Raw genomic sequence first — 72,089 nt, 5'->3', positions numbered from 1 at the left:
CAGTTCAGTTGCCTGATAACAGCTGGGAAGAAACCATCCTTGAATCTGGAGGTGTGCGTTTTCACAGTTCCGTACCTCTTGCCTGATGGGAGAGGGGAGAAGAGGGAGTGACCGGGGGTGAGACTGGTCCTTGATTATGTTGGTGGCCTTGCCGAGGCAGCTTGAAGTTAGATGTTTCTTTTAACACTGATGTATTTAGAAAACTCTCCATTTGGCTATATAAGGAAACGTTTGGAACATTTGCCAAAGCAGGCATTATATGTGGCCACATTTATAATGCTAGTTAACAATTTACATTTTTTTTCTAATTCTACAGGGAAGCTGACAAGATTTCAAATGTTAAATATTACTACACGGGAAATACTTGAATCTACACCCAGCAAAATATGTTCATTTAAATAACTATAATGTGACCTACTCAATTTGATCAGTCACGAACTGGCAGATAGAATTAATTAAGCAAAAATAATAGATGCAGGAAGGGTGGGGGGAGGGGTTTGCAGTCTCGATTTGTCCTTAGCACAAAACAAATGGTGTCACATTCAAAAGCATTGCTTCAATGCATGCTCAATATATCAGAAGAAGAGATTATTTTAGAAACTCTCCTGTCAATACGGAGGATAAGGAAAATAGCAAATGTTTTTAAATAAGCTTTGGTGGAGCATACTCCAGTAGTTATAGTGAGTAATGCAGCAGGTTCTGCAATGATCTTGGGTAACTTCAACCTAATTGAACTCACTGCCTGCCATCTGATATTCTAATCAACTCAAGCTCCTATTGTGCTATTGAGCTGATGCATCATTAACTATAGCCTTATTAAGCAAGTGTACTGTTGTTTAATTCTTTGCAGTCTGAGCAGTTTGAGATGAATACCAGTTTCCTCCTGCCAGTTAAAGCCTCATTTCATTCCTTGTCATTTTCATGTCACCAGTAATGATGCAATGATTCCCCGAATACAAGACTATTAACCACTTACTGTTTCTGTTATGTCACTTGGATTCCTGTAATATTACATTTACCCACTGGTGTACTGTAAGGCACATGCACCCAGCAATATCTAGTCGGCAACGGGAAGTGAATCACAGAAAAAGACAAACCTGTGAATGTTAAATGAAATCAGAAAATATAACCAGTCACGATATTCATAGTCATAGAGTCATACAGCGTGGATAGAAACATAGAAACATAGAAAATAGGTGCAGGAGTAGGCCATTCGGCCCTTCGAGCCTGCACCGCCATTCAATATGATCATGGCTGATCATCCAGCTCAGTAGCCTGTACCTGCCTTCTCTCCATACCCCCTGATCCCTTTAGCAAAAAGGGCCACATCCAACTACCTCTTAAATATAGCCAATGAACTGGCCTCAACTACCTTCTGTGGCAGAGAATTCCACAGACTCACCACTCTCTGTGTGAAGAAATGTTTTCTCATCTCGGTCCTAAAAGACTTCCCCCTTATCCTTAAGCTGTGACCCCTGGTTCTGGACTCCCCCAACATCGGGAACAATCTTCCCGCATCTAGCCTCTCCAACCCCTTAAGAATTTTATATGTTTCTATAAGATCCCCCCTCAGTCTTCTAAATTCCAGCGAGTACAAGCCCAGTCTATCCAGTCTTTCCTCATATGAAAGTCCCGCCATCCCAGAGATCAATCTGGTGAACCTTCTCTGTACTCCCTCTAAGGCAAGAACGTCTTTCCTCAGGTTAGGAGACCAAAACTGCACACAATACTCCAGGTGCGGTCTCACCAAGGCCCTGTACAACTGCAGCAGAACCTCCCTGCTCCTAAACTCAAATCCTCTTGCTATGAATGCCAACATACCATTCGCTTTCTTCACTGCCTGCTGCACCTGCACGCTTGCTTTCAATGACTGGTGCACCATGACACCCAGGTCACGTTGCATCTCCCCTTCTCCCAATCGGTCACCATTCAGGTAATACTCTGCTTTCCTGTTCTTGCCGCCAAAGTGGATAACCTCACATTTATCCACATTATATTGCATCTGCCATGCATTTGCCCACTCGCCTATCTATCCAAGTCACTCTGCAGCCTCCTAGCATCCTCCTCGCAGCTAACACTGCCACCCAGTTACCCTGCCCTTCGGCCCAACTTGCTCACGCAGACCAATGTGCCCCATCTACACTAGTCCTACCAGCCTGCATTTGGCCCACATTCTTCCAAACCTATCCTATCCATGTACCTTTCCAAATGTTTCTTAAAAGTTGCGATAGTACCTGCCTCAACTACCTTCTCCGGCATATAGTTCCACACACCCGTCACCCTTTGTATGAAAAAGTTACCCTTCAGGTTCCTATTAAATCTTTCCACCCATACCATAAACCTATGTCCTATGGTTCTCGATTCCCCTACTCTGGGCAAAAGACTGTGCATTTACCCGATCTCTTCCTCATGATTTTGTATACCTCTATAAGATCATTCTTAATCCTCCTGCGCTCCATGGAATAAAGTCCTAGCCTGCCCACTGTCTCCCTATAGCTCAGGCCCTCAAGTCCTGGCAACATCCTTGTAAATCTACTTTGCACCCTTTCCAGCTTGACAACATCTTTCCTATAACTCGGTGACCAAAACTGAACACAATACTCTAAAACCAACATCTTATATAACTGTAACATGACCTCCCAACTTTTCAACTCAATACTATATTTATATAGTCAACTTCTACACTTTACTATTGAATTTTTGGTCTAAGTGTGTGTGACATTCCATTCTGCACAATATTCAGAATGCTTTCAGAAGAAAATTTGGATATTTGATAAAATTACAGGCCCTCCCTGATTTAGCATGGGTTATTTATGCAACATAACTTCATTGTTGCTGTGATCCATAATGATGACTGATATTTTTATCCAGTTAATGACCACAATGAAGCTTTGTCCATTATTGTGGAAATGAGGACTGATATTAGGCAACTATATATAAAAAAAGTAATCTTGTACATAAGCACTTTTGTTGGAGATCAGGGAGGTCCAGTTATTTTATCAAACATCTATATTTTCCATGGATAACATTGTTCAGTGATCACAATGTTACCCAAGGCCGTCTAGATCTAATACTGCAGTTGGGTTTTTTTTGGTCTGATGAGTGGGAGGAGAAGTTTGCCTTTACTCATGCAGGTTTAATTTAGTCATAGATTGCTGGCACTACTCTGTAATTATAGTTCTGGGAGTCATAGTCCATTGGTTTTATTGATGTTTAGCTTTGGTTAACTTCTATTTTGCAAAAAGAAACACAGCTGTTCTCACAGCTACCTCGAACACCGAATGGCACTCAGTTTCATCCGAGTGTCTTTTGGGTTAGCCTCTTTCAAATATGGATTACGGAGTTTATACCTTCTCCCTGTGATCATGTGCATTTTCTCCGGGTACTCCGGTTTCTTCCCACATCCCAAAGACGTGCTTGTTTGTAGGTTAATTGGTTTCTCTAAATTGTCCTTATTGTGCAGGATAGAACTAGTGTATGGGTGATTTTTGGTCAACACGGCCTCGGTGGGCTGAAGCGCCTGTTTCCACGCTGCATCCCTAAAACTAAAACTAAATGCCAAAGAGTGCATTATCAAAATTAGGGTGGCACAGTGGCTCAGTTGGTAGAGTTGCTGCATCACAGTGTCAGAGTCCTGGGTTCGAACCTAACTTTGGGTGCTGTCTGTGTGTGGAATTTACACCTTCCCCCTGTGGTTGATAAAGAGAATAATGTTTAGTGCAAGATAAAGTCCAGTAAGTTCCAATTAAAGGTAGTCCAAGAGATTCCAATGAGGTAGATGGTAGCTCAGGTCCACTCTCTAATTGTTGAAAGGATGGTTCATTTGCATGATAACAGCTGGGAAGAAACTGTCCCTGAATCTAGAGGTATGCATTTTCAAACTTCTGTACCTTTTGGACTATCTTTAATATCTTGGACTATCTTTAATTGGACTTTATCTCGCACTAAACATTATTCCCTTTATCCTATACATGTACACTCTGGACGGCTCGATTGTAATCATGTATAGTCTTTCCACTTACTGGGTAACACGCAACAAAATGCATCTCGGTACTTGTGACAATAAACTAAACTAAACTAAACCTGACATGATCCATCGCCCAAAGCTCACAGCCCATCAGTTCTCCAACAATTAAATGGCTTCAAGTTCCTACAGCCCCCCATAAATCCAAACCTTGAGGAGATCAGCATGTTCCAAGTGTCAGGTGCCCTGGAATTAGTGGAGAAACAGAGAACTGCAGGTGCTGTTTCACAGAAAAAGACACAAAATGCTGGAGTAACTCAGCGGGTCAGGCAGCATCTCTGGGTAAACAGGGACAGATGCTGTTTTGGGATGGACACCCTAGAATTAAAGATAAACACAAAGTGCTGGAGTAACTCAGAGGGCCAGGCAGCATCTCTGGAGGAAAAGGATAGGTGACGTTTCAGGTCCGGTCCCTTCTTCAGACTGTAAGTAGGAGGAAGGGGGTGGGTGGGTTGGAGAAGTGAAGAGCTAGAGCCGAGGAAAGACAAGGGCCATTCAGGGCCAGTAACAAATGACCTCAGGGAGGGAGGCCCTGATAGGCCCATTGTTGGCTAGGGATGGTGTGAACTCAAGAAGGATACAATGTGGTGAACTGTGGAGCTGGTTATACGACTAGGATGGAGGAAGGGAGCAAGGGGGGAGGGGAGGGGAGTGTTAGTAGAAGTTACTTAAAATTAGAGAATTCAACGTACATACCGCTGGGTTGTAAGCTGTCCAAACGAAATATGAGGTGCTGTTCTTCCAGTTTGTGTGTGGCCTCACAATGGTAATGGAGGAGGCCCAGGACAGAAAGATCTATATGGGAATGGGAAGGGGAGTTGAAATGGTTGGCAACGGAGATGGCATAGGCCTTGGTGGACCGAGCATAAGTGTTCAGTGAAAATGGTTGTGAGTGTACGTTTAATCTGGCCAATGTACCGGACCCCACATCGAGAACACCGGATGCAGGAGATGAAGTTAGAGGAGGTGCATGTGAACCTCTGTCTCACCTGAAACGACGGTCGGGGTCCCTAGAATTAACGTCTACCTGACAGGAAAATGTCAGCGGAAAAATCACAACTCTTACAGTATGCAAAAGGGCCAATCAAAGCCACCAATGATAATCAAAGAAAGGTGGAGCACGCAATGGTCCATTGTTGGCTGTGGAGAAGGTGATAAAGAATATTACAAACAATGAAACTCAGCGGGATGGCAGTAAAACTAGTACGATGACCAGGGTGGGGAGGGACAGAGAGAGAGGGGATACCAGGGTTACTTGAAATTAGAGAAATCAATTTCATACTGCTGGGTTGTGAGCTGCTCAGCCGAAATATGAGGTGCTGTTCCTCCAATTTGCCTGTGGTCTCACTGTGACAGTGGAGGAGGCCCAGGACAGAAAGGTCAGCGTGGGAATGGGAAGGGGAGTTAAAGTGGTTGATAATCGGGAGATCATGTGGGCCAAAGCAAACTGAACAATGGTATTCAGCGAAACGATCGCCCAGTCTGAGCTTGGTCTCGCCGATATATAGGAGTGATATACATGTGATTTCCTTCAGTACCAAGATGACATTCTGTAAGGCAGAGATAAGGCACGGGCATAACCAGGCACAGACTCTTCATGATGGATTGATCTCATGGGATGGAGAGTGCAATACAGGGTCTGAATTTCACATTCCATTCATTATGCTGCACTAACAAATGGGGGGGGGGGAAACTAATAACACAATGGCAATAAATTACCTGTCAGAGATGATTAACACTTCCTAGGGTCGCAGAGTCCGAGAGTCATAGAATCATACAGCACCCAAATGTGCCCACCTTGCCCATACAGACCAAGATGACCCATCTACACTGATCCCACCTGCCCACATTTGGCTCATATCCCTCTAAACTTTTCCTATCTATGAACCAGTCCAAATGTCTTTTAAATGTTATAGATTTATCGAGTAATGGAGTCATCGAGTCATACAGTGTGGAAACAGGCCTTTCAGCCCAAGTTGCCCACGCTGCCCAGCATACACCAACTAGACTAGTCCCACCTGCCTGCTTTTCGGCCCTTATCCCTCGAAACGTATCATATCCATGTACCTGTCTAAATGTTTCTTAAACGTTGCGAGTTGAAGTTAAAAGTTGCTAAAGTACCTGCCTCAACTAGTTTCTCTGGCACCTCGTTCTATACACCCACCACCCTCGCCCAGAATCTCCCAAGTACAAATCAATGCTGACTATACCAAATCAGCCTCTGTCTATCCAAATGGATACATATCTTATCTCTGAGAATCTTCTCCAGTCACTTACCTACCACAGATGTTAGGCTCACAGGTCTATAGTTCCCAGGCATTTCCTTGCAGCCCTTCTTAAATAGAGGCACAACATTAGCCATATCCAATCTGCAGTTACCTCAACCGTGTCTAATAATGATTCATATATCTTCATGACCTCCCACCTACTCTCTGCTTTGGAGAAAATTATTCTGATTTGATAGCAGAATATTTTGACTTCTAGTGCCTCATAAATGTTTATTTTAAACCCTGTGTGAGTTTGGATACCAGGAATTCAAATAATTAAACATAGAAACATAGAAACATAGAAAATAGGTGCAGGAGGAGGCCATTTGGCCTTTCAAGCCAGCATCGCCATTCATTGTGATCTTGGCTGATCATCAACAATCAGTAACCCGTGCCTGCCTTCTCCCCATATCCCTTGATTCCTCTAGCCCCTAGAGCTCTATCTAACTCTCTTTTAAATTCACCCAGTGAATTGGCCTCCACTGCCTTCTGTGGCAGAGAATTCCACAAATTCGCAACTCTCTGGGTGAAAAGGTTTTTCCCATCTCAGTTTTAAATGGCCTCCCCTTAATTCTTAGACTGTGGCCCCTGTTTCTGGGTCTCTGGAGCTGCAAGGCAGCAACTCTCGTGCTGCATCTCTGTGCTACCCCATAGTGTACAGAAATAGTCCACTCAGACCGCATGCAAGAGGCGCCAAATTCTGACGCCATTTTCAAAGTTCAGTCCGTGCTCTGGGTCTTATGAACCCGATGCAGGAGAGCCCCAGGCTGCTGCAGGGCCTCCGGCCATCACGTTCCTTGAACATGTGGGTTGTCCAGTGAACCAACGTCCCTCTCCTCGCCCATCCACCTTTGTGCCCCAGGAAGGAGCCTCCCGCACCCGACCTTGAGGGCGCAGAAGGCCAGACCCCGGTTCCCTCTCTTACCGGCCGCTCCTCGCGTCGGTGGGGAGTGGAGTGGCACAAAAAAGGTAGGTTAATAAGGAACGGTGATTCTACTTTCCTTTCTGAAAACTGCTAATCCAAATTCAGATGTCACAATCCATTTTAAGCGCTGCTCCCGGTGTAAAATGTTGCCACCTCCTTCACAGCATGAATTAGAATGAGGTGTGCTGAAACCCTCAGCTAATTCAAACAAAATAAATTCTAAACAAACATCAGGCTCTACCATTCTGGGATACAGACTGCTTTGAAGCTAGTTCCTAATCGACACAGATTTGCAAGTTATTGAAGTTGTTTTCTCATTGCTATTGCTTTCTCCTCTGGTCATAATTCTTCACCATTCTTCATCAAGGGAGCGTAATGGAAAAACAAATGATGAGCTATCACGAAGGGCTACTTTGTCTGTGTTGCTGGAAGAAAGCCAGGAGCCGACACAATGCTGTTTACAAGCTTCAAATTGTACTGCTTATGAGAATGTGTAATTAATGGAAGGTTTTTTTTTTTATTCGGCAGTAATAAATAAACTACACAAGAGTGCAGTTTGTTACAAATAAGTACACATGTGTATTGTAATTCATGTGTTGGGTGCACGATGGCACTAATTAACGCCTATAATATTGCCTCGGAATTGTCTTGCTTTGACATAATAGCAATGTAAACTGTACATCAATTTTATGATCACAATGGCCACAGATCTTCCTGTTATATGCCTGGAATATCTGATTTCTTTAATGCTTTCTCTCGCAGAAACTATCAGCGCGGCACAGAAATGTATGGCTGTTAATCCACTACTTATTTCCCTGACATTGACATAATGGTAGCCTGCTCATTGTAGCTCTTTATTCGATCACCTGACCACTTCTCAATCATAACATTTATTGATGATTACATTTGTTGATGATGAATCATATTTTCCCTCAACTGCTACAGAAACACACTAACCACATCTCTCACCCTCCCTCATCCCATCCATCAAATCCCAACTTCCTCGGCTCTGCATCATTTATGTCACGCAGACAACCCAAAATCAACAAAATTATAGTTGGGGAAAGACAGCTTGAATGCCCTGTAATTGAATTTGTACACTCTATGTTCATAAATCTTCAATTACAATTTTTTATAAATACAGCATCGTGGGTTATACTGTCTAATTGCAGGGAAGTATTGCATTTCAAAGCTATAATTTAGCTGGGCTAAATAGAAGTGGTAAGGTAGATGCAGTAGCAATACGATGCATCAGTAAGCAATAAAAATGAAGATTAAGTCCCAATGGTAATCTCAATACATTCTGTACTGAAGTTATTAAAAACAGTTCAGAAAAAATCAGATTTATAATAGCAGATGTCTAGACTGCAAACACATCGATGAAGGAGTTTGCATTTGTTCACATGTGTAATGTGACCTTGGTCTATGCAATTGGTATCATGTCATAATTTTTTATTATCACATAAACTATTTTGATGCTGTCCTGCTATCCTGCTATCGATGGATGGTCTTTTCTGATTACTAAAACACTCGTTAAATTTCTAGTGCAATAAAGTTTTACAACAAACTGACTTGCGAAAGCTGGTTTATCAGCCGTGTGATCAAATCTTTCATACCACCATCAAATCCATGATATGAGTTCTAGGACATAAATACTAAGCAAATATAACCCGTGTTCAATTTGGTTACAACTGCGGAATTCTCAAGCTAAAGGCACATGATCAGAATAGGAGAACTGTTAAAATGATATGCTGGGCCAGATTAATCGAGCTTGGACAGAACAACTGACAGTAAAACTCTATTGCCGTATTTTTGTGAACATGGTGCGCAAATCACTTTTACTGGCTTAGAGTACCATCTCGTTGTACCATCTGGTAAAATCATTTTTTTTAATACCGATCAGAAAGCAATGCGCAAAGTCTCACAGAGGCCTGAACTAACTGAAGCTAGGGATTCCTGTGAGAGCAGGAAAACTCATCTGATTCAACAAGATTAACCCTTCTCGTCAGAGGGTTAACAGTAGAAGCTCACACTTTGTGGCTGTAAGCAATGAGTTAATACTCGAGTAAGATGACGTTGTTGCTAATCAACCGAGAACAACGAGACCTTCCTATCAGAATGACAACGCTCATGAAAATAATCAACTAGGCAACCTGGCAAATGATACTAAGCAACAGGTCAGGAAGCATCAATATAAATAAATTGACAGTTAAAGTTGAAAGTATTAATTACTCAACAAGTGCAGCAGTGGTTTTGAAGTGAAGCTTATTTTGTTTGGGATTCTGCTCCTATACTCATGCATGAGTACAGTAAACCCTCATTATTACCGATCTCTTTATTACGGCTTCGGTTATAGTGAACTCTTTAAGAACACAGGCTGCTAGTTACTCTGCGGGGACTGTTGAAATTGATAAGCAATTGCTTCAATCGACACTTGTGCAATGATACTCTATTGAACAATGGAACAAACAGACTAATATTTGCAGTAACAAAAAAAAATTCTTAGCTGTTAGAAAAGAACTTTATATTTGAAAACAAATCGTTGTTTCACAGAGTGGTTGGAATGAATCCCTTACTCGGTTATAGTGGACAATCGGCAGTAACGGACACCATTCCCCTTCCCATGGTCCATTATAACGAGGGTTCATTGTATTTCTAAAGTCAGAGTTTAAAACTCAATCCCAATCTTAAAAGCTAACATACAAATCTCACTCAACTCCATAAATGACTTAATTTAGTTCCTTTATTGAACTGGTGGTCTTAATGTATACCCATCTCCATCTCCCAGGATGGAGACGATGTCTTTCCATTTTTCTGAAATTGAATAAACTACAGTGAATATACAGTAGAAACAAGAAACTGCAGGTGTTGGTTCACAAATAAAGACACAAAGTGCTAGAGTAACTCAGCAGATCGGCCAGCATCTCTGGAGAACATGGATAGGTGATGTTTTGGGTTGGGACCAGATCAGCATCTGAAACCAATATCTGCAGTTGCTTATTCCTGGATGTTTTCTGATGCTATTTACCATACCCCTGGATCCACTGACCTTTGCCCTTCTGCCAAAACCATTTGCACCTAACAGCTGCTTTCTCATCGAACCTCTTCCAGTTCTGATGAACAGCCATCAGTTTGAAGTATTAACAAAGAAAGACACTGGAGAAATTCAGCATGTTAGGCAGCATCTATGGAGGCAAAAACAGAATTAGTTGAAGGAGAGGGAATTGTGCAATCAGGCAGAAGGAACTGACTCGAATCGTCACCACTGCATGTTCACCAGAGATGCTGCCCGACCCGCTGATTTATTCCAGCACTTTGTGTCCATTTGTGTATTAACCAACATCTGCAATTCTTTGTGTCTTTTCTCACAGATTCTGGCAAGGTAGTGCAGGCTCCTCTGGCCCAGGGGATTATTAACAGGATATGAGCAAGGTCAGCAGTTATCACGCCTCTCTATTTGCCCTTTTGCCCTTTCCTACATCAAGATGAGCTGCCTAGATGATCAGCTGCCATTACTCGGATAAAAATATTTCCCAATGTGATTTGGAAATAAAGAAGGAACGTTAATATACTTCCAGGATGAGACATAATTTGATGGGAATTTGAGGCGTTTAACTTGTGGTCTTTGGAGTGTGGGAGGAAACCAGAGCACACAGAGGAAACCCGCTTGGTCACAGGGAGAAAGGACAAACTCCACACAGACAGCACCCAAGGTCAGAATTGAACCTGGGTCTTTGGTGCTGTGAGGCAGCAACTCTACCGTTGCGCCACACTTCCGATTTTTTGCAGACAGGATACTTTGCTTACGTATTTGTTTCATTTAGCTTAGAGATACAGCAAGGAAACAGGCTCTTCAGCCAACTGAGTCGACGCCGACCAGTGATCACCTGTACACTAGTTCTATCCAACACACTAGCGATAATTTACAGAAGCCAATGGACCTATAAACCTGCACATCTTTAGAGTGTGGGAGGGAACCGGAGCACCCGGGGAAAACCCACGTGGTCACAGGGTGAATGTACAAACTCTGTACAGACAGCACACATAGTCAGGATCGAACCTGGGTCTCTGGCACTGTAAGGCAGTAGCTCTACCGCTGCGCGGCCATGACACCTCTGAGGATGGCAAGCACAGCAAACCAATGTAGTTGCAGGCTCAGCTACCTCTGCCTCTATTGCACCACTCTGCCACTGGGCCACCTAGTACTGGCAGTAGTGAGCTATGTTTCTGTTATGGGTCAAGGCAGAGTAAAGATTAGCAGCACGGTAATGCAGAGAAAAGTCAACCAAAAGGCGCTCTTTTAGGAAGCAGATGAGGAGATGAGGAGGTCTTTAGTCAGAGGGTGGTGAATCTGTGGAATTCTTTGCCACAGAAGGCTGTGGAGGCTGTCAGTGGATATTTTTAAGGCAGAGATAGATAGATTATTGATTCGTACAGGTGTTAGATTGAGTAGGAACCTTGGGGCAACCTTTTTACACAAAGGGTGGTGGGTGTATGGAACGAGCTGCCAGAGGAGGTAGTTGAGGCAGGTGCTATCGCAATGTTTAAAAAGATATTTGGGCAGGTAGAGGGATAGGAGAGGTTTAGAGGGATATGGGCCAAACTCAGGCAGGTGGGACTAGTGTAGATGGCACATGTTGGTCGGCGAGGTCAAGTTGAGGTGATGGGCCTGTTTCCATGCTGTATGACTATGACTATGACTCTATGACTCTGTCGACAATGCTTAGAGATACAAGAAACTGCAGATGCTGAAATCTTGAGGAAAAAACGCTGGAGGAACTCAAAAGGGTATGCAGCATCTGTGATGGGAATGGACAGAAGGTGTTTCAGGTCTGGACTCTTCTTCAGGCTGAAGGAGTAGAGCGAAGAAAGCTGGAAAAGGGAGGAGAAGGAAAGCCCAGCGAGTGATAGGTGGATACAGGTGAGGAACTAGTGATTGACATATGGGATAGAGTAAGTGACAAAGATTTGAGGAGAAAAAGAGACTAAAGTGTCATTAAAGAAGAAGAGGAATAAACTGTAAAGCAGGAGGAAGGGGTATGGGTGGAATGGGACAGGAGAAAGGGGGATAAGGGGGAAATATGGAACGGGAATGGGAGATGAGCGTAGGGAGAAGGGGGACTAGGGTGGTGGATGATGGGAGAAATGTGCACACACCAGGGTGAGGTGCAGGGCAAAGAGAAGATGGATAGGGGGGTGGTATTTGAAATTGGAGAATTCCAATCACCATTTCGGGTTGGGACCCTTCCTCAGACTGAAAGTAGAGGAGAGGGAATTGGAGATCATAAAAGACCAGAACAAAGCAGGACCGGCAACAGAAGACCCAGGAAGGATGGAGCCCATAATGGCCCATTGTTGGCTGGGAAGTGGTGGTAACGAAGGGATATAGGGATGCAAACAGTGGAACTAGTAGGACTACTAGGGTGGGGTTGGAAGCTACCCAAGTGGAATATAATGTGCCAATGTGTCCTCTCTCACTTCTATCCAGGGACCTCAGCAGCCATTCCAGCTGGGACAGAGGTTCACAAGCATCTGCTCCAACCTCGTCTACTGCATTTGGTGCCCCCGATGTGCCCTCCTTTACGTCGGCCTTCATTATAGATACAGTGTGGAAACAGGCCCTTCGACCCACAGAGTCCACGCCGACCAGCGATCACCCTGTACACTAGCACTACCCTACACACAAGGGACAATTTACAATTTTACCAAAGCCACTAACCTGAAAACCTGTACGTCTTTGGAGTGTGGGAGGAAAACGGAGCACCCGGAGAAAACTCACGTGATCACAGGGAGAATGTACAAACTCCGTACAGACACCACTCGTAGTCAGGATCAAACCCGGGTCTCTGGCGCTGTGAAGCAGCAACTCTACCGCTGCACCACTGTGCCGCCCCCGAGGATGGTAAGCACAGCAAACCAGTGCAGTTGCAGACTCATCTACCTCACTGCCTGTATTGAAAGAGATGAGTGAATTGCTAGGGTATACACCCTGCCCACCCCCACCCCCTCCACTCCTTTCTTTCTTCCTGTGGCCTATCTTTCTCCGGAATTGTGCGCAAACCTTTTTTCTTTACCCATCATTATCAGTCTTAGGATGCTTAAATTGACAACTATTTGTAAATTCTCACTACTTCTCTCATGGAATTCCCACAGAGGTAATGAGATTTCAAAAGCCATGCATATATTGCGGGCTGCTCTATCCATTTATTTGAAACCTTTCGTGATTCACGGGGAATTTTAATACATTTATGAATATATCTTCACAGCATATCCATGCATATTAACAGCAGCTCAAAAGTATATCCAGCTCTCTAAAGAACCTCATGGAGCCATTTAAACCTTTTTGTTTAATATTCATTCACACCATGTGGATATCACGGTAAATGCCACCATTCACAGTCCGTTCATAATTCCCCTTGAACTCACGAGCTGGTTAAAAGTCAACCACATCAGTGATTTGTAGTCAGTTATGAGTCTAACCAGTTAAGGACAAAGGATTTCCTTCTTTGAGGTACATTAGAGGACAAGATTATTATTTTACAATCCAGCGGTTTCAGGGCAACTGTTGTCAGCTTTAATGAATTACTTGAATTTAAATTCCCCACTGCTTTGGTGGGATTTTAGCTCATGTCTCCAGATTAATAACAGGGTTATTAACTTGGCTATTAGTCTAGTAACTTAACTACTACACCAGCATGGCATGTAATAAGTCAAGTAAGTCGACACGGAAGCCTGCATATCTTTTGAAAGCTCAGACCTGCATGGGAGAACCATCACAGCTTTAGGGATTTAAGTGTTGCCACTTTACCTGTGCACTTTCTAGTTTAGTTTGGTTTAGTTTACCTTATTGTCACGTGCACCGAGGTCTGATGAAAAGCTTTTTTGTTGCGTGTTATCCAGTCAGCGGAAAGACTACTCATGATTACAATCAAAATTAACAGGTAAACAAACGCTTTCCACTGTACGTCGGTACATGTGACAATAAAAAACAAAATTAAACAAAACTAAAGTAGAGCACAGGTGGCGCAGTGGCGCAGTGGTAGAGCTGCTGCCTCACAGCGCCAGAGAATGGGTTCCATCCTGACCCGGTGCTATCTGTGTGGATTGTATGTTCTCCTGCATGGGTTTTCTCCGGGATCTCCGGTTTCCTCACACACTCCAAAGACCTGCAGAGTATTAGGTCAATTGGCTTAGTATAATTGTAAATTGTCCCTAGCGTGTGTAGGATAGTGTAAGTGTGCAGGGTTTTCCAGTTGGCACGGACTCGGTGGGCTGAAGGGCCTGTTTCTGCACTGTATATCTAAACTATAAACTAAACTAAACTAATCTAAGTTCATGACTTTTGCTTCATCAAAATGTGACATGGCTGCTATTGTTGACTGGATGCTTTAATCACAGGAGGCATCACAATCATTCTGACTGTTCCTCTCTCTACATAGTCATGGAGTCATGGAGTTATAGGGTCATAGAATCATACAATGAGGAAACAGACCATTCGGCACAACTTGCCCATGCTGACCAACATGTCCACACTGGACCCACCTGCCCGTGCTAGGCCCATATCCTTCAAAACCTATCCTATCCCTGTACTAGTCCAAATGTTGCTTAAGCATTATGATAGTATCTACCTCAACTACCTCTGGCAGCTCATTCCATATACCCAATACTTTTTGTGTAAAAAAGTTACCTCTCATGTTCCTATTAAATCTTTGTCCTCTTGTTCTTGATTCCAATACTCTGGGCCAAAGACTGTGCATTTACCCGATCTGTTCTAATGATCTTGTACACCTCTATATGATCACCCCTGATCCTTGTACGCTCCAAGGAATAAACTCCTAGTTTGCTCAAGCTATCCCTAAAGCTCAGGCCCTCGAGTCCTGGCAACATCCTTGTATATCTTCTCTGCACCCTTTCCAGCTTGACAGCATCTTTCCTAAAACAATTGTCTATTGTCTATTGTCTAAAACACGGTGATCAAAACTGAACACAGTACTTTAAATGTGGCCTCACCGATGTCTTGTACAACTGTAACATGACCTTCCAACTTCTATGCTCAATACTCCGACTGATGAAGGCCAATGTGCCAAAAGCCTTCCTGACCTCCCTATCTACCTGCACTTCTCGATCCATCAACCGAAACCCTGATAATGTTTTCTCAGGGAGTAAGGACACATGCTGTACAAAATCCCCGAAACGTCAGCAAAACATCTCAGATACCTTGCTAGATCCAATGTAAAATTGTAAAATGTTAAACATGTTAGCAGCACACGACTGCAAAATGGCACATGTATGTGAATGCAACATGACCAGGAGATATCCTGTATCTGTACACTGTGGACAGCTCGAGTATAATCACGTATTGTCTTTCCGCTGACTGGTTAGCACGCAACAAAAGCTGTTCACTTTACCTGGGTACACGTGACAATGTAATAAACTAAACCCAAATTCAACTCAGAGTGCTATTTCTAACGACTATAGAATTCTTGTCATGGCTTACATTGTCATGAAAAATCATTATCATTTTCTGAAAGTATTAGCTTTTAAACATTACTTCGATATCCTTTAGCATGCAGTCTGTTTACAGCCTTCCGGATTTTCCACAAAGCTGTTACCGAGCAGTTGCAACATAAATATTGTAAACAATATTGTAAACAATATTTATACATTGAATGTGCCCAAAGGAACAGAATGGGAATACCAGTCATTTCACTTCCTGATAGGACTATTTTCATTAACAATGAGAATGCACAGTGCGGCCCCTCCACTCCGATAGCTCTTCATTCAAACTGTGTGAAAGTAAGACCGAGAATAAAACATTAAACATGCAAAAATGGCTTTGAGAGACCTGCAAAAATACAAAAGAGCTAAAAATAATTTCTTCACGAGCCACATTCAGATCCAAGATCATACAGCCCTCGATTCAGTACTTGCGCAAAGTGTGTGAAGATGCCTAAACCTGGTTTTCTGTAACATGGCCTTTATTTTGGTTGATCCAGGGGCTCGGTAGTTTAAATGCCCAGGCGTGTCCGTGGAGTAAAATGATCAGAAAGATCCCAGGTTCCATCGTTATTTAGAGATAGATTAAAGAAAAAAGACCCAGGGCATGGGAATCAAAAACCAGAGGTTTAAGGTGAGAGGAGAAAGATTTTATAAGAACCTGAAGGGTATCTTTTTTAAACAAAGGGCATGGGTGTATGGAACAAGCTGCTAGAGAAGATAATTGAGGCACGTACTATTGCAAAGTTTAAGAAACATTTGGACAATTACTTGAATAGGATAGGTTTAGAGGGATATCGGCCAAACGCAGGCAGATTGGATTAGAGTAGATGGGACGTGTTGGTTGATGTGGGCAATTTGGGCCTAAAAGCCTGTTTCCATACTGTATGTCTATGACTAAGGATTTTAAAAAAACAGTGTATGTGATTCAAGAACCAGAGGACAGAGGTTTAAGGTGAGAGGGGGTAGATTTAATAGGAACCTGAGGGGCATCTTTTTCACATAGAGGGTAGTGGGTATATGGAATGAGCTGCCGGAGAAAGTAATTGAGTAGTTTTTTGTTGTTTATTATGGGTTTTACAGAGTACTATGTTTACTTATCTGTTCCGCTGCTGCGAGTAATAATCACATTGTTCTGTTTTGGGATATATGATGATAAAACACTGTTGACTCTTAACATGGTTAACCAAACCTTCTGAGTTTGTGTCAAATGCAAATGTCACAATTGTATGCAGTTTTCCCAAGAGAGGCAAAAAGGTCCATCAGAAACTGCCCAGGGTCACAGTCCCGAACAGTCAGGAACTCCCTTCACACCTCACCTTAGTCTGAAAATCAGCCAATCGCCACACTATTTTGAAACAAACTTCCACAGTTCCTTCACATCTCACGGTGTTTCAGGTTTGTTAACAAATCTACTCTGTGGCATCAAAGTTGATAACATCAAAGCCGGTTCAATTCTCAGTTGAGTTACCATTGAATACATTCAAAAATACAGCCTTTAATCTTCAGAAAGTGAAGATAGTTCGCTTTTTTTTATTGCTTCCTTTTGAAGAGAAGCGTACACCATCTATCAGAACAAATACAACAAATTAGATTCAGAAATGCTCTTTGCTCGAGTTCAGCACTAGACTTTCGAGATACAGCCCAGAAACAGGCTCTTAAGGCCCTGAGTCCACCCTGACCAGCGATCAATCCGTGCACTACACACTAGGGACAACTTACAATTTTCACTGAGGCCAATTAACCTACAAACATGCACATCTTTAGAATGTGGGAGGAAATTGGAGAACTATCGGACACATCGGATTATCTTTGATTATAATTTACTGGACGTTATCTTGCATTAAAAATCATTCACGTTATTCCCTTTATCACGTATCGATGCACTGGGGATGGTGCGATTGTAATCATCTAGAGTCTTTCTGCTGACTGGTTAGCACGCAACTATCTCACTCAGTACAAGTAACAATAAATTGTTATATTGCTAATACCTGCGCGAGATAACCACTTATGAGGTGTTTGCGCAGTAATCAACCAGAACCAAATTAAACTAAACTCACCCGGAGAAAACCCATGCGGTCACAGGGAGAACGTACAAACTGGGTACAGACACACCCATAGTCAGGATAAAACCCGGCTTTCTGGAGCTGCAAAGCAGCAACTCTACCGCTGCGCCACCATGCTGCCCACAAGTCTGGGACATCCATCCACATGCAGCAGAGACAGAGACGAGAGGTGACAGTAACTGTTCTATTCTTGTGGTAGGAATAGCAACAGACCAAGACAGTGGGATTTGTCATGCCTGACACTAAGTAGGATGAATGGAATGGATGGAAGAGGAATGGTATATAGAACATAGAACATAAAACAGTGCAGCACAACCACAGGCCCTTTGGCCCATAATGTCTGTGCCGTACATGATGGCAAAACTATCTCTTATCTACTGTAACAACTGCTTCTGGGAAATTAAAAGAATGCGGGTAATGACTGTGTATCTCCATCACCACCCTGGCCAGAAGTTATAGCAACTTCTATCAATTGCCCTGAGTGTGTAGGATAGAAGTAGAGTTCTATCCAGCGTTTATTATTTTCTTATCAAGGATTTGACATTGAATTCAAACACTCTAATTCACCCTTCTTCTCAGGGCCTAAAGATTCACCAATCTTCAAGCGTGTTTCATATGTCCTGAAATTGAACAAGGAAATTCTTACCTGCAGCAGCACACCAGATGTATAAGCATAGTATTCTGTAAAAACCCATAATAAACACCAACAAAAAGTTCAGTACACACACCACACACAACATTTAACAAATATATACTATATATATTATATATAAAAGTTATATATTAGTATAGAATATACATTTATTATGTATATTATATATAATATATGTTATATAAGAAATTCATTAAAAATATATATATAAAAAACAAAGAGATAAATAAATAGACAATAGTTGTGCATAGTCAGAAATAATGTCCCCAAGTCTGTGTCGTTCGGAGCCTATTTGGAGGTTGTTGTGTTTAATAGCGTGATGGTTGTAAGGAAGAAGCCGCTCCTGAATCCGAACATTAGTTTCCAGGCTCCTATCCCTTCTTCCCGACGGCAGGAGTGAAATGAGAGCATGGCCAGGGTGATGATGGAGATATACCGTCGTTACCCCCATTCTTTTAATTTCCCAGGCCCTGGTCCCCTTCCTTGGGCCATAACAGTGCACGCTCTCAATGACGTGTTATTGCAAAAACAAATTATGATGATGGACTTCAATACTCAGCCTTTGCAAAGCGTGATGAAAATAAAAAGGGGCATTGAAATGTATAGCCATGAATGTCATGACTGCAAGTCAAAGAAAATGTATCTTTATGTGAAGGTTAAATTATCTCATAAAGCTTGAAGAAGCTGTGAGATGTCTAATCCCTCAAAGAACATTGAAACCGTGGCACTGAATCAAATGTATCCCTTGCTGAACAAACGGACATCAGAGAAAATAACTCCGAAATTCTGAGAGCACAAGTTATGACAAGTTGCAGTAAGATTAAAGAAGAAAAGGCTAAGAATGTGGTTGAAGTCTTCAATTGAAGTGCACTATGCATTTAGGCTACATATCAGATTCTCTGCTGTGATGACCAATTTAAAACAAATAAATCAGCATTCCTCACGCACATAAGCAAGGAGGTTGAAAGACTGCATCTGAAGGTGTCGTTTCTAAAATTACTTTGAAAAATTAGGGGCGGGCACAGTAGCACAGTGGTACTGCCTGTATCCATGCTGTATCATGCTGTATCTGTATCTGTATCCACGCTGTATCTGTATCCTCGCTGTACCTGTATCCATGGTGTATCTGTATCCATGCCTTACCTGTATCCATGCTGTATCTGTATCCACGCTGTACCTGTATACATGCTGTACCTGTATCCATTCTATATCTGTATCCATGCTGTACCTGTATCCATTCTATATCTGTATCCATGCTATATCTGTATCCATGCTGTACCTGTATCCATTCTATATCTGTATCCATGCTGTATCTGTATCCACACTGTATCTGTATCCATGCTGTATCTGTATCAATACAATACAATACAATATATCTTTATTGTCATTGTACCCAGGGGTACAACGAGATTGGGAATGCGCCTCCCATACGATGCAATAATTTAAGTAATTTAGACAGCAGCAACCCAACGAAACGAAACAGTAGTAACAGTTTTGGACAGGGTAAAGTGCAAGTTGATCTATGCGTTGTGGCCATCCGGCTCAGCAGGACCGGTTCATAGCAGCTATGGCCCTGGGGATGAAGCTGTTCCTGAGTCTGGAGGTGCGGGCGTAGAAGGCCTTGTATCGTCTGCCCGATGGAAGGAGTTCGAACAGACTGTTGCAGGGGTGTGAAGAGTCTTTGTGGATGCTGGTGGCTTTTTTGAGGCATCGTGTGTTGTAGATGCCCTCTAAGTCTGGTAGCTGTGTTCCGATGGCCCTCTGAGCTCTATGGACTACCCGCTGTAGAGCTTTCCTTTCTGCCTCCGTGCGGCTGAGGTACCACACAGGGATGCCATGCGTTAGGATGCTCTCGATGGTGCAGCGGTAGAAGGTCGTCAGCAGCTGTTGGGGTAGACCAGACTTTTTCAGTGTTCTTAAGTAGAACAGTCTTTGTTGTGCCTTTGTTGGTAGGTCCTCCGAAATGTGAGTGCCCAGAAACTTGAAGCTGGACACTCTCTCCACACTGTCCCCGTTGATAGAGATCGGGGCATATTCCCCGTTATGTGACCTACGGAAGTTGATGATCAGCTCCTTGGTCTTGGTGGTATTTAGGGACAGGTTGTTATCCGAGCACCAGTCCGCCAGGTTCTGCACCTCCGCTCTATAGTTTGTTTCATCCCCGTTGGTGATCAGCCCGATCACCGTTGTGTCATCTGCAAACTTGACAATGGTGTTGGTGTCGAATGCAGGAACACAGTCGTGTGTGAAGAGGGAGTAGAGCATGGGGCTCATAACACAGCCCTGTGGTGTGCCGGTACTCAGGGTGATAGTGGAGGACAGGTGCAGGCCCATTCTCACTGCCTGCGGTCGTTCCAGCAGGAAGTCCAGGATCCAGTCACATAATGACGAGCTGAGGCCTAGCTAGTGGAGTTTGGTGATGAGCTTGGTGGGGATGACCGTGTTGAAGACGGAGCTATAGTCTATGAATAGCATCCTCACGTACGTGCCTTGTCTCTCTAGGTGAGTCAGGACAGTGTGAAGAGCCAGAGAGATGGCGTCCTCTGTGGATCTATTTGCCCTGTATGCAAATTGATGTGGGTCCAGTGAGTCAGGGATGCTGGATTTGATGTGTGAGAGGACCAGCCTCTCAAAGCACTTCATGACTATCGGCGTTAGGGCAACCGGGCGGTAGTCGTTCAGGTTGGAGATCCATGCTGTACCTGTATCCACACTATATCTGTATCCACGCTGTATCTGTATCCATGCTGTATCTATATCCACGCTGTATCTATATTCATGCTGTATCTCTATCGCTAAACACATTGGTGGCAAATCCAGGGAACCCAGTTAAATTTCTCCCCAAGTCTTGAAAGAGTTTGAAACCACGGGAGTGAATCTGTAGTTTCTTCAGTTCTATATTTTTAACACCAGTTAAATGTTTTAACACCGGTTTAATGACACCCTTCCTAAAGTGGGGAGCCTAGAACTGTACACAGTGCTTCACACATGACCTTACTAATGTCTAGTAGTTACTGTCAGCTCCAACCTCTGACTTTTAAATGTTCATGTTTTTTCGCTATAAATATGAATAGGTTAAATGTTTCAACATTTGCTTTTTCTCACAAGGTCAGAATTTACACCTACTTTTTTCATTATCCTTGCATTTGTGTAGTGCCTTTCCCAACCTCAGGATATCCAGAGCATTCTGCAATGATCAATTACAGTTTAAATGTTTCCAATGGTGGGGGCCTGGAATGCATTGCCAGGGGTGGTGATAGAGGCAGATAGAGGCATTTAAGAGGCTCTTAGATAGGCACATGGAAGTGCAGGGAATAGAGGGATATGTATCATGTGCCGACTGATTGGGGCGACACAATGGTGCAGCGGTAGAGTTACTCTCTTACAGCACCAGAGATGCTATCTGTATGGAGCTTGTACGTTCTCTCTATGACCACGTGGGTTTTCTCTGGGTGCTCCGGTTTCCTCCCACACACCAAAGACGTGCAGTTTTGTAGGTTAATTGGTTTCTGTAAATTGTCCCTAGTGTGTAAGATAAGCTAGTGTATGCGGTGATCGCTTGTCGGCACAAACATTGTGGGCCAAATGGCCTGTTCCTGTGCTGCACTGTTTTCTGTTCTATGTTCTATGTAAAACATAAACAACCAGCGAAACATAGGCAGCCTAGTCACATCAGCACCCCAGCCAGTGAACTGTCACTGATGATGGAGGCAGTGAGATGGAAATGCGAACACAATTACCCAGGAAGGACCAGACCAGGAATATCACTACACACCTATGACCCTAACAAAGAAAGACCTTGCAGTGGGTGGCATTTTGTTCATTTACACTCATAGAGCAAAGTGTCCGTGTCTATTTTTCATAGCTGCCCCGGGAGTTTCTGCTTGAATTCCCAGTGGATGGATATTCCCGTGAGGATCCCATGACATGTTGACAGGTGTAAATGGTATTTCTTTTTGAAAGGTTCATAAATGTATCAAATTAGTATCATTCTCAAGCCTATTCACGTCAATATTAGCCTGATGGTGTACATTACCAGTCCAGCATAAGGGATGATAATGACTACAATGAAAATGCCTAAATTCCACTCTGGGGTCTGATGTTTCAGTTTTACTTTCTGCTCAATAACGGTAGTATTTTTAGGTGGGCAATAATAAAAGAACATAGAACAGAAAATGTAGAACATACAACATAGAACATAGAACGAGCCCTTTGGCCCACAATGTTTGTGCCGAACATGATGCTAAGTTAAACTGATCTTGTCTGCCAGCACATGAACCATATCTCTCTATTCCCTACACTTCCATGTGCCTATTTAAAAGCCTTTTAAGTGTCACCATCATATCAGCCTCCACCACCACCCCTGTCAAGGCATTCCATGCCTCCATCACTCTTGGTGCAGAAAACTTGCCCCGCATATCTCCATTCAACCTTTCCCCCTCTCATCTTAAAGCTGTGCCCTCTAGTCTTGGACATTTCCACTCTGGGAAAAAAGGTTCTGACTGTCGATCCTTTCTCGGCCTCTCACAATCCTAAATGTATTAAAATAAATACAGGCATGATTCATACTACAATGGATATGCTATATTGGGCATTAAAAGTGACGCAGCTGGTAGAGTTGCTGCCTCACGGAGTTAGAGACCCTGGTCTGATTCTGACCTCAGGTGCTGCCTGTACGGAGTTTGTACATTCTCCCTGTGACCACGTGGGTTTTATCCGGGTGCTCTGGGTTTCTCAAAAATCCCAAAGACGTGATCGCTGGTCGGCGTGGCCTAGGTGGGCTGAAGTGCCTGTTTCCACGCTGTCTCACTAAACATCAATAATCTGTTTACAGCAAAGCAATCGCAGGTTAAAGTGGCTCACTGCCAGTTGAGTAGCACGCAGGTAATTATACATGCTTAGAAGAGTTCACAAACAAGACATTCAGATAATCAATTAGCTCCACGTAAGGAGTGTCATTGCAATTCCCTTTCTTAATCTAATTCATATCCGTATTAGCTTGCAGCATATCGTTCATCTAACAGTGATTAATGAACGATCTGTGATTGGGAAAGGGATAAGTGAATTTTTTTTCAAACAATTGAAATTACAACCAAAAATAATGTATAGCATAGTTAGTATTATGAGTTAATGAGCCATTAAGTAAAACTAAATGGTCTCCAGGGTCCATTAGATAGCCTCAGTAATTTTCTTAAGAATGAAGCCATAGACATTCGAGTGACTCTGTTGAGCTATTTATCATTTACTGTACTCAATCCATGGTAGAGTTCCATCGTGAGTTTTACTCTGTTCATCACAGATTGAGCTGACAGTTGCCTTATCTTCATTCTACAAGATGATTCCACTTTGAAACGTGGTAACATTAGGCCCTGGATGCGAAATGATTGATTCGTATATTATGATTGGATGGTGGAGTTCAAAATTCAATCCATTTTTTAGAGTTTAAGAGTTTAGAGATACAGTGTGGAAACAGGCCCTTTGGCCCACCAAGTCCGCGCCGACCAGCGATCACCCCGTACATTAGTACTAGGGACGATTTCCAATTTTTACTGAAGCCAACTAACCTCCATACCCACATGTCTTTGGGGCGTGGGAGGAAACCGGAGCACCCGGACAAACCTCATGAGGTCACAGGGAGAACGTACAAACTCCATACAGTTAGCACCCGTAGTCAGGATCGAATCCGGGTCTCTGGTGCTGTAAGGCAGCAACTCTACCACTGCACCACTGTGCCGCCCTGTTTATTTTAAATAAAGATAATCAATCACATTTATTTGTACCAGACGTCCACTTTTAACTAATTACAGAGCACCAAATGTAAGCTATTAAACATTCGTACTTTATTTTATTACATGGAGGAGAGGCTATTGAAAAAGCAATTGAAGTTGAACATTAAACATTCATAGTGTAAAAACAAGGAACTGCTGATGCTGGTTTACAATAAAAGACACAAAGTGCTGGAGTAACTCAGCGGGTCAGGGGCATCTTTGGAGAACTTGGATCAGGCGACACAGTGGCGCAGCGGTAGAGTTACTGCCTGACAGCGCCAGAGACCCAGGTTCGATCCTGACTAAAATTGTAAACTATGCCTAGTTTGTAGGATAGTGCTGGTGTGTGGGATAATCGCAGGCCGGTGTGGACTCGGTGGGCCAAAGAACCTGTTTCCGCGCTGTATGTCTAAACTGCATAAATCTCTAAACTGAAATAGAAAATTCAGAATGAAACCAAGGAACCAAGCAGCTGGACAGCACAGAGCAGTGACACATACTCCAGAATGGATGGAGCCTGATGTTATAGATGAGGCTCCTGCTGTGATTGGGATTTCAATAATATTCATGAAACTTGGCACAGGTTCTCGTTGTCTTTATTCAGCTATCAATATAAGGCTGCTGCTTTGTCTCTGTTTTCACACTGCATGCAAAATGCGGTCCTTTGGCAAATAACTTTGCAAACAGTGCCCGCAGTGTGCAAGGTCCAGCCTCATCAGATCGGGGCTAATTAGAAGTGAACAGCTGGTTATACCAGACTGTGCTATCTTCTTCCTCATCACTGTATTTCCCTGTAGATTACTCCCAAATGAGGTGCCTCTAATTTACACTTCATGTGGCAATGAGTGCAGAATGGTTTCATTTTACACTCACTTACTTGGGCCTCATTGTTAAAGTCATAGAGTCATACAGTGTGGAAGCAGCCCAACTTGTCCCCTCTAAACCTGGCCTATCCATGTACCTGTCCAAATGTCTCTTAAAAGTTGGGATAGTACCTGCCTCAAAAGTTACCCCTCAGATTCCTATTAAATCTCCCCCCTCCCTTCACCTTAAACCTATGTCTGATTCTTGAGTCACCTACTTTGGGTAAAAGACTGTACGTTTATCCTTTCCGATCCGCTCATGATCTTATACACCTCTGTAGAATCATCCCTCATCCTCCTGTGCTCCAACAAATAAAGTTCTAGCCTGCTCAACCTCTCTCTACAGCCCAGGCCCTCGAGTCCTGGCAGCATCCTCATAACTCTTCTCTGCATTCTCTCTAGCTTAACAACATCTTTCTTACAGCAGGGTGACCAAAACTGAACACAATAATCCAACTGGATGCCAATACTACGTCACCCACCAGGTTATATTTTGATGCCCTTTAGCTCCAACAATAACCATTCCACTTTGTTTGGGCAGCATGGTGGTGCGACGGTAGAGCTGCTGCCTTACAGCGCCAGAGAGACAGGTTCGATCCTCACTATGTGTGCTGTCTGTATGGAGTTTGTATGTTCTCCCCGTGACCACATGGGTTTTCTCCAGGTGCTCCCGTTTCCCCCAACACTCCAAAGACGTGCAGGTTTGTAGGTTAATTGTCCGGTAAAAATTGTAAATTGTCCTTAGTGTGTATCCTGGAGTTATAGCACGTGCTTTGTGTTTTAATTGTAATGTAATGTATGGGGATCGCTAGTAGGCGCGGACTTGGTGGGCCGAAGGGCCTATATCTGCGCTGTATCTCTAAACTAAACTAAACATATTTGTGCCACTGATTTGATATGAAATGTCTTTATTTCTGCATTCTCAAATGCCCAAGACCTGAGTTCCACGTGAGGAAAAAGACTTCTTGTGTAGACACTTCACATTTGACACACCACATCACAACCGAAGCACATTTTGCCCTGTGTATGAGCATGGTTATTAAGCAGAGAAAAGGGTAATTGGATAACCTGAGCAAAATTAGGTGCCTAAAGAAATGTCACCAAAGTGAACTCTCGTGAAGACCTGATCCTTTTTATCTGTTTTTCTCAGGCAGTCATTTAAAAGCTATACAAATCTGAAATGCTGCCATTGTATAAACGGTCTATGCAGGTCATTTAGCTGCGAGAGTATCGTTAACGATTTTTTTTATGAAGCGCATGATGTCTTTGCTCACTGCTTTTCCATTCGAACCACGATGGCATGCATGTAAACGTATTGTTTTAAATGGTAGGTAGAAAGTAATATACTTCTTATAAATCAGGAAACATGTAAAATGCATCCCAGAAGCATAGGAGACTCTTTGGTTATGACTGTACTGAAAAACCTCTCCAAATTGTATAATGTGTCCTTATTCACCTCTGACTATCCGCTGATCCATAAAAAGGTTGTAGCGTATTCAGCTGAGGATTCTCTGGAGCAATTTGAATGTACACACCTCAAACTGTGTGACATTTCAGATTCTGCAGTCTAAATGTATTTTTGTAGATTCAAATGTAATCACAGTCCATATTGAGATTATACTGCCAGAAAACACAGAAAATGTGTACTGATGACATTAATACATTTGGGCCAAGTGTTGCACATAGTTTGTATTAAAGGTGTGAAAAAAATCATTACAGCAGGTACATCCTGCCCATGTTAAAGAGGCCTTAATGCATTTTACAGCAGTATTATGAGATGTACTTTTGATTCCAGGTCTCTTTGTCTCACAAAGGAAATCATAGCTGTCCAATTTCGCTTTTCATTGCTAACAACCATAAAATGTTAATGCTTCCTTTAGTCAGCTAGCTGTAGTTTACATCCCTGCTGGAAGCCTCCAAGGCAGAATAGCACAATCTGATCTCAATTCATAGTATTCGGAACTCTGTTATGTTAAATAACCTACTTGTCTTGCTCAAGTAAACGAGAGGGGAAATGGAGTTACGAATATTCTTTGATTGCATGATCCATCATGAAATGAAATTCAAATCGCTCAATAACAGTCCCTTCAAAAATAGAATTAAAATGTTAAGCCTTTGCATTAACCGATGGTATGCTGCGAAATGTGAAAGTAAAATGCAATCTCCCAGTTGCCAAACATTTTAACTTCCCTTCCCATTCCCATACAACCCTTTCTGTCCTGGGCCTCCTTCATTGTTGGAGTGAGGCCAAATGCAAATTGGAGGAACAGCATCTGATTTTTGGCTTGGGCTGCTTACAACCTAGCAGTATGAATATTCATTTCTTTAATTTCAAGTAACCCTTGCATTCCCTTGCATTCTCGTATTCCTTCGTTATCACCTCCTCCCAGCATTTTGTGTCTATCTTTGAAACCAGCATCTGCAGTTCTTTCCTACCACAGGAAAGGCAGCAGGGTGGCACAGCAGTAGAGTTGCTGCTTCACAGGGCCAGAGACCCGGGTTTGATCCCGACTACAGGTGCTGTCTGTATGTAGTTTTTACATTCTCCCCATGACCAGCGTGGGTTTTCTCCGGGTGCTCTGGTTTCCTCCCACACTCCAAAGACCTACAGGTTTGTAGGTTAATTGGCTTGGTATAAATGTAAAAACGGTCCCTAATGTGTGTAGGATAGTGTTAGTGTGCGGGGATCGCTGGTCAGCACGGACTCAATGGGCCGAAGGGCCTGTTTCAGCACTGTATCGCTAAACTAAACTAAACAAGAATGAATAGGAAAGGGCGCTCCAAAAAAAAACTGCAATTAAGATATCATTGCAGTATTTGAATGAGGAAGAAAGAAAATTGTTGTAGCTGGCCAGTGATTTTATTTTTCTTATCCTAACCATGAAAGCAATGTACCGTTATCTATAGTTCCTTGGGGATAGATCTCTTGAGAAACCACTAAAATGTAAATCTCAACAACTGAGGGAATTGAGTCCTTCACCAAGCAAATAAACTAGTGAAAGATCTGAAGGAAATCAGCAATAGGTAAGCCGATTCGATGCGAGAAAGAAACTGGACTTTAATCTGATATATCTTTATCCCTGTCTTTCTGTTGAATAGTTCACCTGTCATTGCATGTTTTATTTAATTTAATACAGCTGAAATTTAAGGTCCCAAATTATGTATTTTTAAATTTGCCCCATGATCAAACTCATTTACTTTTGGCAGGAACTTGACAGTGAGAAAGGCCAAGCTGGAAATGCAGTATTTTCCAATCCATTGGTGACATGAATTACACATTTCAATTTTGGCAACAAATCAGTGTTACACTTTCATTTTGTTCCTGTTTCATTTCAAATATTCCTTGAACCACACTGTGAGTACAATTTAGTTTAAAATGACTCTGGAATCGTACTACACATCTTTTGAAATATTAATTCACTGTGCTTCAAAACATGATGGCATAGTGGCACAGTGGTAGAGCAGCTGACTCACAATACCAGAGACCCGGGTTCGATTCTGACCTCGGGTGCTGTCTGTGTGTGGAGGATGTACGTTCTCCCTGTGACCATGTGGGTTTCCACCGGGTGCTCAGGTTTCCTTCCACACTCCAGAGATGTACAGGTCTGTAGATTAATTGGTTTCTATAAATTGCCCTGCCCCACCTCGCTCTCAACTTTCATTGGGTAAATTGTCCCTAGTGTGTAGGACGCAAAAGTGGGATAACATGGAACTAGTGTAAGGGTGATCGATGGTCGGCGTGAACTCGGTGGGCCGAATGGCCTGTTTCCACGCAGTATCTCTAAAGTAAGTTAAACAACATCTGAGAATTCTCAGCTTCCTTGCAGTTAGGAAAGAGGGGACATGCTGAATTGTCTTACTGCCTCTTCTTTAGAAAATGAAGTTAATTTGCAATATTGCTTCTCTGACTTTAAATGAATGTAAACATATTAGCCACCAAAACACATAACTTTGATAAAGAAACCAACAAATTAAATCACCAGTTATCACAAGTTATTTCAATTCATCATCTTAGAAAATGCTAACAGTATCCACAAAATTGATTTAAAAGACCAAAATAAATCACCCAAAATCCTTCTGGGAAAGACAAGTTTTTATTTTGCTTCCCTGATAAAACTCTATGCTGCAATAAACATTCGATATTAATATTTCCAATTTCAATTTGGTTGCATATCATAGAGGCAGGAATCACTTAATATTTTTTAATAACCAATGAAAAGCCTATTTCCCCAAAGAACAATAAAAGAATATTTAAAAATCACTGCCAAACTGTACCAAAATAAAAAAAGTGAAGAAAAAAAATCAAGGTCAATCAATACTCAAATGCTTGTATTGCAAAGCCTTTAAAATTAGTCATACCAAATCACATGCTTTACAAATACTACCACTTTAGTACTTTAGAGATGCAGCACAGAAACAGGCCCTTCAGCCCATGATGACCAGCGATCACCCCATATACAAGCACGATCCTATACACTAGCGACGATTTACCAAATTTAGCGAAGCCAATTAACCTACAACCCTGCGTGTCTTTGGAGTGTGGGCAGAAACCAGAGCGCCCGGAAACCTTCAAGCTATCGTTACTTGGACTTTACTGGACTTTATCTTGCACTAAAAATTAGTAGATAGAGCTAAGGGGAAGAGACAGAGTACAGAATATAGTTCCCAACATTATAGTGCATCAGCTTCATAGGCAAAGTCCAATATCCACAGTGGGGTAGTGGTGAATCAGACCGTATCCTAGTTTAAGGAGCCTGATAACCGAGGGAAAGAAGCTGCCTCTGAGTCTGGAGGTGCGCTCTCTTAAGCTTCTGTACCTTCTGCTGGACAGGAGCGGGGAGAAGAAGGAATGACCGGGGTGAGACAAGTCTTTGATTATGTTGGCTGCTTTTCTGAGGCAGCATGAAGTGTGGATGGAGTCAATGGTGGTAAGTCTGGTCTGTGTGATGGACTGGGCTACATCCACAATTTTCACGTGGGCCTACAACTCGATGGGAACCTCTTTTGAGCTGAAGGAAGCAGGAATAAATATGACTGAGGGCAGACAACAGCAGCCATCAACTAATCCGCGATGTGTCCTGAATTATTATTGTAGATATCTAGAGCTGTCAGTAAAATATTTTGTACAGGAAGGAACTGCAAATGCTGGTTTACACCAAAGATAGACACAAAATGCTGGAGTAACTCAGCGAGAGCAACCCAGTAAAGTATTTTGACATTTATCCTCATCATAGTCTGAGGTTTGAGATCAAAATTCACATTCTGGCTGGCAAAGGCCTGGATAGAGCAGGTGTGGAGAGGATGTTTCCACTAGTGCGAGAGTCTCGGACCAGAGGGCATAGCTTCGGAATAAAAGGACTGTGGAATTCATTGCCACAGACAGCTGTGGAGGCCGTCATTGGGTATTTTTAAGGTGGTGATTGACAGGTTCCTGATTAGTAAGGGTGTCAAGGGTGATGGGGTGAATGTTGGTCAGCGCAGAATTGGTGGGCTGAAGGGACTGTTTCCACAATGTATCTCAAGTCTAAAGTCTAAAACATGCAGATGGGACTAGAGTAGATGGGATATAGACAATAGACAATAGGTGCAGGAGGAGGCCATTCGGCCCTTCGAGCCAGCACCGCCATTCAATGTGATCATGGCTGGTCAGCATGGACAAGGTGGGCCAAGGGGCCTGTTTCCACGCTGTATGGCTCTATGACTCCTTACGCCTATTACCTGTATCAGCCTATTGCCTGCCACGCTATGTCCTGCCTCTCCTCTCTTCTAGCTACCTCCCCCCCTCCCCTCCCCATCATGGTTGACACAGACATTGTGGGCTGGAGGAGCCCTTCCTGTGCTGTGCTGGTCCATGTTCCATGTTTCATGTTCCTTGTTCCATGTTCTATTCATTGCCCACTCTGGTGTTAATCACAACACCAACATTTATAAGCGCTGCATTATGAGCATAGAGTTATAGAACCACACAGTGTGGAAACAAGCCCTTCAGCCTAACTTTCCCATGCTGATCAACATGCCCCATCTATACTAGCCCCACCTGCCTGCCTATGGCCCATATCCCTTTAAACCTATCCTAAATCTATCCTATCCATATACCTGCCTAAATGCATCTTAAATGTTGCGATAGTACCTGCCTCATATAGCTCCTCTGGCAGCATGTTCCATGCGCTCACTACCCTTTGTGTAAACAAGTTTCCCCTCTGGTTCCTTTTAAATCTTTCCCACCTCTCCTTAAACCTATGTCCTCTGGTTCTCGGTTCCCCTATTCTGGGCATGAGAGACTGCATTTACCCGATCTATTCCTCTCATGATTTTGTACAGCTTTAAAAGGTCACTCCTCATCCTCCTACACTCTAAGGAATAAAGTCCTAGCCTGTTCAGCCTCTCCATTTTGCTCAGGCCCTCGAGTCCTGTCAACATCCTTGTAAATCTTATCTGCACCCTTGACAAGCTTGACAACATCTTCCCTGTAACATGGTGCCCAGATCTGAACACAATACCCTAAATGTGGCCTCGCCAACATCTTATATAACTACAACATGACCTCCCAACCTCTACACTCAATACTCTGACTGATGACGACATATTTCTATCCAATCCAAACAACCCACTATTTTTTTCCAAAAAGATTCCTAAAGTTGGATCAGCAATCTGAATTCTAATGCTGATAAATCTGTCCCATATTGATCAGGAGAGATATCCCGTGAGGCTGGCTAATGCTTGTGTTCACGATGCCATAAAACACCCAGGGACAAAGCAGTGATTTGAATGCCACGATGATTAACTAGCTTAAAGAAAAAGAACATTACCTGGGAGCGATCAGTAAGGTTCAGATGCAAAACCGAATTTGCCTCCCAGACACCCAGGCGCGCAACGGGAAAAAGCACAAAGTATCAGGGAAGAAAAAAGAAAAAAAACCCCAACTGTATTTTATCTCAATTGATTGTGTGACACAGGAGAGAAAATGGTAATTCAGAGAATGTCAGTGAAATGTTAGGCAGCGGCAGAATGTAAAAATGTGTCATTGAGTTCTGATGACATTTAATGCACAAAGACACACCACATGATAATAAAATGTCGAGGAAGAATACAAGTTTACTGGAAAAATCTCGTAAACCTTTCCTTTTAAACACTTGCGGAATGTAAAGTGATGGGACTGTAGTCTCTCTGCCCCATGGCGATAGGGTGTTTGCTGTAATTGCACTGTTACAGGCTGGTGGAGCCAGTCAACAGTCAGCTTCAGTGGAGGAAACTAGACCTTTGCTGCAGGACACAATCAATACTAAATTAGCCCTTAATTACAAGTCTTTCAATTATTCAGTGTTGACTTATGATATGGTGTCAGCAGGCTGTAAATCTTTCCAGGAAGGACTGGAGGTCTTGTTTAGAGGCCCCTTAATTTATTTTCTCCAGAAAAGGAAACAAAAATTAAAAACAAACCTTTCTTCAAAGTAATTTCATAATTCAGATTGAAATTCACGTAATGCTTCATGCAATTTGTGGTGGGAACATTAAAAATATGCTCCCACGGTTCACACATTTTAGAGGCTCTACTATGTTAAATTATGATTTTTTAAAAATAATATAGTTTTAAGGAAGATGCAAACATGAGAATGTCACTGTGAACTGTTTGAGAACTCTCTGGAAGTTTTACACTCGATTCTGATTTAGAGATTCTTTAATATCTGTTCGTAATGCAGGGTCTGTAACTACTTGCTATCAATAAACATTCTAGTCTCTTCTCCTTATTAAAATAGTGCATTTTATAGAACATGTGATATTGAGCAGTACAGCACAGGAATGGGTGCTTCGGCCCACAATGTTTGTGCCGAACATGATGCTGAAGAAGGGTCCCGACCCGAAGCGTCACCTATCCTTTTCCACCAGAGATGCTGCCTGACCAACGGAGTTACTCCAGCACTTTCATAAGGTCATACGTTCATAAGTCAAAAGTGCAGAAGTAGGCCATTGGGCCGATCAAGTCCACTCCACCGGTCAATCATGGCTGATCTATCTTTTCCTCTCAACCCCATTCTCCTGCTGTGTCCCCACAACCCTTGACACCCTTATTAATCAGGTTTCTGGTCAATCCCCACCTTATAAATACCCAATGACTTGGCCTCCACAATCGTCTGCGGCAATGAATTCCACCATCTGCCTTAAGAAATTCCTTCTCATTTCCTTTTAAAGGTACATCCTTTTATTCGGAGGCTGTGCCCTCTGGTCCTAGACTCTCCCACTAGTAGAAACATCCTCAGAAAGGAAGTGTGTAGGAAGGAACTGCAGATGCTGGTTTACACCGAAGATAGAGACAAAATGCTGGAGTCACTCAGTGGGTCAGCAGCCTCTCTGGAGAAAACGAATAGGTGACGTTTCGGATCAGGACCCTTCTTCAGAATGGAAGAGTTTGCTGCGTTTCACTGGGAAAGTTGAGTAAACGAATTGTAAATCCACGTTAAACAGTTCACTCTACTTAATTGGCACCACTGATTAAATGCAAGAATGTACAGTGCTTTAGTGCTTCGTGTGTGTTCCTTTGAAATCCTCTGCAACCCCCAGCCTGAACTGCCCAAGGTTAGTGGCAAATTCATCTTTTGGACATATATTTACAGTGCCCAATGCAAGTTCATGTTTTGTCTTTGATATAAAAGACTTGAAGCCAGGTCAACAGTTACTGCATTAGTCATTCTGCCAGACTGATAGAAAACCACTCTTATGCCCACACATCATGACAGCATGATGTGAAACGAGAAATGACAGTACATAGAATATGCCAGCTTCTCAATATTTCCCTGCTGCTTAAAACACAGAAGACAGAGCGAGTCTCTTTGCATTTTGTGCCTCTTCTACCTCATGATATATAACAGTTCCATGGTTATTAGTAGTTTAGTTTAGTTTAGTTTAGTTTAGTTTAGAGATACAGCGCAGAAACAGGCCCTTCGGCCCACCGAGTCCACGCCGACCACAGGTTTGTGGCGAGCAGCAGCCATACCTTGACAGCAGGCCTGGCTCTCCCTCTGCGGAATCGGGATCCCACCTCAAGTCGTCCAAGGATCGTCTTCTGCTCGACCTCTACACTGGGAACCGGGGAGGAGGGAGGAGGGAGTCGGCGACAGCGGCGAACACTGGACAAAGGGTTGTTTTCAAGATGGCAGCAGATGGAGGAGAGGATCGGTGAAACTTTGTGGGCACCAGAAACATGGCGACTCTTTGTGTACTGTCTTGGAGAAGTCTACTATTACACCACAATCATTGCACTTTTGTACATCTACTGGCACTGTGAGGCAGCGACTTCACCAGCTGTGCCATTGTGCTGCCAGATAGATAACGGTATTTACAGACATTTCAAGATTCGTTTTGTGCTTATCTATATTATATGTATGCAAAACAAGGAATTTCACTGTACCTAGGTACATGAGACAATAAAGTATCATCATCATCATCATCAAATTAATTTTTCTGCAATTGGGAATGATGGCTTCTTGGTGCATGGTGGCAGCAGATGCAAGATTACAAAATAGGAAGAGAGCATTTAGCCAACTTGCTTCAATGTATGAACCACACATAAACAAAAACATCTCACTGCCTGGTGATATTGCATTATGGATGAGGCGGGATCACAGTGAAACGTACCGAATAGTGAAAGGCCTGGATAGAGTGGACGCAGAGAGGATGGTTCTACAAGTGAGAGAGACTAGGACCAGAGGGCACAGCCTCAGATTAAAAGGACATACCTTTAGAATGGAAGCAAGGAGGAATTTCTTTAGCCAGAGGGTGGTGAATCTGTGGAATTCAATGCCCCAGACAGAAGAGGAGGCCAAGAAGTTGGTTATTTTTAAAGCATAGATTGATAGGTTCTTGATTAGTGAGGGTGTAAAAGGTTATGGGAAGATGGCAGAAGAATGGGGTTGTGATGGAAAAATAGATCAGCCATGATTGAATGGTGGAGTGGACTTGATGGGCCTAATAGCCCAATTCTGCTCCTATGTCTTATGGTCATCATTCTTTCACTCAGCCCTTCACCCAGAGCGATGTTGTATTAAACAAAGAAAGACACAAAGTGCTGGTTTAACTCAGCGGGTCAGGCAACATCTCTGGAGAAAAGGAACAGGTGACGTTTCAGGTTGGAACCCTTCTTCAGACTGGAAGTAGAGGTGGGGGGGGACTGGAGGTAGGAAAAGAACACAACATATCAGGGCCGGCAACAGATGACCAAGGAAGGGTGGAGCCCTTAATGGCCCATTGTTGGCTGGGGAAGAGGTGATAACGAAGGGATACAGGGATGCGAACAGTGGAACTAGTTGGACAACTAGTGTGGGAAGGGGGGGGGGGAGAACATTTTAAAGAAAGTTTTAATTCTTAAATGGTAAAGTCAAAAATACAACATAGCATTTCATAAGGACTGAATACATTATAAATATTTGATAGTGCTAAAAATCTATTATTGTACATAAATATTCAACATGCACCTGTGCTGGATTGATGCGGATAAATCAATTAATAAAAATACTTTCATATCTCAACGACCTTATTAATATAGATTTAACAGAACCATGCAATTAATACCAATCTACTTTGAGGGGGATTTTCTTGAAGTTTAGCTTAGTTTAGTTTAGTTTAGTGTAGTTTAGCTTAGTTTAGCTTAGTTTATTATTATGCAGTGAACCCTCAAATCCAACCACCACAGTAATTGGGCAACTTATTGAGGACGTATCCAGTTTACTTTAGTTTAGTTTAGTTTATTATTGCCACGTGTAACAAGGTATAGTGAAAATCTTTTGTTTGCATGGTATCTAATCTGAAGGAGGGTCACCTATCCTTTTTATCCAGAGATGTTGCCTGACCCGCTGAGTTACTCCAGTATTTTGAGTCTATTTAGAATTAGACTTTAGAGATACAGCATAGAACCGAGGGCCCACCGAGTCCGTGCCAACCAGTGATCACCCTGTATATATACTAGCACTATCGTACACACTAGGGACAATTTACAATTTACGTAAGCTAATTATGGTGATGGAATGTGGGAGGAAACTGGTGCAGCCGGAGAAAATCCATGCGACTCAGGGAGAACATACAAACTCCATATAGGCAGCATCTGTAGTCAGTATGGAGCCCGGGTCTCTGGCACTGTAAGGCAGCAGTTTTTCCACTGCGCCACAGTGCCGCCCCAAAGTCTATGCCAAAAACTTTATACCAAAGTCTATTGAATAGAATCAAATCAAAGATAAAGGAGAAAATTTCACCTAAAATTGATCTGTGCACAGAAACCAAAGAGTAATAAAATGGTGTTAATGTCACGAGTTTACATAGCAACAGAAATGCAGGCAAAGGTTTCTCAAAACATGTTGCACAATGTAACAATGGGTACTTTAAATGAAGCTGCTTGCAACAAGTCAAGATTGTCAAGTGCCTTCAGATTGGATTTGAATTTATGAAGATTACTTTATTTGGGGTTCTGGTAATCTATGTCACTGTAGTAATTCACAGAGCCTCTAATTTCAAATGCAGTCAAAGATTGCCGTATTTCAAAATGACACTGTAATCACAGATCCACATTAAAAAGTCATTATTGTTTAGAATCTACCTTGGTTAGGCAAACACTTACTATAAAATTCAGCAGCCTTTTTAAATTACCCACAGGTTTTTGCTTGGGAATACAAGACAGGGTGATTTAAATCCTTGACTTACTATTTTATTGATTATGTGAGGATTTTGACTGGGACACTTGCTGTGCACCAAAAAATGGACTTACCTGGAGTAGTTAATAAATAATTATGTCCTGTCACAAGCTGGAATCTTCTGGAGGTGCAATAATTAATATGTAAGGATTTTATAAGAGCATTTTTAAATGTGACCTTTCTTTTTCACGGGATGATCATATAAGTGTGTATCATTATCATACATCAGATGATATTTAAAGGCTTTTAAAAGCATTCAGCATGTGTTATTTAATTAGTGCACTAAAAAGGGTTTTTACAGAATGTAAAACTGTTGATATTATAATTGAAAAGGAGAAAAAAAAAAGACTTCTTGGCTTTAATAAAGTAATAAAGAACCAACTGAGACAAGCCAGTCTTAAGTTCAAGGTGACCTTGTCTTGCTTCAGCAGATATCAAGCATTTAAACACAGATTGCAACTACTTCTACTGACGAGCAAAAACAAAGAGGCTTTAAGTTTCACTAAAGAATGGAACAAACGCAAGTTGATTCATATCATTTAAATATAAATGTAACTTTTGTGTCTGTGGTTTTGCAAACTGGAACAACAAACTGTGTAGGAAGGAACTGCAGATGCTGGTTAAAACCAAAGATAGACACAAAAAGCTGGAGTAACTCAGCGGGTCAGCAGCCCAACCCGTCTATCCCCCATTCGCACCAGTCCTCTGTTATCCCACAATCTCATTCACTCACTACACATTGGAGGCAATGTACAGAGGGCCAATTGACCTACAAACCCACCCCTCTTAGGGATGCGGGAGAAAACCCACATGGTCACCGGGGGAATGTGCAAACTCCACACATAGACAGTACCCGAGGTCAGAATTCAACCCGTACTCTTGCGCTACTAGGCACTGTGCCGCCAGTTGTTTCTACGGTCAGTTTCTTTTTCACGAGCTACGTTGTGAGGCATGGATGTGATTAGAACAAGACCTTTTTAAAAATATATATGAAATGCATTCAGGTTGTTGTTTCCAGACCATCAGAGGAATAGCAGCCGAGACAAAGGCAAGAATTCATCGGATTTACACGCAAATTTACAGCTGCAGTGTGCACTGGGAAAATCAACCTCCTTATGTCTTAGTGATAAGAGCATGTTTTTATTGCCAGTTGCTGCTGAAAATTGATATTGAAACCTGTAATATATGTCTGTTTTGCAGTTACTGTACAGTTCTGTAAATCATTACAATCTAGGTAATTTTAAAATGATAGTCTGTATGGATTTTGTAGCAAGAGGATTGAACAGGGAATTACTTTTAACCATGATATATTAAAGGTTTAGTGTTAGATTCAAACTAAAAACAGTGCTGAATTAATTCTGATTTTTTAACATTTCTTCAGGCAGCAGATTTTGAGTCTGATCATATGTTGTTCTTTAAGGGAATCTCCCAAGACACAGCAGCCCATTTTCAAAAGCATTTATGGCTTTGTGTAGCTAGCTTTAAATGAAATATACAGGTAGCACATCATTTCTACTGGCATGGTCTTTTCTGCAATAACATTTGGAAATTGATAAACCTTTTCCCTTTTTGACCTCACTCAGGAATTTCACAAGTAAGATCTTGCCTGCCTTCATCTTTTATTTTCAACCTGCTTCAATTTGTACATGAAAAGTTATATAAAGGGTCTGACTTTTATATTTTGACAGTACCATTGGTAGAATTTATAGATAGGAGCGGCAGGAACATGGTCAGCAATGACTCCCACCTAAACACTACTTACATCTCACCAGTATCCATTTACCTGGCTGGATATAAACTCATTGCCATTCAATCTTACTTTATTCAGAAAGGTTGGCTCGTTTAATCTACATTAGGGAAACAAATAAAGGGTTTTCAATGCTCTATAGAACTTGTCTGAATTTGAGCGTAAATCAATCAATTGGTCTGACAATATGTAAGCTCAGATTTTGCAGAGAGAAATAAAATATCATCTGCGCTTCACTCAGCATTATCATAAAAAACAATCAACCACCAACCAACGGTGGAAGAGAAACCCAGGAATTGTTAGGTTTACAGAGTTCTGGCCAATTTCCATTCAACAATATGAACATTGAATTCTCCAATTTTAGATAACTTTAGATAAGCCCTCCCCTCCCCCAAAGTCCACGTCAACCAGTGATCACTACTGGTTGTACAACCAGAGTACACTAGCATTATCGTGCACACTAGGGGCAATTTACATATTTTACCAAACTCAATTAACTACAAACCTGTGCGCCTTTGGAATGTGGGAGGAAACCGGAGCATCGAGAGAAAACCCACGTGGTCACAGGGAGAATGCACAAACTTCATACAGACAGCACCCATAGTCAGGGTTGAACCCAAGTCTCTGGCACTGTAAGGCAGCAACTTTACCGCTGCATCACTGTGCCGTTCAGTAACTGTAACCTTTGACACCCTTACTAAACAAGAACCTATCAATCTCTGCTTTAAAAATACCCAATGACTTGGCCCCTCCCACTGTCTGAGGCAATGAATTCCACCGATTCACCGCTCTCTGGCTAAAGACACCCTCTTCTTAATACTTGTGTCCAAATTTACTCCACTATGGATAGCATATCAAAGGAACATATAGCCTAATTATTCTTAACAACGTCAGACAGAAATAAACCATTTTTTCTCCTTTTCCCTGAGCACAGTGGTGCAGCAGTAGAACTGCTGACTTACAGCACCAGAGACCCTGGTTCAATCCTGACCTCGGGCGCTGTCTGTACGGTTTGCATGCTCTCCCTGTGATATTTCTCTGGTTTCTTCCCGCATTCCAAAGACATGCAAGTCTGTAGGTTGATTTGGCTTCTGTAAATTGTCCCCAGTGTGTGGGATAGAAATAGTGTGCGGGTGATCGCTGGCCAGCACAGGTTTGGTGGGCTGACGGGCCTGTTTTCACACTATAGATCTAAACTAAACTAAACTAAGCACATTGAAGTTGTTTAATTATGTTGACTCATGAGGGTGGTTTTGATGTGAATTTCTGAACATTAGTCTGATTATCAGTATCGTTATAAATCTGAAGAAGTTACACTGAGCTTGGGTCACCTTGAACCAAAGAGAATGGAATCTTTGTAGTTGACATTTTCAAGATGATCCATCTGACGTAGTCTCATTTGTTGTCTGCAACTGTGTCTTTCTTTGAAAAACAAAGACAATACTCTGTTTCTTTCAAGTTTGTGGCACAGATCAGGAAAGTAAAATCCAACAGCAGCAGCAAGCCGCAGATACTGGGCATCAATGAACAAGACAGCACTTTATTGATGAGATTCGTGTAAACCGTCTAAATGTTTCCCGTGACCACGTTTAATTTCTAGGCATCCATCCAGTGTCACTTAGAACATTAAGACAAATAGTTAATAGTTCTAATAAATTGAGATTATTAAGATGAACTTTTTGGACGACTGATTAGGACACTAACAAAAAACAAAACCACTCACAACACATGACCATGTAAAATTCATTAAAATGTACTTACCTTTGGCCAGTGCCTCTATGGAGAACTGTTGGTGAAGATCTCCTCCCAGATCAGCTTGCCACTGATTCCCAAGCCTGCACTTCACAATCCAGAAGGCAAAGATGAGCTGGAGATGGTGTCCGATGGAACTGAGTTGAGCTTTCATCTCACACTGGATTTGAAGCAAGATCCCATTCATTTGAGTGAGCTGGTCGACCTTAATTATAAAGTAAGAACCATGTTTTTTTAAATCTGTTTTTAATTAATTTGAGCTTTCAGCTAATTTTAAATAAAATTATTACTATTTAACTTTTTAACACAATAGCACAGAAATAGTTGTAGAGTTGCTGCCTCACAGTGTTAGAGTTCGATCCTGCTCCCTGGTTCGATCCTGACCTCGGGTGTTTTCTGCATGGAGTTTGCATATTCTCCCTGTGACCGTGTGGGTTTCCTCCAGGTGCTCCGGTTTCCTCCCACACTCCAAAGGCATACAGATTTGTAGGTTAATTGGCTTCAGTAAAACTTGCAAATTGTAAATTGTCCCTCGTCCGTAGGATAGCGCAAGTGTACGGGGTGATCGCTAGTCGGCATGGACCCAGTTGGTCGAAGGGCCTGTTTCTGCACTGAATCTCTACAGTCTAACATCTAAAAGTCTAAAATCCTGACCTTGAGTGCTGTCTGTACTGAGTTTGTTGACCACGTGGGTTTCACAACGGACGTTGGCCACGTCCTGTGACCACGTGGGTTTCCTCCAGATGCTCAGGTTTCCTCCCACATACCAAAAACATGTGTGTTTGTAGATTAATAGGCCTCTGCAAATGCTCCTAGTGTGTAGAGAGTGGATGTGAAAGTGAGATAACATAGAACTAGTGTGAATGTGTGACTGATGGTCGGCGTGGACTCGGTGGGCCAAAGGTCCTTTTTCCATGCTGTATCTCTAAACTAAACTAAAAATGCTGCATTTTGGTAGGACAAATCAAAATAGGACGTACAGGATAAATGGTAGGGAATTGAGGAATGCAGTGGAACAGAGGGATCTGGGAATAACTGTGCATTGTTCCCTGAAGGTGGAATCTCATGTGGATAGGGTGGTGAAGAAGGCGTTTGGTATGCTTGCCTTTATAAATCAGAGCATCGAATATAGAAGTTGGGATGTAATGTTAAAACTGTACAGGGCATTGGTGAGGCCGAATCTGGAGTATGGTGTGCAGTTCTGGTCGCCAAATTATAGGAAGGATTTCGACAAAATGGAGAGGGTACAGAGGAGATTTACTAGAATGTTGCCTGGGTTTCAGCACTTAAGCTACAGAGAGAGGTTGAACAGGTTGGGTCTTTATTCTTTGGAGCGTAGAAGTTTGAGGGGGGACTTGATAGAGGTTTTTAAAATTTTAAGAGGGACGGACAGAGTTGACACTGGGTAGGCTTTTCCCTTTGAGAGTGGGGAAGATTCCAACAAGGGGACATAACTTCAGAATTAAGGGACAAAAGTTTAGGGGTAACATGAGGGGTAACTTCTTTACTCAGAGGGTGGTGGCTGTAAGGAATGAGCTTCCGGTGGAAATGGTGGAGGCAGGCTCAATTTTATTATTTAAGAGTAAATTGGATAGGTATATGGATGGGAGGGGATTGGAGGGTTATGGTCTGAGAGCAGGTAGATGAGACTAGGTCAGAGAAAGTGGTCGGCGTGGACTGGTAGGGCCGAACGGGCCTGTTTCCGTGCTGTAATTGTTATATGGTTATATGGTTATAATCTATAATAACAATCATTACATATAAGAGTCCCAATTTTCTGAGGAATCTTTTGGCAGGCAAGGGGTTGAGAATCACAGTTTATGGCAGGCCTAACAGTCTAATATGCAATCTGGAACTATTGGCAAGAGAGTAACGTTTAAATTGTTGGTGGATGTGCAGGTTGTGTAATGAATCCTCCGGCATTAAGCAAGAGTCCGCCAGATTACTCAGAATCACTCTTCAAAGCCGCATATATCAGAATCTGAAAACCAGACCTGCTCTTGCTGCAATAGACACTGGGTAAGGGGCGTATTCTCCTTCATGGTCCTATCTTTAATCATAAATTATTGCATTTTACATCATTCAATAGGTGTTTTTGCTAGTTCAATACTTCTTTGCACTTGATGCTGTTCTTCCATCCAATTCTTTACTTGGTTAGCCTGAGGTGTCATTGGCACTTAAATCAAGCTGTACAAAGTGCTGAGAATGGAGATTATTCACAGCTTGCGAACACTCGCACAACATAATTCCATGAGAAAACAAATTCATATCTTGCTAATGATACCCAAGATACCACGACTCACGCAATGAGGAGTCTTCATTGCATCTACTTCTGTAACCTAATAATTTTAGTTTTCATTACAACCAAGCACGAAAGCAAACATATCCCGTCTGTTTCCTATTGTGCTTTTTACTGAGAGCTGACTGGCCTTCAGTGTCCAAATTAAGTCACCCTAATGTGCGTTAAAGCATTTTTTCAGCAGAGGCATTAATCCTCACGCAACAACGATGTCTGCTATATCAGAGTGAGCAATCAATCAGTCACTCTTTCATTGCCATGTCCCCAATAAGACCAGTAACCATGGCAAAATTCCACCCCCCAAATCTTCCCCCGCCCCACCCACACCGGGCTCCGTGCCCCCAACTCAATGTCCTGTTGTTCACACGTTCTGCTTATCGCAACCTACTGAAATTAAGGGAGAATGAATAATTAATGTAATATAGGAAATAATCTTTCTATTGTATTTTTTCTCTCTGAAGGCAATAAAATTTAGGATCAAGACTCATAGATAAGCCTCTTTTAGCCTTGAGAGGAGAAAAAATGGTTCTTTTATTCTTTGTGTGAGGTGGCGTTCTAAACTCTTTATGCAGTTACACAAATTGTGAATGTCTTAAGAACTGTACAAACAAATGGACATATTTGTGGGTTAACATTCAGTATTAGATTGGAAAGGGTTAGCACTGAGAAGTTGATGTTGAATATAACCCAAATGCCAAAACCTCTGTCATCCTAATTTGTAGGTGCTATAAATGTAAGAACGTCATTGCAATTTTACTAATGAATGTCATTAGGTTTTCCATAACCACATGCCCCAGAGACTAATTTCTCATGTTAAATCTCCTTCAAACTGTTTAAATCAATATTATGTTATCATTTCTCATACCTTCCTGAAAAGATGTGAAACCACGAGAGACAGAAGAGAACAAATTAATTCCTTAATAAGGAACGGCAACAATTTTCCTTAGTTCATTCCATATTATTAACTTTATTATCTCTTATTGCACAGTTTCAAAGTACTGGAAACAATGCAATAGTTGAAATGAAATGGTAGGAATTTCATTCCGTTGAATTTGAGGGCATCTCTTAAAATCAGCTTCACAATTATCTTCACAACAAACAGCTAATAGAAGGTAAACAAAATAAATATGAACTTATAATTAACAATTATTCTTTCCAATTTACCATTCACATTCCCTGCAGCTGTATGAATTTGAAACTACTGTTGATAATAGCGATTCCTACATCTTATCTTATTTTACAGCAAATTATTCTAGATAGATTGATGCCCTCTCTAAAATACTGAACAAAGAAATGCCTTCCCACCATGAAAGCTTTGCACCTGCTTACACTGCTGAAAGTAATTTCTAGCTAACGTTTTGTTGATTGTCTCATTTTAAAAAGAGTTTCATAAATACTTTGGGCAGCAGATTACAGATGAACAGACTATGAGCCAGGTCACTTTGATTTAATAGCTAGCACATATTGCTCTCGTATTTGAGATAACCAAAATGATAAGGTTTGATTGGAAACAGTTGATTCAAGGCAAATAACGAATGTCCTTGATATTTGAAAGATTTGCTTAAAGCATCCTCATTTAGTCTGAAGAAGGGTCTTGACCCGAAAAGTCACCCGTTCCTTTTCTCCAGAAATGCTGCCTGTCCCGTTGAGTTACTCCAGCATTTTGTGTCTACCTTCAGTGTAACCCAGCATCTGTAGTTCCTTCCTACTCATTTAGTTTAGTCTAGTTTAGTTTAGATACAATGCAGAAACAGGCCCTTTGGCCCACTGAGTATGTGTCGACCAATGATTCCCGCATACTAACATTACCCTATACAGATTTGGGGCAATTTGCAATTTTACCAAGCCAATTAGCCTATAAACCTCTTCGTCTTTCCTTTGTGGGAGGAAACCAGAGCTCCCGGAGAAAACCCATGCAGGTCAGGGGGGATCGTACAAACTCCGTATAGACAGCACCTGTAGCCAAGATCAAACTCGGATCTCTGGCGCTGTAAGGCAGCAACTCTACCGCTGTGCCAGCGTGCTGCCCAATGCCCAAAGCCCACAGCTCTCATTATTCTTTGCACAGTGTTCACCGCGACACAATCAAGAAACATATAAAAATGGTACCCAGATGGTTGCCGAGGCAATTAAGAATGGGTTGATAACATTAACAGCAAAATAATGTTTTATGTTCTTTGGGTTTGTAGCCATTAGCGCAGACATTTCCATGCAATAAATGGACCCTCTGTTTCAAAAAGTGCAGTTTTGGGACATGACATAAAGACTGGGGCAAACTTCTGCCTTTCTTCTCTTCAGTTTTCTTTCCTCCTCCCCTCAACATTTCCAGAGACGTTCGGCGCCTGGAATCATGGATTGATACAGCACAAAAGGCACTCCTCACATCCACTCTGCTGGTGCTGCTCAAGCTGAAGATGAAAGGATATCACTATAATGGGCACAAAGTGCCGGAATAACTCAGTAGGACAGGCAGCATCTCTGTAGAAAAAGAATGGGTGACATTTCGGGTCAGAACCCTTCTTCAGCTGAAACTTGGGCGTGCAAGGGGTGGGGGGATGAGGCGAAGAACTAGAGGGGAGAAAAGACCAGGACCAATCAGGGCCAGCCACAAAAGACCTTAGGCAGGGCATTGCCTGGTAGAGCCATTTTTGTCTAGGGAAGGCGTGATCTCAAGAGAAACAATGTGGAGAACTATTGAACTGATAAAACAACTAGAGTTTAGACCAGTGTTTCTGAACCTTTTTATCCTTGCGAAACCCTTGAAATAATTTCCATGTCTCAGGGAACCCCTACATTAAAACTTGTCACGTACAGCTCCTGTCCACTGATCACTAAAGGCCGCTTCACACTGATGCCGTATAGACGTCGCTAAATATATTCCCTATGATTATTATATTTTAAAATGACATAACAGGTTGAAGACTTTATTATAATAGCCAAGAATTTTCCAAGAATATGGCGTACGTGTATAATAAAATTACGAATATGAAATTAAACAAAAAAATGACTCAAAAATGCATTTACATATGATTGGCAAGGATGTGCATTTCTGCTCTGCATTGGTTCTAGTCCTGAGGAAAACAAACCCTCATATGATCACTAATTGCAGTAATTTAGAATATAATGTCATCTTGCTTATTGAAGTACATATTGAAGTACTTGTTGAAGTAAATTCGCACATAAATTGATAATCAGCCCAAAAAGGTGGCAATTGGCTTTTCTGCTGTGTTTTATATTTTAACCACGTCTTAATTAATTAATATAGTTATATAATCTTGCACTTAAATTTAATATTTACTCATTACAGTTCCGCCACTGATTTTCTGGCACTCTTGGTTCCAGAAAATCAGAAAATGGTTGATCCATTTTACCTGACCAAAGGAGGTCACGGCCTCCGATAGGGGTACAATGGTACCGGAACAGTCCACCTAGGATGCTGGGGGGGGGGGGGGGGGGGGGGGGGGGCGAGATACCGGCCTGCAAAGCCGGGCAAGGAAGTCGGCTATGGGGGTACATGTGCTGGCTCCAGCTGGGCTGGAGTTCCAGAGCCCCGGCCGCAGGTTGCAAATTCAACCCACCGATCGGCCATGGAAGTCCCGATGAGGTCGAGATTGGCTGCCTTGTCCAGCCTAGGTGCCACATTTTCGGGGAGACTTCCAGGGCGCGGGGGATTTCTCACGGACCCCTAGCAATCTCTAGCGGAACCCTAGTGTTCCGGGGAACCCCGGTTGAGAAACGCTGGCTTAGACTTTAAGGTTTAGACTTTAGAGATACAGCATAGAAACAGGCCCTGTGCCCACCGGGTCCACGCTGACCAGTGCTCACCCAATACACTAGGATGGAGGAAGGGGTCAAGGAGGGAGGGGAGGTGAGGGGAGTGTAAGATGAAGTTACTTAAAGTTAGAGAAGTCAATGTTAATACTGAAGATGGGCACAAAATGCTGGAGTAACTCAGCGAGACAAGCAGCATCACTGGAGAGAAAGAATGGGTGACGTTGGGTCGAGGCCCCTCTTCAGGCCTCGCCTTAATCTCCTCAATGTTAATATCGCTAGGTTGTAAGCTACCCAAGTAAAATATGAGGTGCTGTTCCTCCAATTTGCATGTTGTCTCACTCTGGCAATGGAGGAGGCCCAGGGCCGAAAGGTCAGTGTGGGAATGGGAAGGAGAGTTGAAATGGTTGGCAACCCGGAGTTCCTGTTGGCCTCGGCGGACTGAGCGTAAGTGTTCAGTGAAACGGTCGCTGACCCCCATACTCCCGGTTTGAAGAAGTGTCTCAATCCAAAACATCACCCATCCTTTTTCTCCAGAGATGCTGCCTGACCCACTGAGTTGCTCCAGCACTTTGTGTCTACCTTTGGTATAAACCTGCATCTGCTGCTCTTTGTTCCTATCATTCTGTGATGTCAGAATGCAAGTGTATTCAGAGCTGGAGAGTCTTGTGACCAAGAACCATCGAGTTATAGAGTCAGGGAAAGATACACCGTGGAAACAGGCCATTCATCCCACTAGGTCTGTGCCGACCATCAACTGCCCATTTTTCCACTAATCCTACCCTAGCTTATTTTCGTTCCCCCTAAACGTCCCTCTAAAGGACATACCTCTAGAAAGGAGATGTGGAGGAATCTCTTTAGTCAGAGTGAATCGAGCAGAATTCATTGCCGCAGAAGGCTGTGGAGATCGTCAATGGATATTTTTAAGGTGGCGATTGACAGATTCTTGATTAGTAATGGGGTTATGGGGAAAAGGCAGGAGAATGGGGTTGTGAGGGAAAGATAGATCAGCCATGATTGAATGGCAGAGTAGACAATGGGCTGAATGGCCTAATTCTTCTCCTATGAATTATGAACGTATTCTATTTGCCAATGACCTCACTCTTTATGGAATGATGTATTCCTTATGTGGGATATGGCAAGAAAATGTTGGGGGAGTCCAGAACAAGGGGCCACAGTTTAAGAATAAGGGGTAGGCCATTTAGAACGGAGATGAGGAAGAACTTTTTCAGTCAGAGAGTGGTGAAGGTGTGGAATTCTCTGCCTCAGAAGGCAGTGGAGGCCAGTTCGTTGGATGCTTTCAAGAGAGAGCTGGATAGAGCTCTTAAGGATAGCGGAGTGAGGGGGTATGGGGAGAAGGCAGGAACGGGGTACTGATTGAGAGTGATCAGCCATGATCGCATTGAATGGCGGTGCTGGCTCGAAGGGCTAAATGGCCTACTCCTGCACCTATTGTCTATTGTCTATTGTCTATTGTAAAATGTGTAAACGTGGATTTTGCAAATGGAATGGTGAGATGATGCAGGAAAATTTGCCCAATTCACCTCTTGAAGTGAATTTTCATAACCTGTTTATATACACACGGCATTCATGAAGATCCCTTCCCTTGGCACAGGGCACTGATTGAAGCTTGGGTCCCTATGGTTTATACGCTTAGTCTCACTGGTTGAACTTACTGAGCCCGGATGCAGCAGAAACAGTAGAAACAAGGAACTGCAGATGCTGGTTTATACCAAAGATAGACACAAAATGCTGGAGTAACACAGCAGGTCAGGCAGCATCTCTGGAGGAAAAGGATGGGTGACATCTCGGGTCGGGACCGAGAGCCACAGAGATTCATTTTTGGACCTATATCGCAGGAGCATCTCGGGTCAATGTGAAAGAGGCTACAGGGCTCCGAAGGTCCGTTTTAACTTGACCACTCATCGTGAACAATACTGGAATTCTCCCAGAGCTCTCCATGCAGTTTCCAGCCTTGCCACCACCCAACCAAGCACAAAAGCTTTCTTCGCCCCCTACCATGCTCGTTCTCGATGAGTGGGCAAGGTTAACATGGACCTTCGCACTGCTGCTGTTTCTTTCAGCTGACATAGTTCTGAGATACCCATGTGATATGTGTCAGAAAATGAATCTATGTTGGGTTGTAAACTACCCAAGCACCCTAATGTCAATGTAAAGAAGAGTTAAGGGCCTGTCCCACTTTAGGTGATTTTAAGGCGACTGCCGGCGACTGTCAAAGTCGTAGCAGATCGCCAAACTTTTCTTTTACCCGACGACAGTGACCACGACAATGACCACGACAATGCCGAGTCAGGTCGAGATTACACCATCTTCGGAAACATCGCAAAATTCCCAAGCTGTCAATGCTTCTCTGGCGTCCTAATTTTAGCTGAAATCATTGACAAGTCAGTAAGTACTTCAGAGTTTTGAAGTATAACATCTTGTATGGGTTACTTAAAAACCAAGCATCACCGTAACAAGGCATAAACTGGATTTACTTCCAGTTTACTAATAGCTGTATTAAAACTTTTTTTTTTTTAAGTGGTTCAGTGGATTTTTGTGAAAAGTGTGTGGACATTCTTTGAAAATGTACGGGAGATGCATATCTGGTTTCTGGGTTGCATATCTGGGTTGGGAGCCCACTTTAAATGTAATGGCTGATGGCCATAAACATCGTGAGATTCCCACGCTTACCTGACCGTCAAACTGTTGCCTGCAATCTACCTGTCAACTGTCCTGATTGTATATACATTGGTTAAACACAAGCATTTTTTGGTATTTTGAAATGACTTGATATAATGTGCTTCTAAATGCATCAAAGAGAACCTAGCAAACCTGGGGACACCAGGCGACAGCGCCCGCAATACCTAGCGACAAGCCAGCTGTCGCCGAGAAATTTCACTCCGGTTGATTTCTCAGCGACGCGCTGAGATCCATTACGATTCTTGGAAGACTCCTCACGATCATGCCTGCGACACCCGGCGAACTGTTGGCGACAGCCTAGTCGCCGGCAGTCGCCTTAAAATCACCTAAAGTGGGACAGGCCCTTTAACAGGGTTGTAAGAGGGCAAAGGTTGGGAGATGCTGGATGGGCTGAAGGGTTTGTTTCTATGCTGTACCTGGGGTGCTCTGTGGTTGAGCTTTCTCTAGGGTGAGTGGCTGTGATGTATCATTAAGATCTGTAACAGTGACAGTCCACAAGGAACATCATCATTGTCAATTTACCAAAGCTTCATTTCCCCTTTACAGAAACAAGTGCTGACGTGCAAATGATTTAAAATAATTTGTGAGCTGCATCTGTGCTGAAAACCATTTCTGTGACATAATTAGAATGTGGTGCACCGAGCATTAAAACGAAAAACTGTCAACACGCATTGTTCAGGCAAGATCTTACTGCTGCACCTCCCTCACACATTATAAACATTTATATTTAATTGCCTTTTGGGTATAAAACGTAGAAGTTAATTTTAATGCTGTAATTGAAACATAAACTTTACTGATTTACTTGTCATGGAGTCACAGAGTGAAACAGTGTGGAAACTTTGGCCCAACTTGCCCACACCGGCCAACATGTCCCAGCTAAACTGGTCCCACCTGCCTGCGTTTGGTCAATATCCCTCCAAACTGGTTCTATCCATGTACCTGTCTAACTGTTTCTTAAATGTTGGGATAGTCCTTGCCTCAACTACCTCCTCTGGCAACTTGTTACGTACACCCACCACCCTTTGTGTGAAAAAGCTACCCCTCAGGTTCCTATTAAATCTTTTCCCCTTCACCTTAAACCTATGTCCTCTGATCCTCAATTCACCCACTTTAGGCAAGAAACTCTGTGCATTTAGATGATCTATTCCTCTCATGATTTTATACACCTCTATAAGATCACCCTTCATCCTCCTGCGCTCCCAGGAATAGTCCCAGCCTGTCCCTATAGCTCAGACCCTCTAGTCCTGGCAACATCCTCGTAAATCTTCTCTACACCCTGATTCAGGGAACTTGAATTGACATAAAATTCAAGCCTTTTGCAGCTATCTCTGCAGGAAACCAATCTCCATGGCAACCACGGGTGGAAACATGATAAGACTAAAAGCAGGGAATGATGAAAACAGATGACTGATGTGAAAATATGATTAAATAGCATTGATCGCATTAATGAATGGACCACAGAGCTCTCATTCTGCTTGACAACATCTTTCCTATAGCATGGTGCCCAGAACAGAACACAACACTGCAAATGCAGCCTCACCAACATCTTATACAAGGGCGGCACGGTAGCGCAGCGGTAGAGTTGCTGCTTTACAGCGAATGCAGCGCCGGAGACTCAGGTTCGATCCTGACTACGGGTGCTGCACTGTAAGGAGTTTGTACGTTCTCCCCGTGACCTGCGTGGGTTTTCTCCGAGATCTTCGGTTTCCTCCCACACTCCAAAGACGTACAGGTATGTAGGTTAATTGGCTGGGTAAATGTAAAAATTGTCCCTAGTGGGTGTAGGATAGTGTTAATGTACGGGGATCGCTGGGCGGCACGGACTTGGTGGGCCGAAAAGGCCTGTTTCCGGCTGTATATATATGATATATGATATGATAACATGACCTCCCAACCTCTATACTCAATACACTGACTGATGAAGGCCAATGTACCAAAAGTCTTTTTTACCACTCGATCTACCTGTGACTCCCCCTTCAAGGAACCATGCACCTGCACTCCTAGATCCATTTGCTCTACAATACTCCCCAGAGCCCTACCATTCACTGTATCACCGAGTAATAGAATCATGCAGCGTGGAAACAGGCCCTTTGGCCCAACCTTCCCATGACGACCAATATGCCCCATCTACACTAGTCCCACCTGCCTGCATTTGGTTGATAGCCCTCTAAACCTATCTATCCTTGTACCTGTCCAAACCTTTCTTAAACATTGTGCTAGCACCTGCCTCAACGTCCTCCTCTGGCAGCTCGTTCCATACACCCACCACTCTTGGTGTAAAAAAGTTACCCCTAAGGTTCGTATTAATGAATTTGTGTGGAACTTTCAAGATTCAAGAGCGATGCACATTCATAGTTCAGTATTGCTAGGGTTATCATTGAATCTAGTGAACTGAACATGCAATTTAAATCTTGCACATCAAGGATTGCTTGATTTGATAGCAAATTCACTATTTCTGGGGCTCAAGGAGACGAGAAATTATTTCACATTGCACAACATATTTGCAAGCAGTTAATTGTGCATTTCTGCATTTCACCGGGATTATGTTCAGAAGCTGCTGGGCAAACACACATTGATATCAAGGAAAGACACGATTGGGCGGCATGGTGGAGCAGCGGTAGAGTTGCTGCCTCATGGCTGCCTCATAGCGTTAGAGACCCAGGTTCGATCATGACTGATCAGGAAAGTTTACTCTGGCAATATGGGAGTGGGCAAAGCTTGATTTTATCTTTGGAAATTAGGAGGGACAAGTGGGCAAAGTGTTCGTGGATGAGCCTCTTGGGACCAGCAACCACTGTTCTATTAGGTGTAAGATAATTATGGATAGGGACAGAGCGGGCCCACAAGTTAACATGCTAAATTGGGGCAAGGCCAACTTTGAGGGTGTGAGACAGGCACTCACTTGAGTTGATTGGAGTAGGTTGTTTAATGGGAAAGGAACGTCAGGAAAGTGGGATGTTTTTAAAGTGTGCTGACAAGAGTTCAGGACATGCACATCCCTGTTAGATTGTAGGGAAGCCTGGCTGACAAGAGAGATTGAGGCTTTGATCAAGAATAAGGAGGCTTGGGACAGGTATAGGCAGATGGGATCACATGTATCCCTGAAGGAATTTTGGGAACTAAGGAGTAAGCTAAAAAAGGAAATCAGAAGGGCAAAAAGAGGACAGGAGATAGCTCTGGCAGAAAGCATTAAGAATAATCCCAAGAGATTTTATAAGCACACAAAGGGAAAAAGGGTAACCAGAGAGAGAGAGAGAATGGGACCCCTCAGGAATCAAAATGGTCAACTCTGTGTGGAGCCACGGGAGATGGGCAAGGTCCTCAATGAGTGTTTCTCCTCTGTTTTTACCGTGGAGAAAGACAGGGGGAAGGGGGTTCTTGAGGTAGTCACTGGAAGTGTCTTGAGAGCATTCAGTATTATGGTCACAGATGTGCTGAAGGTCCTGACGTGAATGAAGATAGACAAATTTCCCGTGGTCAAAAAGGCTTTTAGCACATTGGCCTTCATCAGTCAGAGCATTGAGTATAGAAGTTGGGAGGTCATGATGTTGTGTGTAAGACGTTGGTGAGGCCGCATTTAGAGTATTGTGTTCAGTTTTGGGCAACAGGTTATAAGAAAGATCTGTCAAGCTGGAAAAGGGTGCAGAGAAGATTTACGAGGATATTGCCAGGACCAGAGGGCCTGAGCTATAGAGAGAGTTCGAGCAGGCTAGGACTCTACTCCTAGCGCAAGAGGATGAGGGGTGATCTTATAGAGGTGTACAAAGTCATGAAAGGAATAGATTGCCTAGATCCACAGTCTCTTCCCCAAAGTAGGGCAAAAGACATAGGTTTATGGTGCGTGGAGAACATTTTAATCTGAACCCGAGGGGTGACTTTTTGATGCAAAGGGTGGAAGGTGTACGGAACGAGCTGCCGGAAGAGGTGGGTGATGCAGATACTATCGCAAAGTTTAAGAAACATATAGATAGGACAGGTTTAGAGGGATGCTAGACCAAGTGGACATGTTGGGCCCAAACCACTCCTGCATTGGTGCAGCACCCTCTCCTCCCCCACTCAGCCCTCCCCTCTCCCCCACCACTCCTCCCTCCCCTTCCCCCCCCCTCCCTCCATCCCCTCCCCCCCCCTCTCCCACCCCCCTTGGTGTACAGGGTGATCACTGGTCAGTATGGACTCAGTGGGCCGAAAGGTCTGTTTCCGTGCTGTATCTCTAAACTAAACTAAAACTATTCTTACCTCTGTCCTTGATTTCAACCATCTACCTGTCAAAAACCCTTGCCTGTGTCCACTTATTTCCAGCCACGATCTCATATATCATATCATATCATATACAGCCGGAAACAGGCCTTTTCGGCCCACCAAGTCCGTGCCGCCCAGCGATCCCCGCACATTAACACTATCCCTCACCCACTAGGGACAATTTTTACATTTACCCAGCCAATTAACCTACATACCTGTACGTCTTTGGAGTGTGGGAGGAAAGCGAAGATCTCGGAGAAAACCCACGCAGGTCACGGGGAGAACGTACAAACTCCTTACAGTGCAGCACCCGTAGTCAGGATCGAACCTGAGTCTCCGGCGCTGCATTCGCTGTAAAGCAGCAACTCTACCGCTGCGCTACCGTGCCGCTCTGTTCTACTTCTCCCCTTTTCCAACTTTCTTCCCCCCCCCCCTCTCCCCCCGCCCCCCACAATCAGCCTGAAGAAGAGTCCTGACCCGAAAAATTAACTACCCATGTTCTACAGAGATGCTGCCTCAGCCGCTGAGATTAGTTTAGTTTAGTTTAGTTTAGAGATACGGCATGGAAATATGGCCCTTTCTCCTACCGAATCCGTACTGACCAGCGATCCCCGCACACTTACACTATCCTACACACACTAGGAACAATTTACAATGTTACCCAAAGCCAATTAACCTACAGACCTGTACAATATTGGAGTATAGGAGGAAACTGGGGCACCCAGGGGAAACCCACGCAGGTCACGGGGAGAACGTACAGACGTAGGATCGAACCCGGGTCTCTGTTGCTGTTGGGCAGCAACTCTACCGCTGTGCCACCGTGCTGCCCAGCAGTTACTCCAGCACTTTGCGTCCAACACTTTGGTAACAGCTTTCCTCATTAGTTTTCTTAAGCCAACATTTTCTATATTATTTTTATGTCTTATTTTTAATTATTCCTTTTGTTCCACTGACTTTGTGACCTTTGGGCTTTAGGGAAGGGTGGTGCCATTACGTAATCTCCTCTCTAAATCCCTCTGACTCCATCACAGAGTCTGAATAGACAATAGACAATAGATACCGCAGGAGTAGGCCATTCGGCCCTTCGAGCCAGCACCACCATTCAATGTGATCATGGCTGATCATTCTCAATCAGTACCCTGTTCCTGCTTTCTCCCCATACCCCCTGACTCCGCTATCCTTAAGAGCTCTATCAAGCTCTCTCTTGAATGTATTCAGAGAATTAGCCTCCACTGCCTTCTGAGGCAGAGAATTCCACAGATTTACAACTCTCTGACTGAAAAAGTTTTTCCTCATCTCCGTTCTAAATGGCCTATCCTTTACTCTTAAACTGTCGCCCCTGGTTCTGGACTCCCCCAACATTGGGAACATGTTTCCTGCCTCTAACGTGTCCAACCCCTTAATAATCTTATATGTTTCGATAAGATCCTCTCTCATCCTTCTAAATTCCAGTGTATACAAGCCTAGCTGCTCCAGTCTTTCAACATAGGACAGTCCCGCCATTCCGGGAATTAACCTAGTATACCTACGCTGCACGCCCTCAATAGCAAGAATATCCTTCCTCAAATTTGGAGACCAAAACTGCATACAGTACTCCAGGTGCGGTCTCACTAGGGCCCTGTACAACTGCAGAAGGACCTCTTTGCTCCTATACTCAACTCCTCTTGTTATGAAGGCCAACATTCTATTGGCTTTCTTCACTGCCTGCTGTACCTGCATGCTTCCTTTCAGTGACTGATGCACTAGGACACCCAGATCTCGTTGTACTTGCTCTTTTTCTAACTTAACACCATTCAGATAATAATCTGCCTTCCTATTCTTACCACCAAAGTGGATAACCTCACACTTATCCACATTAAACTGCATCTGCCATGCATCCGCCCACTCACACAACCTGTCCAAGCCACCCTGCAACCTCATAGCATCTTCCTCACAGTTCACACTACCACCCAGCTTTGTATCATCTGCAAATTTGCTAATGGTACTTTTAATCCCTTCATCCAAGTCATTAATGTATATTGTAAATAGCTGCGGTCCCAGCACCGAGCCTTGTGGTACCCCACTGGTCACTGCCTGCCATTCTGAAAGGGACCCATTTATCCCCACTCTTTGCTTTCTGTCTGCCAACTAATTTTCTATCCATGTCAGTATCCTACCCCCTATACCATGTGCTCTAATTTTGCCCACTAATCTCCTATGTCAAGTCAAGTTTATTTGTCATATACACATACACGATGTGCAGTGAAATGAAAGTGGCAATGCCTGCAGATTGTGCAACAAAAGAATTACAGTTACAGCATATAAATTAAAGTTAATACAGAAAAGACAAAATTTAGTCCCTGGAGTTATAATAGTTAACAGTCCTGATGGCCTGTGGGAAGAAGCTCCGTCTCATCCTCTCCGTTTTCACAGCGTGACAGCGGAGGCGTTTGCCTGACCGTAGCAGCTGGAACCGTCCATTGCTGGGGTGGCAGGGGTCCCTCATAATCTTGCTTGCTCTCGATCTGCACCTCCTGATGTATAGGTCCTGCAGGGGGGCGAGTGTAGTTCCCATGGGGCGTTCTGCCGAACGCACTACTCTCTGCAGGGCCTTCCTGTCCTGGGCAGAGCTGTTCCCAAACCAGACTGCGATGTTGCCGGACAGGATGCTCTCTACAGCCCCAGAGTAGAAATAATTGAAGGATCCTCAGAGACACTCTGAATTTCCTTAGCTGTCTAAGGTGGTAAAGGCGCTGCTTTGCCTTACCCACCAGTGCGGCAATGTGTTTTGTCCATGTCAGATCCTCTTTGATGTGGACTCCCAGGTATTTAAAACTGCTCACCCTATCCACAGTAGACCCATTTATTTCCAGTGGCGAGTACGTCCTTGGATGTTGAGCCCTTCTAAAGTCCTTGTCGAAGGCTTTCTGAAAGTCGAGGTACATCGCATCCACCGGCTCTCCCCTGTCAATTTTCCTAGTTACATCCTCAAAAAATTTCAGAAGATTAGTCAAGCATGATTTCCCCTTCATAAATCCATGCTGACTCGGAACGATCCTGTTACTGCTATCCAAATGCTCCGCAATTTTGTCTTTTATAATTGACTTCAGCATCTTCCCCACCACTGATGTCAGACTAACTGGTCTATAATTTCCCGTTTTCTCTCTCCCTCCTTTCTTAAAAAGTGGGATAACATTAGCTACCCTCCAATCCACAGGAACTGATCCTGAATCTATAGAACATTGGAAAATGATCACCAATGCATCCACAATTTCTAGAGCCACCTCCTTAAGTACCCTGGGATGCAGACCATCAGGCCCTGGGGATTTATCAGCCTTCAGTCCCATCATTCTACCCAACACCATTTCCTGCCTAATGTGAGTCTCCTTCAGTTCCTCCATCACCCTAGGATCTCCGGCCATGAGAACATCTGGGAGATTGTTTGTATCTTCCTTAGTGAAGACAGATCCAAAGTACCGGTTCAACTCGTCTGCCATTTCCTTGTTCCCCATAATAAATTCCCCTGCTTCTGTCCTCAAGGGACCCACATTTGCCTTGACTATTTTTTTCCTCTTCACGTACCTAAAAAAGCTTTTACTATCCTCCTTTATATTATTGGCTAGTTTACCCTCGTACCTCATCTTTTCTCCCCGTATTGCCTTTTTGGTCATCTTCTGTTGCTCTTTAAAAGAGCCCCAATCCTCTGGCTTCCCACTCTTCTTTGTGGCCCCGATCCGAAAAAGTCGCCTATCCATGTTCTCCAAGGATGCTGTCTGACCCGTTGAGTTACTCCAGGATTTTGTGTCCTTCTCAGCCTCATGTTGTCCTCTCCAATATAACGTTACCCAAACTTCTTACGGTTTCCCAGCAATACACAATTTTACATCTTGCGAATTAGTGCGTGGAGGTATAATTTGGCCAAGAGATACTAAGGTTCTCAAAGTGACAGAAAGTATCAGAAACGTCATGAATGCAGCTGAGAAGTGAATGGACAAACGATGAGGCAATTGTCGGAATCTTTTAAAATATTCACATGGATAGAAGTGAAAATGTAGCAAAACATCAGGCAGGAAGATCTTTTTGTGAACTCTGGGAAACCAATGGAAATGTGTGGCAGGGAACTGAGGGGCAACATGATTGAAGTAAAAGAATTCTGTTTTATTCCTTTGGAGATATTTTTCTTTTTATCTTACTCGATATTTAGATCAGGAAGAGAGTGGTGTCCAGTAACACTTCGCCAAACCTCTCTTGATGTATCACAATTGCTGTAGATTTGATGATAAAAGCCCCTGTTGCATTGTTTATTTATTTATTAAATAAAATCTTGTCAGCAGGAACAGGAACAAAGGGAGCTTTGATGTTGCCTGATTATTCCAAGCAATGGTGTGCCTCTCTACAGTCCTGCAAGATGGCTTTGCAGGACGATGTACCAGCGCATTCCATGCATTCTCTCTGAGGTTCTTTTAGCAATACACATTGCTGAAAATGCAGGGATTATATTTGCCGTTTGACAAAGCTGATGCACAAGGAGATAAATATAATGCAGATCAACGGGACGTGCAATTGCAACAAGCTGCTGAACAAGAGAATGACTGAGAGAAGTAAATTATCGTGCAGCTGAAAGGAGATATCCTATAACTCTCCATTAAGTACAAAATGATTCAAATTTTCAATTATTTGGCTGCAAATAACAAAGTGTGTAGAAGTACTCAGCTTGATTTATAAATCTTCATTTCTGCAGGAGACTGATTAGGTTTTTTTGTTGTTTCGTCACGCGTATACACACCGATCAGCCAAAACATTATGACCTGATGAGCCAACACATTATGACCACCTGCCTAATATGCTGTTGGTCCTCCGTATGCAGCCCCATACGCAGCTGTGTATTGTGACACATTCCTCCCGTGACCACCATTAACATTTTCTGTGACTTTTGCCACAGTAGACCTTCTATCGGTTCGGACCAGACGGGATAGCCTTCGTTGCCCTCGCGCATCGATGAGCCTTGGGTGCCCAACACCCTGTCACCGGTTTGTCACTCCTCGGACCACTGTCAGTAGGTACTCACCACTGCTGACCGGGAGCACCCCACAAGCCTTGCCGTTTCAGAGATGCTCTGACCCAGTCGTCTGGCCATAACAATTTGGCCCTTGTCAAATTCGCTCAGGTCTTTACTCCTGCCCATTTCTCCTGCATCCAACACCTCAACTTCAAGAACTGACTGTTCCCTTGCTGCCTAATATATCCCTCCCCTTGATAGGTGCCATTGTAACAAGATAATCAATGTTATTCACTTCCCCTGTCAGTGGTCATAATGTTTTGGCTGATCAGTGTATTCACAGTATCAATCTTTAGTGCAAGGTGGTCCATATCATGCAGTTTATAAAATGCTTCAGAGCTTCGGATTACATTAAGCTGACGAGATGTTTTGGTCTAGTGTCACCTACATCCTGTACAAAACAGGACATTTTAAATTTCCTGGGTCATATCTTAAGATCGATGTAAGTGTAGTTATAACAAATGCCAATTCAATATTTTTCACAACTGCGCTAAGGATCATAGGATACTCACATTAATTATTGCTTCATAAATTCTGATTTTGGTGTGTCATACAGTCAATAAGAGATAAAATGAATCTAATAAAACAGCATCAGAAGATCACCTCACTGTTTTTATGGCTGTAATAAAAGTGTTCTCTTTTTCTTTACAAAATGATGAAGATTATGATGGAAATATCCTGAGATCATGCCAGGCTCTGAAGCAGATTGGTTAGAGCAGGATGTTCCTGACTGTAATAACTGAAGGAGTGAAAGAATATCAGAAATAGAAGTGGTGGAAAGAATTGAAGTAACATTGCGGACTACTTTAATTGCAATATTCTCCATTCCATTCCCCAGCATTCATGGATAGCAAATGCAAAGAACAATTCCTTTCTTTCATTTTGAAATATAAATTTAATGTTAATAAAGAGTTCAGTTTGGAGATACAGCACAGAAACAGGCCTTTCAGCCCACTAAGTCCGCGCCGACCAGCGATCCCTGTGCACTAACACTATCCAACACACACTAGGGACAATTTATAATTCTACCAAGCCAATTGGCCTAGAAACCTGTATGTCTTTGGTGTGTGGCAGGAAACTGGAGGTCCCAGGGAAAACCCATGCAGAATGTAGTACAGAATGTACAACCACAGTACAGACCCGTAGTCAGGAATGAACCTGGGTCTCTGGCGCTGTAAGACAGCAATTCTACCACAGCGCCAAAGTGCTGCCGAGTCTGGCCAAATTAAATGCTAGAACAATGAATAATAGTAAAACTTAATGATAGATTTAGCTTTCAGTTATAGTTCAGTTTAGTTTGGTGTCACGTGTACCGAGGTACCGTGAAAAGCTTTTTTGTTGAGTGCTATCCAGTCAGCGGAAAGATTATACATGAATACGATCAAGCGCCCACTGTGTCGAGGTAGAGGGTAAAGGGACTAATGTTCAGTGCAAGATAAAGTCCAATAAAGTCTGATTAAAGATCAGCGTTCGAATATCTCCAATGACGTAGATGGGGGGTCAGGACTGTTCTTTAGTTGGTAAGAGGGTGATTCAGTTGCTTGAAGGGGAAGTGGGAGTGACCGGGGTGGTGCTATTCCTTGATTATGCTGGTGACCTTGTCAAGGCCACCAGCATAAAGTGTAGAAGGAAGGGAGCTTGGTTTGCGTGATGGCCGAGAGCTCTCTATCTATGACCTACTTGAATCGCTCTGCTGGCTGAATCGCTTTGCCTCCCAACAATGTTGGGAGGCAAAAAATATCATATCATATCATATCATATCATATATATACAGCCGGAAACAGGCCTTTTCGGCCCACCAAGTCCGTGCCGCCCAGTGATCCCCGCACATTAACACTATCCTACACCCACTAGGGACAATTTTTACCTTTACCTAGCCAATTAACCTACATACCTGTACGTCTTTGGAGTATGGGAGGAAACCGAAGATCTCGGAGAAAACCCACGCAGGTCACGGGGAGAACGTACAAACTCCTTACAGTGCAGCACCCGTAGTCAGGATCGAACCTGAGTCTCCGGCGCTACATTCGCTGTAAAGCAGCAACTCTACCGCTGCGCTACCGTGAATAAAATTTCCTTCGCTGAAAACATAAAATAAAAACAGAAAATGCTGAAAATGTTCAGCAAGTCAGGCTGCATCTGCGGGAAGCGACGCTGTTAGCGTTTTGGATTAAAGGCCCTTCGTGTGAATTGTGTTGAAAGTGACACATCATCAATTCTAGGCACATTGGGGCTGAAACGTTTCCACTCCCAAATATGATGATTTGGTTAGGTGGTGCTGACCAGAATTTATTACAAGGGTGAATGATGAAGTCAATAACCCTTCAAAAGTGTAGCAGAACTATTTTTTTTAATTAGTTTTCCATTTAGACAAATAAAAGGATTAATCCGAGGAAACTAAGGAACAATGGAAACATTGCCTAGCAATTTTGAGGCATTTCCAATGAGGTAGATGCTAGCCCAGGACTCTAGGTGGTGAAAGAATGGTTCCGTTGCCTGATAATAGCTCAATATGAAGTTAATATTAATAAATAATTGACTTAATAAACGACTTGATATTAGATCTGTTTCCATCCTCACGGGTCTTCCACCAACAATCATTCAAATCAAGTTCCAGCATGTGTCTCGTTTATGCAGTAAAGGTTTAGTTTAGTTTTCTTTATTGTCTTGTGTACCGAGGTACAGTGGAAAGCTTTTATCTGCTGCATGCTATTCAGTCAGCGGAAAGACGAAACATGATTACAATCAAGCCGTCCACAGTGTACAGATACAGGATAAAGGGAATAATGTTTAGTGCAAGATAAAGTCCAATTCAAGATAGTCTGAGGGTCTCCAATGAGGTAGATGGGAGATCAGGACCATTCTCTAGTTGGTGAGAGGACGGTTCCCGATAACAGTTGCCTGATAACAGCTGAGAATAAACTGTCTCTGAATCTGGAGGTGTGTGTTTTCAAGGTGGAGTTTGATGACCCAAACAGACTGCAGCAGTATTTGGACAACAACACATCTTTTCAATTACTTCCCACTTGGACTTGCTCAGGACCCTGCCCACAGTAACATATGAATATGATTATTAATCAGAAAACATGATTTAAAAAGAACGTGTTTACCAGAGGTTGGATGAATAAAACAAAAATCAAACTGCTTCTCAGTTTATTGGTCTATGGGGTTATTATAATCGCTGCAAAACTAGCTGTCAGGATGTACATATTGATTCCCTGCAGTCTTGTGAAAGTGAACTGCTGGCCACTGGAATAATAAATCTCCGCATCGAATTTACACAAATCCACATTCAGGGGCAACGTGGCAGTGAGTGCAGATGGTAGATTGAAAAGGCCAACGTGATCAATGGGTCCGGCCAGGCGCTATGACCTGTGGCTTCCACCGAGTAGGAGGTGTTTAGAGATAGAGCATGGAAACAGGCCCCTCGGCCCAACAAGTTCACACCAACCATCGATCACCCGTTCACACTCGATTTACATTATCCCACTTTCGCATCCACTCCATACACACAAGGGCAGCGGCGTGGCCAGGTACTAAAGATAGGGGGAGCGAGCACATAAAAAAAAGGCACCATGACACATAGCATACAATTTTAAACTCATTATACATTTATATTTTGTGTTTAAAATCGAAACACAAGGAAGATACAGTTTTAAAGGAAGTACATAATTGTTATTTTGTATTTAAAATCAAAACACAATTAAAAAGTTTTGAATTGAGATTCATATTCATTTTGCATATTTTTCATATCTTTTTCAAAAAGCTGAATCAAATGAGAAGCCGTTACCAGATCTAGACTACTTTTCTGTAAATATGTAGATAAATATTCGAGCAGCGAGGTCCAGAGGAGTGAGGTATTTGGGTGAGGCTGGAGGTGTGTGGAGTAAGAGGGCCGGAGACTGGGCAGTTGGATGATGATGCGCCGGCTGCCCATTGGGCCACGCAGCCCCGCCAACACATTCAAACCTCAGCGGTCGCAACACAGCGCCCCCCAGTGGAATGCCGATTTCAAGCATTTAGCTTGCAAGCATTTAGTGCGGGGCCCATGGCAAATGCTACTATGTTAATCCGACACTGGAGGTGCCCCCCCGGGAAGAAAAAGTGGACAGGCGAGGAGAGGTGTCCAAGGAAGGCGACAGCTGGAGGCCCACAACAGCCTGGGACTTGCCTGGAATAGGCACTGCTCATAAGAACGAGTGCATGGACTTTGAAAATGGTGCCAAAATATGACGTCTCTTGCTTGTGGGATGAGTGAACTATTTCTGTATATGTGCAAAGCGATGATTGAGAGTATGAGAGTATGGGAGTATTACTGGACTGTTTGCATGGAAAATAATTTCACTGTGTTAGCACTTCTTACATGTCACAAGAAAAGCACAATTGAACCAAAATCAAGGACCCGTCTCACCCCGGTCACTCCCTCTTCTTCTCTCTCCCATCAAGCACGAGGTACAGAAAACGCACACCTCCAGATTCAGGGACAGTCTCTTCCCAGCTGTTATCAGGCAAATGAACCATCCTCTCACTAACTAGAGAGCGGTCCAGGCCTCCCATCTAACTCATTTGAGTCTGAGGACTATCTTTAAATGGACTGTACCTTGCACTAAATGTCATTGCCTTTATCCTGTATCTGTACACTGCGGACGGCATCAATACACTGATGAATATTCCTTCTGCTGACTGGATAGAACGCAACAAAAAAAGTTTGTCACTGTATCGTGGTGCACATGACAATAAACTAAAATAAACTACCCCCCCCCAACACCTCCTACTTTCAGTCCGAAGAAGGATCCCAACCCAAACTAGGAAAATTGACAGGGGAGAGTCAGTGGATGTGGTGTACCTCGACTTTCAGAAAGCCTTCGACAAGGTCCCACATAGGAGATTAGTGGGCAAAATTAGAGCACATGGTATTGGGGTTAGAGTACTGACATGGGTAGAAAATTGGTTGACAGACAGAAAGCAAAGAGTGGGGATAAATGGGTCCCTTTCGGAATGGCAGGCAGTGACCAGTGGGGTACCGCAAGGTTCGGTGCTGGGACCGCAGCTATTTACGATATACATTAATGACTTAGATGAAGGGATTAAAAGTACCATTAGCAAATTTGCAGATGATACTAAGCTAGGGGGTAGTGTGAATTGTGAGGAAGATGCAATAAGGCTGCAGGGTGACTTGGACAGGTTGTGTGAGTGGGCGGATACATGGCAGATGCAGTTTAATGTAGATAAGTGTGAGGTTATTCACTTTGGAAGTAAGAATAGAAAGGCAGATTATTATCTGAATGGTGTCAAGTTAGGAAGAGGGGATGTTCAACGAGATCTGGGTGTCCTAGTGCATCAGTCACTGAAAGGAAGCATGCAGTGAAGAAAGCCAATGGAATGTTGGCCTTCATAACAAGAGGAGTTGAGTATAGGAGCAAAGAGGTCCTTCTACAGTTGTACCGGGCCCTGGTGAGACCGCACCTGGAGTACTGTGTGCAGTTTTGGTCTCCAAATTTGAGGAAGGATATTCTTGCTATTGAGGGCGTGCAGCGTAGGTTCACTAGGTTAATTCCCGGAATGGCGGGACTGTCGTTTGTTGAAAGGCTGGAGCAATTAGGCTTGTATAGGCTGGAATTTAGAAGGATGAGGGGGGATCTTATTGAAACATATAAGATAATTAGGGGATTGGACACATTAGAGGCAGGAAACATGTTCCCAATGTTGGGGGAGTCCAGAACAAGGGGCCACAGTTTAAGAATAAGGGGTAGGCCATTTAGAACGGAGATGAGGAAGAACTTTTTCAGTCAGAGAGTGGTGAAGGTGTGGAATTCTCTGCCTCAGAAGGCAGTGGAGGCCAGTTCGTTGGATGCTTTCAAGAGAGAGCTGGATAGAGCTCTTAAGGATAGCGGAGTGAGGGGGTATGGGGAGAAGGCAGGAACGGGGTACTGATTGAGAGTGATCAGCCATGATCGCATTGAATGGCGGTGCTGGCTCGAAGGGCTGAATGGCCTACTCCTGCACCTATTGTCTATTGTCTATTGTCTATTGTCTATTGTCTAAACATCCACGTAAATCTTCTCTGTACCCTTTCCAACTTAACAACATCTTTCCTATAACATGGTGCCCATTTGTTCACCTCTATTCTTACCTTTACTCTCACTTTGATCAAGCTTTTGATTGCTCGTCTAATATCACCTGATTCAGCTCTTGTCAGTTTTGGTCTGATCCTATTTCAGTGAAACACCTCTGGAAATCTTACATGTTAAAAGGATTTGTTCAGCGACACTGATTAAGTTTTGACTGAAACAGCAGATAAACTAATCTTGGCATTAATCTTAGCAAGTCATATTGCAAGCTTCTAATCTCGCCTTTTATCTCAGTCTCCTTTCTATTCCTTAGCTCTATGTAGAGGTGGTGTAGCCTGCCAGGAAGGCAGCTAGGTTTGCATAGTTAATCTTCCGTTCCACCCAGGGCCTCTGCTTCAATTATTTATAGTCTGAATGCATATTACTGTTGTACCCAGCTACTTGGCCTGCTTGAATACTGTCTGGATCAGTTTAATATTAAGTTTTGTGCTTATAAATATGCATACCTCCAGATTATGGGACAGTTTCTCCCCAGTGGATATCAAGCAACTGAACCATTCTATCACCAACGAGACAGCGGTCCTGACCTACCATCTACCTCATTGGAGACCCTCAGACTATCTTTAATGGGACTTTACCATGCACTCTGCGTTATTCCCTTTATCCTGTACCAGGACACTGTGGACGGCTCAATTGTAATCATGTATTTCCTATAACCTTTTTATTATCCAGTCTTTCTGCTGACTGGATAACAAAAAAGCTTTGTTATCCAGTAAACTAAACTAAACTACAACTAAGCAGTTTCAGTGAGACAAACACTTGAGGAAAGTACTAGACACTCACATTTATTCACAACCACTGTGCAAATATTGAACAGAAAATTAAGTCCTTGTTTCCATTTAGATTTGGCAAACAAATTGTGGTGAATTAACAGTGTTAAAGATGCGCACCCAATGCAAAAATCTTTTAATTCTCATGCATTATCTACTTTAAAAGTAATTACAACTGGATAACCCGATTTTATTTTAGCACTACATGTAATATAGAAGTATATAACATTCTGAGAGTATAGAAAGGGTAGACAGTCAGAATCTTTTTCCCAGAATGGAAAAATCAAATACTGGAGGGTATAGCTTTAAGGCAAGAGGGGCAAAGTTTAAAAGAGCTATGTGGGGTGGGGTTTTTTCCATAGAGGGTGGTGAGTGTCCAATTTACAGACAAACTCACAAGTCATTGGGATGTGGGAGGAAACTGGAGCACCCAGAGGAAACTCACGTTGTTGCAGGGAGAACGTGCAAACTCCATGGAGATAGCGCCCAAGGTCAGGATCAAACCCGGGTCTCTGGCATTGTGAGGCAGCAGCTCCACCAGCTGTGTCACTGTGCCGCCCACACACAGTAACCATGGCTATTGCCAAATGTCATCTGGTCTTATTCTTTTTTCTGTTGCAACATATTACTATGATACTTTGTATGCTTGTGAACCAGATTTTTTGAGTTGCATTTGTGGTATAATAGATGCAAACGGCAGATTTTCTTCCCTGAAGGGCGGAAATAGTTGGGTTTTCCTCTTCCAGAGGAGGTTTACAAGAATGATCCCGGGGATAATTGGGCTAAAGTATGTTGAGAGTTTGACGGCACTGGGCCTGTACTCGCTGCAGTTTTGAAGGATGATGGCGGACCTCATTGAAACCTACCATATAATAAAAGGACAAGCTAGAGTGGATATGGAGAAGATGTTTCCAGTAGTGGGAGAGTTTAGGACCAGAAGGCACAACATCAGAATAAAAGGTCAGACCTTTAAAATGTAGAGGAGGAGGAATTTCTTTAGTCAGAGGGTGGTGAATCTGTGGAATTCATTGCCACAGACAGCTGTGGAGGCCAAGACATTGGGTATTTTTAAAGCGGAGATTGACAGGTTCTTGATTAGTAAGGGGGGTTAGAGGTTAAAGGGAGAAGGCAGGAGAATGGGGTGAGAGGAAAAAATAGATCAGCCCTGATTGAATTGTAGAGCAGACTTGATGGGCGAATGGAGTTTCAAGAGGGATTTGAAGTGCGCTCTCATAATTTTGTTTGGATTAAAGGAGGTGCTGGTCCACCAGTTGCTGGAATATTGGTGGTGGACCTGTATCAGGTATTGACTACAAGCTGCTAATTACTGCAGCAATTGGGGTCTGCCAGGTTACAATAATACATGTGTAAGAAGGAACTGCAGATGCTGGTTTAAACCGAAGATAGGCACAAAATGCTGGAGTAACTCAACGGGACAGGCAGCATCTCTAGAGAGAAGGAATGGGTGATGTTTCGGGTAGAGACCTTTCTCACCAGAGATGCTGCCTGTCCCGCTGAGTTACTCCAGCTTTTTGTGTCTATCTACAATAATATATCCTCCCTTGCTGCTTTTAACTTAACACCAATACAGCAAACATCTGACAAATCAGTTTTGGCTACATTTATAAATTTATAAAAATGTATTAAGCATGCAAAGCTACAACATTTAATTTAGTGCTCATTGTAAATAAAGAATGACTGGATGTTATTCAGCATTTTGATGATACATCAGATTGTAATGAAGTCACAATAACCATTGCATGTTTTTTTTTCCAGAGGACACCTTGTAGAACAGCATTTGATTATCAAATATCAGGTAAACAAATTATTTTTCCTTGGCAATTTATAGCCCCTGGGGCTAGCTGTTTGTAATATTTCACCCATCAAGGACATGACCTAGGTTATTTACAACCCATGATGAGGCTGTCCAAATGTTCGATGATACTGTAAATGATGGCCTAACACTTGTAAACTTCTCACAGTCTGTTTCACGACTCTCTAAGTTTAGGTCTTTAAAGATGCAGTTACTGCAGCTAAGAATTGAAAATGCTGGATACTAGATTGTGCTTTTAGAGATCAAATTGCTTCTCACAATAGACTTAACAGCACAAAAGCACAAACACCATTATCTTTACATTTAAAATGGTCAACTTGCAATGTTACATAATTAAGGCTGCAAAGGAAAAGCAGAGTGGGGTTTAGTTTAAAGATATACACAAATGGGCGGCACCTGGGCAAAGCAGTAGAGCTACTGCCTTACAGTGACCCGGGTTCGATCCTAACTACGGGTGCTTGTCTGTACAGAGTTTGTACGTTCTCCCCGTGACCTGCGTGGCTTTTCTCCGAGATCTTCGGTTTCCTCCCAAACTCCAAAGACGTACAGGTTTGTACGTTAATTGGCTTGTTGTAAATGTAAAATTGTCCCTAGGGTAGTGTTAACGTGCGGGGATCACTGGTCGGTGCGGGCTTGGAGGGCTGAAGTGCTTGGTGGGCCGAAGGTCTCGACCCGAAACATCACCCATTCCTTCTCTCCAGAGATGCTGCCTGTCCCGCTGAGTTACTAAAAACTAAACAAAGTACTGGCATAACTCAGTGGGTCAGGCAGCATCTCCGGAGAAAAAGGATGAGTTACATTTCGGATCAGGACCCTTCTTCAACTGAAGGGTGAAACTAGGACGTGCGGGGGGTGGGGTGTGAGGTGAAGAACTGGAGATGAGAAAAGGCCATTCAGGGCCAGCCACAAATTATCAGGCAGGGTGGTGCCTGGTAGGCCCGGGAAGGTGCGATCTCAAGAGAAACAATGTGGAGAACTGCAGAACTTGTAACATGACTAGGATGGAGAAAGGGGGGCAAGGAGGGAGGGGGGGAAGAGGGAAGCGGAGTGTAAGATGAAGTTATTTGAAATTAGAGAATTAAATGATTATACTACTGGGTTGTAATCTACCCAAGTGGAATGTGAGTTTGCACGTGACCTCACTCTGACAATAGAGGAGGCCCAGGACAGAAAGGTCAGTGAGGGAATGGGAAGGGGAAAGTAGTTGAAATGGTTGGCAACCAGGAGATCTCTTAGGATAGTTTAGTTTAGAGATACAGCATGGATAACCTTCTGAGCAAATTTCTCTTTAACACACCTTGAGCCAGTTACTTATTTCCCTGTCTTCTGATTAATGACATCCCTAACTGAGGAAAGCTTAGTTTCGAGAAAGCGTTGTACCACTGTGCTGACGAACACCTTCTTCGTTGTTGAGGAGGTTAAACCTATTAATGTTGGAAAGCCCAGTAAGATTGCGGCACAGTGGTGCAGCGGTAGAGCCACTGCCTTACAGCGCCAGAGACCGGGGTTCGATCCTGACTATGGGTGCTGTCTTTATGGAATTTTACGTTCTCCCTGTGACCACGCGGGTTTTCTCCAGGTGCTTCAGTTTCCTCCCATGCTCCAAAGACATAACGGTTTGTAGGTTAATTTGCTTTGGTAAGTTGGGAAATTGTCCCTAGCGTGTAAGATAGTGCTTGTGTACGGGGTGATCGCTGGTCGGCGTGGATTCAGATGGCCAAAGGGACTGTTTCCACGCAATATCTCTAAAGTATAGTTTAGTTAGAGGTACAGCATGGAAACAGGCCCTTTAGCCCACCAAGTCTACGCCGACCAGCGATCCCCGTACACTAGCACTATCCTACACAGCAAGGATGATGTACAATTGTTACCAAGCCAAATTAACCTACAAACCTGTACGTCTTTGGAGTGTGGGAGGAAACCATAGCTCCCGGAGAAAACCCACACGGTCACAGGGAGAACGTACAAACTCTGTACAGACGGCACCGGAGTCAGGATCAAACCTGGGTCTCTGGCGCCGTAAGGCAGCAAATCTACCGTCCCACCACCGTGCTGCCACCATGTACAGACTACGACACATCTACAAATAAAATGTGAATTGATAGATCACGACTCCATGGATCTTACAATCTGATTTAAAGTGTAGTATAATTTGTTTTTCATACTTTATGTTTCTACAAAAGATAAATTCCAGCCAGTTTCCATCTGACTGAAAATGAAGCTGTTGCAGGGTGCAATATTGCGTGGGCCAGTGAGGCAGGAACAACTTTTCTTCATTACGGGAATGACACCCAGGAAGCTGCCGACATATATCAATGACACTTTACCTGTCAACTAGAAGGATAGCTTTTGATTACTGCTATCATCTTGAGCCAGTCCAAGCCTTGCTCTACAAGTACTTTGAACATATTGCAGTGGCAACACAGTGAAAGCTAGAGCTTACAACTGGGCGATGAGCCAACCTGTTTCGATCACCCTGTCGACTAATTAGTGTGGCCACATTTAGTTAACAAGGAGAATGGATCCCAGCTGGTTCACCACCGTGGTCTACATTAAGCCATGAGGTTAGCTGGATAGCTGCAGGATATAAAGTATTACCCTACTTAACTCACGACTCTTATTCTATTCTGAAATGTTATCTTTGAAGTTTAGAGTTTTAGAATTTTTGTTTGGTTTAGAGATACAGCATGGAAACAGGCCCTTCGGCCCATCAAGTCCACGCCGACCTGCAATCATATGCTCAAATTTAGGGTTGCCAAATTCCTCACTCCCAAATACGGGACATGACGTCACCGTCCCGCGCCTCATGCGACCTCACCCAGCCAGCGGCCACGTGCTCCCAATTTACCAATGGCGGCCGCCCAGGCCGGGAGGCGGGATGTTATGCAACCTCCGTTAGGCATTGCCCGGGCCTCCGGGTCTACACTGTCTGGAGGTAGACACAAAATGCTGGAGTAACTCAGCGGGCCAGGCAGCATCTTGGGAGAGAAGGAATGGGTGACGTTTCGAGTCGAGACCCATCGTCAGTCTCAAGAAGGGTCTCGACCCAAAATGTCACCAATCTTCTGCTGGACCTCCATGAGGCAGGCGGCGAGGACGATGAAAGTATCCACAAACTGTAGAAGGCAAGAATAGGAAGGTGCTCGATCCAGGCTGCGAGAAGACTACGACTCCGTGGAGCAAGATGGCAACAAGCCAGGCCCTCAATGCTCGGTGGAGGGGTGGATCCTGTTTGTGACCGGGGTCCACGAGGAAGCCACCGAGGAGGACACCCACGACAAGTTTGCCGAGTACAGTGAGATCAAGAACCTGCACCTCAACCTGGACCGGCGCACCGGCTACCTCAAGGGCTATGCTCTGGTGGAGTACGAGACCTACAAGGAGACACAGGCGGTCATGGAGGGTTTGAACGGGTCGTAGCTGGCCGGGCAGCCCATCAGCGTGGACTGGGGCTTCGTCAGGGGCCCCGAGGAGCAAGAGGCGGAGTGGCCGCAGGAGAAGCCGAAGCCCGGATCGGCAGTGTCACTGAGCCGGGACGGAGTGCGGAGCGACAGGTGAGACGGAGCGGCCCGCACAGCGCCGGAGACCGAGACACGCCCGCAGATCGCCGTGCCCAAACTGAGCCGTGCGTTATAGGGGCCGTTTAATCTCAGTCGGAACTGTCGTGGGGCTGGGGAGAGGGTGGGGAGGAAAGGGTAAGGTTGGCTTGTGCAAAACAACACTCAGAAATAAAGTATTTTAGTTCCGAAAAACTCTGAAGAAGGGTTTCGACCGAAAACGTCACCCATTCTTTCTCTCCCGAGATTCTGCCTGACCCGCTGAGTTACTCCAGCATTTTGTGTCTACCTTTGATTTTAATCAACATCTGCAGTTTTTTTCCTACACTGTCCGGGCAGTGTCTGGGCCTACAGCGCCCCCTGGGCCTAATAGGGGCAAGGGCGGTCGCATACGGGACAAATCAATTTAGCCAAAAATACAGGATGTCCCAGCTAATACGGAACAGTTGACAACCCAACTCACTTTAGACTTCAGAGAGATACAGCATGGAAACAGGCCATTCGGCCCACTGCGTGCACGACGACCATCAATCACCCGTTCACACTAGACTTTTGAGAGATATAGCGAGGAAATAGGTCCTTTGGCCTACTGAGTCCACGTCGACAATCGAGCACCCGTTCATACTAGACCAGCACGTTCTTTGTTTTCCCTCTTTAACATCCTACAAACTAGTGACGCCGGATGACTGGATGAGAAAGTAGGATACCATAGAACTAGTATGAACGGGTAATCGCTGGTCGGCGCAGACTTGGTGGGCCGAGGATTATAGGTGGGTGAATGAGTAAATCAAGAATATCTTCCAGGGAAGATATGGCCACTTCCAGGGAAGATATGGCCACTTCCAGGGAAGATATGGCCACTTCCAGGGAACCAATGAGGAGCCGTGTGGAGGTTTTATGCACTGATTTTTTAAACCAAAGTTTCCATTTAGCAACACGTAGAAATATGTTAATAGACCTATTTTATTACCAACAGCAAAATCGCAAACATTGGGCGACACAGTCTAGATAAGGTGATCGCTTTTCCAATAAAATTTTATCATCCAATGCACATGTACAATTGAAATTTCTGGACCATAGCCTTTTGGAATTATGAGGAGCAAAGATGATTTAGGAATGGTAATTTTTTTTCTAATTTATACTCAGCCCTACACTGACCTTCTGAATGTACAAACATTGCACATTTGATCTGCAAATTAAAATAATGAATTATAAGCAATGTATTCTTTAGGTTACAGGGTCTGAAGAAGTGTCTCCACCCAAAACGTCACCTGCTCCTTTTCTCCAGAGATGCTGCCGAACCTGCTGAGTTACTCCAGAATTTTGTGTCTATCCTCCTACATATTCTATAGTTTAGTTTTACCTTTAATTTGATTTTATTTAGTTTAAAGATACAGCGTGGAAACAGGCCCTTTGGCCCACCAAGTCTGCACTTGACCAACGGTCACCCTGTACACCAGCAATATCCTAAGTACTCGGGACAATTTTCTATTTGTACTAAAGCCAATT

Source organism: Rhinoraja longicauda, chromosome 10, assembly GCF_053455715.1.
Source record: "Rhinoraja longicauda isolate Sanriku21f chromosome 10, sRhiLon1.1, whole genome shotgun sequence".
Lineage (NCBI taxonomy): Eukaryota > Metazoa > Chordata > Chondrichthyes > Rajiformes > Arhynchobatidae > Rhinoraja > Rhinoraja longicauda.
This window is presented reverse-complemented; position numbering follows the sequence as displayed.